Source organism: Gastrolobium bilobum, unplaced genomic scaffold (assembly GCF_033153095.1).
Source record: "Gastrolobium bilobum isolate Gb01-03AN ecotype WA unplaced genomic scaffold, APGP_CSIRO_Gbil_v1 utg82977, whole genome shotgun sequence".
NCBI lineage: Eukaryota > Viridiplantae > Streptophyta > Magnoliopsida > Fabales > Fabaceae > Gastrolobium > Gastrolobium bilobum.
The window spans coordinates 20,370-92,458 of record NW_026897678.1 but is presented as its reverse complement, the minus strand read 5'-3'; the positions used below and the strand labels follow the sequence as shown (position 1 = coordinate 92,458).

At 35.2% G+C, this 72,089-nt stretch overlaps 4 protein-coding genes across 4 annotated transcripts; 1 reads left to right on the top strand and 3 right to left on the bottom strand.

The window, feature by feature from the left end:
* Positions 1 to 12,675: 12,675 nt before the first annotated feature.
* Positions 12,676 to 18,495, top strand: LOC133309276 (la-related protein 1C-like). Its single transcript, XM_061510026.1, has 6 exons — positions 12,676 to 13,449; positions 13,793 to 14,357; positions 14,436 to 14,580; positions 14,841 to 14,931; positions 17,560 to 17,631; positions 17,845 to 18,495. The coding sequence occupies exons 1-6, from the start codon at positions 12,925 to 12,927 to the stop codon at positions 18,067 to 18,069; spliced, it is 1,623 nt and encodes a 540-aa protein (XP_061366010.1). The 5' UTR covers positions 12,676 to 12,924; the 3' UTR covers positions 18,070 to 18,495.
* A 2,361-nt stretch (positions 18,496 to 20,856) lies between these two features.
* On the bottom strand, positions 20,857 to 23,262 carry LOC133309281 (GDSL esterase/lipase At1g23500-like). The gene is made up of 5 exons (XM_061510030.1): positions 23,019 to 23,262; positions 22,668 to 22,798; positions 21,560 to 21,787; positions 21,182 to 21,437; positions 20,857 to 21,074 (listed from the first exon to the last, which is right to left on the bottom strand). Exons 1-5 carry the CDS (start codon positions 23,260 to 23,262, stop codon positions 20,857 to 20,859), a joined length of 1,077 nt encoding a protein of 358 aa, XP_061366014.1.
* A 6,757-nt stretch (positions 23,263 to 30,019) lies between these two features.
* LOC133309280 (GDSL esterase/lipase At5g63170-like) lies at positions 30,020 to 31,992 on the bottom strand. Its single transcript, XM_061510029.1, has 5 exons — positions 31,746 to 31,992; positions 31,398 to 31,531; positions 30,737 to 30,964; positions 30,377 to 30,632; positions 30,020 to 30,273 (listed from the first exon to the last, which is right to left on the bottom strand). Exons 1-5 carry the CDS (start codon positions 31,990 to 31,992, stop codon positions 30,020 to 30,022), a joined length of 1,119 nt encoding a protein of 372 aa, XP_061366013.1.
* A 14,931-nt stretch (positions 31,993 to 46,923) lies between these two features.
* On the bottom strand, positions 46,924 to 50,769 carry LOC133309277 (GDSL esterase/lipase EXL3-like). The gene is made up of 5 exons (XM_061510027.1): positions 50,487 to 50,769; positions 48,723 to 48,853; positions 47,983 to 48,216; positions 47,403 to 47,658; positions 46,924 to 47,128 (listed from the first exon to the last, which is right to left on the bottom strand). The coding sequence occupies exons 1-5, from the start codon at positions 50,767 to 50,769 to the stop codon at positions 46,938 to 46,940; spliced, it is 1,095 nt and encodes a 364-aa protein (XP_061366011.1). The 3' UTR covers positions 46,924 to 46,937.
* Positions 50,770 to 72,089: the final 21,320 nt, after the last annotated feature.

Below are 72,089 nucleotides of genomic sequence, written 5' to 3'. Positions count from 1 at the left end.
ATAACTCAAGCTACACTCAACGAAATTGAATGGTTCCAAAGCCAAAGTTGCTTGGTTTTCTCCCTAGATCACATAAAATAATCCTAGATCACATACAAATGGCCACAAAATTCAAAATATGCTCTAAGCTCTCATGCTCTTCCTAAGGGCCTCTTACCCACCGCTTCAGTGCCACTGCCACTATCTAAAATAAAGTCCATAAAATGGGGTGAGATATACGAATATATCTCAGTAACCCAGAGGTTCTAAAGATTACTCTTCCCAATGGCTCACTCATATGCATATCAATAATATACCACAACATACAAAAAAGGGATAAAACAAGGGCTTTAGTGAAGTAGGGAAGCATAAGGAGTAAAAATACGATGAAGCTGGATGGTCAATGCCAAAGCCATGCAACATCCGGCCTATTGGCCTCAGAATATAGCCTACGGGTTCTCATCCAAGGAAGTGTTCCCAGAACATCAACCAAGGCACCTTCCATCTATATACACCCGAGACTTTCCTAGTGTGCTCCTCAACGGATGACACACCATTACCCCAGGTCAACTGGAACTCCCTCATGGAGACCTATCCAGTGAAAGTCCGTAATGCCCGAAGGCAACAATCTACTGGCCAGAGACACGGTACATCCTATCTACCACTATACATACAATATGCATGATCGTGTTATACTATACTACCAACATACACCTCCAACCACTACCTCCAAGAGGCGTGGTGGAGCACACACGGGGACTAAAACCCAGTACCAAGGGATTACCTGATAAAATCTCCCTCACTTGATAGCTCCAATTTAATACTTCACCGAGCTTGGTACCACAAGAAATGCCTACACATAAGACTTTCCCATTTCAGTTTCAATCAACCAATACATATACATGATTATTAAAGAACTCATGCATATATTCATAACAACTCACCAAAATCCCTTTGGTCAAGAACCAAAGGCAACCAACCAAGCTCAAAGCTCCGAATTTACGTCCGTGGGAGGCAACCTACAATGATCACATAAGGATCATCAATACAAGGTGCAACCAACAAGATTACAAAGCACCAAAATATCCCTCCCCCACAAGTCAAGATTCGGCCATATGGCCTAAATTACCAAACATTTTTTCTTAATTTTATTGCAAGGTTCGATTAACATCCCAAGGTTACCACAACACCCATTCAAGTCCTTAATTCAATTTAATATCAACCTAGCACCATCCTTCCTAAGTTTCCTCAAATGACTGAATACACACACTTACACCATCCAATATTTTTCCTTCCAATTCCACTTCACCACACCAACATACACCTCACTCAAACACCATTCACAACCATACAACCTCAATTATACAATTTTTATATCATCAAACACCACATTCCCTCAATAGGCCGAATTGCTCATGCACACTTACCTATGGGTATTCAATCCAATTTCACACTTTCACACATCATACAATCCTATAATTAACTCATACAATTGCTCCACAACTCAATTACACAATCCTACAACCAAGCCATTTCACAAAGTCATGAACATCATCACCAAATTTTGCCTAAGTTACCAAATAATTTCACAATAATTTTTATGAGTTTAATCACTCTAAAATATAATTCTAAGCCACTTTTATCTAATACACAATTTTAATTTGAGCTCTCTAACTACATCCATCAAGCATGCAAGCTCTAGGGTTCATGAATTTGAATCAATTAATTCAACCAATCAAAAGTGTGGAAACTTACTCACAAGCAAGGCCTAGGGCTCCTCCACAACATACCAAAGCATTGGACGATCAATCAACTCCAAGAACACCAATATACTCACTTTGGCCGCGGATTTGAGGGGGGTTTTCTCCCAAATGAGTGAGTTTCAAGAGAAACCAATGGGTGGGTTGTGTTTGGATGGTGATTTCCTTAAACTTTGGTGACAAACTTTGTTGGATTTGAGTGAGTTTTGGTTGGATGAAAATTTTAAGCAAAGGTTCCCTTCACAACAATGGTGGCTGCGGGTTTGTTTGGGAGGAAGGAGAGAAAAGATGCTGATTTTTGTGTTGTCCAAGGTGGCCTAAGTACACTTAAGTGGGGTGGGTCAACCGCCACCTCACACGTTTCAAACTAATTCGAATCTCCCGCCTATTCCACTAAACGTTCATAATTTCCTAAACTATTTAGAAAATCTAATTTTTAACATTAACCATTGTCCTTGATCAGATAAATCCGGAGTTTTTCGGTCGTTTGGAGAAATCACAATTTTAAGCTGTTATGCGCACCGTGAGCACGCTTCCCCAAACACTCTAATTTCCATCAATTTTCACCAAAAAACATATTTCCTAGTCCTATGTATCATTTATAACTTATATCCAAATCTAGAGTTCAAAATTCATTCAGCACGCTTTACGGTGCAACTCTACCACAGTATTTTTACCCGGTAAAAATACTATTCACCAAATTTTCAGAAACTTGCCTAACCACTCAATTTTTCATTCTGAATCCATTTCCAGGGTTAGTTTTCCCATTTGATACCTCCTACCCAATTTTACTTTCCTAGGGTTACGTGTTTGGAAAATTACCATTTTACCCTTCCTTTGTATTTTGACCCTAATTTCAAGATTTTCACTAATCCTACCCTTTAATCCACATTTAATATATAAATATAGGTTTTAGAAATATGAGGTGTTAGTTTACTGAGATATATATGTATATCTCATCCCGTGTTGTAGGGATCCCCTTTTAGGTACGAATGTTACAGGAGCCTCTGGTGGAAAGGGGTCGTACTTGAGCTAGATGGTCAGATGTTGATCGCCTGTCATTTTGGAGTGCATGTCATTTAGTTTCATCATATGTATATGTAGATTTTGAGGCTGCATGATGTATTTTGGAGGACTTAGTGCATGATCATTGTGGTGGTGAATACCTTGTTGTATATGGCCAATAGCTTTGATCATGTCCCTTTTGTAGCTATGTGCTTTGGCATGTAATTATCTTGAAGAATGTTGTTGTAAATGATTCATTGTAACATTGATGGAATATGAAGCATGTTTTCTCCTTTTGAGTTGAATGATAAGTTGTGAATTGCATGTGCGATGTAGAGCCATATGTGTGTGGCCATGATTGGCTATCCCTTGTCAATTAAGTTCCAAGAAGTTGGAGTAGAGGAAGAAAAATTCCCTCAAGTGAACCACCAAAAACAGGGGAGATCAAGTTTGCCCCAGGTGGAGTGCGCTCAAGCGCTGATAAGAGCGCTCAAGTGCACTAAGTGCGTGAAATAGAGGAAACGCCTCTGCCTTTTGGCGCTCAAGTGTGCTACCCGATTTTAGCACGAACGTAGTTTAGTAAAATTTGGCATAACTCGAGCTACAGAGCTCCAAATTGAGTGAGGTTTGAACCCACTCGAAGCTAACAGAGATATCTATAACATAGTAGGAGATGAGAACCATAAAAGAAGTAAAGAATTCCCAATTTAATAAAAACTGAAGATAGTTTAGTATTGAACTTGAACAAACTAAGAGTATAATGCTAAGCTTAGTTTCATTTATTTTGCAATGTCATACAGTTATGGTTACGCCATTGGTTATTTTGAATTTGGTGTTGTTCAAAAGGAAAATAAGTTAGCTTTTTTTTAAAAAAAAGAAAATTTATCCAGGTATTTAATTGAGCCAATGTGATTATAATTGCGTTTAATATCATAAGTAATGTTAACGCTTCTGGGTGTACAACAGGCCGTTACATATTGCGACGATATTTTTTGTTACGCTTTGTGATTGATTTTGTGACGGTGTATTGTTCTAATTTACGATGGTACTAATTTCCATCACAAAGTTCAAAATATAATTACATACATTTTCTTATACACAAAGTGTCAGTGTCGATCCCTAACATAATGTGATATGCAATTAAAAAAATGGATGAAACGAATTATTAGAGAAGATGACTGATATGCAATTAGCAACGTAAATAGTACTGATCGGTGTAGAATGAAGTAGCAACAAATGAAATTGTCATTTGTAAATAATCTTACATATGTATGCTATAAAGTAGACATATAGACAACTGACAAGATGCTTGGTAATTGTAATAAATGTTTAGGAGCATAGGTCTAGGTCGATTAAAAATTGCAAAAGGCATAGGGAGTTTAGGAAACTGTGCATAAGTAGTAGTACATACTATGACGTAGTCATTAATTTTATTTCAACAAATAACTTGGAAACATCAAGCTTTCAGATATAGAGCTTTAAGCAGATCATATAAGTGATGAATCCATGCAACTTGGTACCTGGATCTCGATAGCAGTCTTCAGCATGTCATCATAATTTTCTTGTGCTAATGGGCGTAAGTTAACCTAACATAATATTGTTAGTGGAACCTCCGAAGTAATCGAACTGAGTATATACTATAGCATCAAGGATCAACAACCACTTTACATGAGGTTGAAGAGTTGGTCCAATATCATTCTGGTTGATACTGTGATGTGGAATTTCCATCTAATGCTCCCAAATAGTCATAGTATAGCAAAGACTAGGCATATGCTTGTAATTGACACAAGGACCATCAAAAGAAATGACATGATTAAATTCGTCCACTTTTAATATACCTTCTTCATATAAGGCATTTCATAAGAACTTCATTATCAACGTCATGATCAATTATCATACTAATTGGGTTATCTATACCTAAAGTCAGACTCTCAGTGAAACTCTTTCAAAGGATTTTATCATAAGACTTTATGTTAATAACATTCTCATAAATTATTGTGTTGATTGGATCCTTTGTACCTTGGGAAACACTTGTAAGAGTGGATTAAGTTTTTTTTTTTTGCGATGGTTACAAAACATCGCCGCTAATTATGATAGAATTTGCGACAGTAAAGAACTTTCGTCATAATTTGATGTTCGTGAGAAAATGTGCACCGACACTTGCGACGGTTTTATCCGTCGCAAAGTTCAAAAAAATAGCTGTTGATTTTTAAAATTCAAAATTCAAAAATAGTGCCAGAAATTTTGACGTTCTCAATATTCGTCGCAAATTGAGATGGATTTTGCGATGTTATATGTGAAGTGAAGTGACGGTTAACGAAATGGTAGGAATCATTTATGACCATTAAAGAGGCGTTTGTGACGGAAAAGTTCGTCGCTGTAAGAACCTGCGCTGGTAAATTATAATTTTAGAAATTAAAAAATAATTAAATAAGGATTATTAAATGAAAGATTTAATTATTTTAATTTATTTAAGTTAAAGCACCTTTTGAGAAAAGGATAAATATTGAGGGTTTCACGGTAAATTGCAGTAGGCAAAATTACCCGACACTTAAAGATAAATAACAATTATTATTTTATTAATTTTACGAAGTTAATGACAACTAAATAATTATGATAATATTAGTAGAAAATATTAATTATTGAAATTTTGTCATTTTCGGTGAAAAATATTGATACTACGGGTATCGCGATCGAAACAGCGAGTATAAAAAAATACCCGGAACTGGAAATAAATTATAGATTTATGTATCATAAATTTTATATGACATTGTGGTCTAAATTTAATAGTGAGTTAAACGAGAGTAGCGCGTGAGTCTATACCAGTTGAGTTAAGTCAGTCTACTCTAAATAACCTAAACCTAGTCACTCACTCTTATTTCTTTTGTTCATCTATATAGACCACCCTCTCCACTTTCCCTCATGGCAAAAAATGTTCTTCTCCTCTAGGGTTTCATCATTTCTTGAGGAAAATAACCAAGACACTTCCTTTATTTACCATTTGATCATCCAAACCTTGTGAACACTTAAGAGCAAGCATTTTAGAGGAGAAAAACACATTCTTGAAGGGTTTAAGATTCTATTTGGTGAGGTTAACATGATGTTTTCTTTTGCTTGGGTTGTTAGAGCCATTCCTACACACTTTGGAGCTTCAAGAAGCCATCTTTATGGAGAAAGGACCCAACTTCTGAGCTTGAATTCGTGCAACCATCTGGGCAGTAGCTTAGAGTTACTTCAAGACCTCAAAAATCACTCATGTCTTCTATTTTGAGCTTTAGGTATGTGTTCCCACCTTTGCTCTTTGAATTTCTTTGAGAAAGATTGAGTTTTGATCATGTAAAAAGAGAAACATTAAGAGATTAAGTGTAAAATTGAAAATCTAAGTGTAAGTAAATTGTTTGGACTTCTGTAAGTGTAAAGATCAAAGTGGAACCTTTGGAAACCATTGGAATGTCAATTATGCAGTAAAAATATAATTTTCTGTATTATGTTTAAGATTTAATCAATTAATCCTGTGGTTTAATAGATTAAATCCCGACTAAATAGTTAATTGATTACAGTAATCGATTACAACAAACTCAGTTCAGTAAAATTAAGATATCTCGAGCTACAGAACTTCAAATTTAGTGTCATTTGGACCTATGTGAAGCTAACATATAGAGCTACGAATTTGTAAAGTTTCGAAGCCATTGGATAATTGGTTTTATGGAAATTTAAGTTTGAAGTCGAGACTTGGTTGTTGGAAGTTCAGTTTGCAACAGTCACCTTGCGGAGAACATAACCGAAGTTATACAACTCTAAATGAGACAAATAATATGTCGTTGGAAAAATTTGGATATCTAGTTTAACATACTAAAATATTAGGATTTTTGGTAAAGATTTGCAATTGCAATTAATGGTAAATACGGTTTTGTGCTTGGGGGCTTTGGAAGAAGCCTACAGTCACAAAAAGAAAAAGAAAATGTAGTCCAAATGTCATGAAATTGTAGAATCTGATTATTAATGGTATGTTTGACATAAAACATGTTTTACTTGTTGGATTGTGTGATTATGGGTGACCCTGTTGATACTGAGTTTGTGTTGGAGGACTATACCGCTACAGGTAAGCTTCTGGTCCTCGGATTGATCTATTGTTTGTTCTACCAAACTCCATAGGAGGTTAGTTTATGTGCATGTTATATTTTTATAAATGATTTTATGCACTATTGTATATTTGAGACATTTGGAAATGATTTGAGGCATAATGTGTTGATATATATGTGGGTGTGTTAGTTACCTACATGTGCAGGCGGCATCCCTGGGTGTAGGGCATAAGGAGACATCTCTTATGTTTTTAGTATGTAGCAGACATGTGTAAATCATACTTGTCTTTGGCCAGTAGATATTGTTATTGTTCACATGCCATGTTATATAAATCCAACATTGTGTATTTTAGTATTCTGTTGAACTTATTATACCTGTAAGTGAGCTTGGGGAGGAAGAGTGCTTGAGGACCCCTTGTCTTACTGAGATTCCTGTTAGAGATCTTACCCCTTCTGGGCATATTTTTCAGGTACTGAGATTGTTAATGTTGATGCATCTGATGGCAAGAGGCCGACATTGAGATTATAGCATGCCATAAGACATGCATTGCTATGATATGTTGTTTATATATTCCTATGAGGCATGATTGCCATTTGACATGTTATGTTATGTTTGTATTTGTGAAGAGCATGGGGGTTGTCTATGCCTTCTTGACCAAACATGTTATTTTAATTAGAGAACATGTATAAGTTATGCTATTGAGTATTTGTAGTTGGTCATATGATGTAATGATATGATTAATCATGTTAGTTATTATTTTGTAAAATGATTTATATGTGAGATAACCTAAGTAACAGATTGCTAGAGGCCAATGATGTAAGTAAGATGATAACTTGAATAACAAGAAATGTATGTTTTGGGTTAGTGATTAAGGTTTAAAAGGATCAATCTCATTAACTAAATATAAAGGAACTTTGTAGAGAAGAGATATATATTAAAAAGAATTGTAATGCCTTAATTTGATGTGTGTAAATGTGAAGAATGTAGTGGGCATAAAGGAGTAATCTTTGGCTAATAGGAGAAATTAAACTTAAGGACGTCTTCTTTTAAGACATATATCATGAAATGTGTAAGTAAGCATATATGTAAATTGTAAGTAAGAAAGTTGAATAAATTAAATATAACATGCAATTAACTTGACATGCAAGTAATGATTACAACTTAAAAAAGAATGGTAAAAAGTTTATTCACGTTTTTACATGAGTTTAGTTAGGGATTAATATGATTAGCTTCCGCATATATTTGTATAATTAGCTGCGCTTAATACCTTTATGATGTTAACAAATCGGGTATACACGGGGTGTTACAGTCGCAATCTGCGATGGTTATTGCCATGATATAATAAAATAGAATGATAGTCAATGAAGTGGTTAGTAGAATTTATGGTTATTAATGACACTTTTGCGACGATGTGTTTAGCTGTCGAAATTTGCGGCGATTAGTGCGACGATATTCAGACTTGGAAATGAAGCGCCAATAAACCCATTTGTGTCCTATTTGGTGACGGAAATTACTATAAGTACCATCGCAATTGTGCGATTTTAATTTTTAAAAAAAGCTAAGTTACTGAGCTTTCACACATCACACTTTGTTTTCACTGTCCCTCACCATCTCCATTCTCACTCCGACCGCCATATCCGGTTCTCATCTTACATCTCAGTGAAGCGAATCTCTCTTTGTATCCCACATCGTCTCTCTTCGAATCCTTCTCCATCTCCCTCACCAAACCCACCAGTGTCTTTCTCTCCGGCCATCATTTTCGGCAAACAAAAACCTCTCTTTCGCTGAAATCATCTTCGAGTTGAAGATCTCGAATTCCATTACTTTCTCAGCGACTATCCACTTGCGGCACTCCCTCTCATACTCCATTTCAGTGACAAGGTAAATCAAGTGCCTTTTTTTGGGTGTTTTCTTATTCTTTTGATTCCAGTGAGACAAATTCTCAATTTCCCCCTCCTTGCATGCAGCTGTGGTCAAGGAAGGAAGAACACACACCCTACTCAATCTCTTCCTCACCTTATGTAACTTCTCTAAGGTCAGTATTGCACTGCTTCACATTCTCTTTTTTTATATCTGGGTATTTAGTGTGAGATTTTTCTGATTGATGTTGATCTGTTGAATGAGGATTTTTTTTGATTTTTTTTACCTAAATTTTCTAACTTGAAATTTATGTGGAATCAAGACATATTACATAACATGTAATTCAGAGATTAAATAGTGGAATCAAAATTACAAGGTAAAAAAGAAGAAATTCAATGTAATTCAATACCATTTTTAAGAAAATACTCAAGAATGAAATCAAACAGAAAACTAATGATTCCAGACGTTAAACAAATTCAATATAATATGTATAATCCAGAAAACAAGTTATAAGCATTGAAATAAAAAAGATAAGGTAATGAAGAATCTTATTGGGATATATCCTGTTTCATTCTCTAACCATTTGATAGCTACATCCAGACTGAAATCGATTATACCACTATCATGAAGCTTCCAATCGATGCTTGAAGAAATCATTTTACAACTGGATTTTTACAAGTCTATGATCACACCTTGATTATACTAAACCTAAGACCCATAGGATCACTCCAATTGTCTCACAAACAATTACAACAACACAAATCATCAAAATAGATGTAGGGCAGCCTCCCCGATAAGCGAATTCTCACTAAGATCAGAAAAAGATTAAAAAACGAGAGAGTTATTGAGCTTTTCCTCAAAGATATGCAAAAGTAGGCCAAATGAGGGTTCAATATGATTTCTATGTGTTCTGGTGTTTTCCTTTTGTAATTCTTATTCAGAAACTCTTAGAATATGCTTATATATGTGCTATATCGAGTTATTAGCCATTTATAGTTATTGTACTTCTAAAAATTCAAATTACTTACGCTTTAAGTCACTTAAGACAAAGAGTAATCGATTTTTTTTTCGTGGAATAATCGATTACTTCTTCAAAGATTTCAGGTAATCAATTACTATTCATCAGGTAATCAATTACTTCTTCAAAGAATCCAGGTAATCGATTACTTCACTTAGGTAATCGATTACTTTATATCAGAAACTTAGTTTTCAGTTGTCTTTTCAATTTTAATGTATCTAAGTGATTTCTAAATGATTCTTAGTAACATCTAGTATAATGACCCTCACTAGTAAGTCTTGAAAGAATATGATGATTATGAAGTTATTTAGCAAGTTTTGAAAGTTCTGAGATAAGTCAATTTTTTATGCAAGTTTTGATGATTTAATTATGTGAATGACATGATAATGAGTATCAAGATACAATTCATGCCAAAAAGTCAATTAATACCTATATGAAATTATTAGAAAAGTTTGTGGTGAAAAATATAAATATGTGACAATCTATGGACTATTTTGTAAATTAGAAAAAATTAGCCTAAACTAGATTTTTATGATGTAATTAAATTCTTGAGTAAATTCTATGAGATATAAGTGATATTAGTTTAAGTTAATTATGAAAAATAAGTCAAAGTTAGTAAAATTCATAGCCAATTAGAATGCTCATAACTAATTATAGTCAAATTAAGTTAGCTTAATACCTAATTCACTTCAACTTGGGCACCAAGTCAATTTTTTTGCTTCTTAAAGACTCATTTTTGCAGCTCTTCTTTCTCCTTTTATTCATGTTGGCCGAACCCATGGTAAGAAGAAAAACAAGAGAGATTCATTATTTTCTAGTTACATTTTGCATTAAACCTATTTCACAAGACATGTAGCATATGATCTTATGGAGGGCTGGGTCTGAAGAGGTTAGAGGTGATGAATGATGCTTTCTTAGCAAAACGTGTGTGGGAGTATCAACAAAATCTAAACTAGCTCTAGGCTCAGGAGTTATAGGCCAAATATGGTTCTGGTAGCAGACATGAAAGTCCTTTCATGGCTAGGAATGACAACTCTTGGTTGTGGAAAAATATGTGTAGACTGGGGGCGTTTGGTACGCGGCATTTGGCCGGATTCCCGGGAAACTGAATTTTTCTAAATTTTAAATTTTCGAATATTATCGTAAACTGAATGTAAAAATCATATTTTTGAAAATTGAGATTCCCGGACAAATAAAAATTTCTCCTGTACCAAACGCCCCCCTAGAAGAAAATGGAGGTTCGTCTAATTTGGGAGCTGGGTGATGGTACTGAGATTAATTTTTGGAAGGACAAGTGGTTAAGTCACCAAGAGCATTGGTTGATGTTGTGGATGTCAGGGATACTAGCATTAATATAATAAATAAATCAGTGGCTAATTGGACAACAAAATATGGTGAATGGAATTATGAAGAACTGCAAAGATGTTGCTTGGGAACGTGATTGATACTTTGTGCAATACTTTAGCCCCGTGTAGCATGGATGGTCCTGATAAAATGGGTTGGGACCTCATGGGTGAAAACATTGTAACAATGATAATTTATATAATTGTATCAATGTTCTTAGAGGTATTGGGGCTCATGAGGCAAAAATATGGAAGAACATCTGGTGTTGGAAGGGTTCACAAAAAATAAAGAACTTCATGTGGAAGGTGGTTCACTGCAGGTTACCTACAATGAGTAATATAACTCATTGGAATGGTGGAGATGAGTCTTGTTCGATTTGTAGATCTAATAAAGAATCATTGTTACACGTTTTAAGGGATTGTCACGAAGCCAAAAACTTGTGGTGTAAGTTATTCCTTGGATAGCAGTGTGATGAATTCTTTAATCTGGATTTGCTTTCGTGGCTTAATAAGTATGTTGGTGTTGGGAGGGAGACTGCATCACAAGGGTTCTGTTTGACAACTTTTTTGTCAAATGTTGGAAGCTTTGGTAGTGGCGTAATGATTTTATTCATGGAGTTTCAATTCCCCCTAATTGCCACGGAGAAGTATTGATTCAAAATTTAGCTCGTGAGGTGGATGAGATGTACTCTTTTGATAATGGTAATTCTTCAATAAAAAGAGTAGTATGGTTTGTAAAGTTGACTACGGACGGTGCTACGAGGGGTAATCCTAGTTCTGCAGCCTGGAGTGGGGTTATTCATGATGCTCATTGAAATTGTTTAAAAAAATTGAACAAAATAGTACAAACAAACATTGTTGTTCATATTTAAGGGGTTAAAAAAATTGAAACTTCATGAAAAGTGACAAGGTTTTGGGGTAACAGGTGAAGAAAAAGCAAAAATCATAAATATTATCTAGTCTTTTCTTTCATTCTCACTTAAATTTCTCGTGAATTCAAAAATTGCAACACCAAAAAATAAAAATAAAAAAATTCAAATGCAAAACAAACTCAGAAACAAAAAAAGGAAAAAGAAAATGAGGTGTTAGGAGGCCATGAAGTTTCAACCAATTTTTCAAGGATAGGATATTGTGACACACAAATAATGTTACGCATAATGTTACGACCACATCTTAACCGTTGATTTTCGTCAATCAACGGTTATCATTTTTCAAATCAAACTCATTAATTAATTATTAATTCGCAATTAATGATAACCGTTGATTGACGGAAATCAACGGTTAAGATGTGGTCGTAACATTATGCGTAATATTATTTGTGTGTCACAGTATTCTATCCCATTTTTCAAATCCAAAAACATTAACGAGAAGATAATAATGCTCGGAAGACTAACATAACTTTGTAAATGTGGAGAAATGCTGCTTAGAGGGCATGGAGTTATATGAGATTACTACAAATCACAATATCTTATTAAATTAAAATTAAAATTACTTCCTTAATTGCATTAAAATCGATAATTCATTTGTTATAAAAAAAAATAAAAAAAAATCGATAATTCATAGGAAGAAAGGAGAAATAGGTAGGTTAATAGGTTGCACAACAGTAACACAAAAGGAGGGAGAGAGATCGCAGTTTTTGTGTAAACAGGATTCTTTCCCGAACTAAGATCCGTTCCATTATTATCAACTTACCCTGTCTCATTCTACCCAGAGAAACCCTAATTCATATTATGGGTTTTCTTTTCGATGTGTTAATTTGCTGATTTGTCTATTTTATTTATTTGTTCATGTTGATGCCTTTGGTTTTACTCTGATCAATCTCTGCACTTTTTTTTTTACTCTGAAAAAAAAAAAAAAATAGAAACCCTAATCATCAATGGTTACCAATACTAAATCTTCATCTAACCATCACTCGCCGACTAGTTCTCCGTTACCGGCGCAGTCCGGTGACAACAACAGCCCTAAGTTCCCGCGAAAAAACTTTCCTTCTCCGTGGGCTCAGGTTGTTCGCGGAGGCGAGCCGGAATCAACGACCACCGGCATTAACCAATCACCGCCGTCGTCTTCATCTTCTTCCTCCTCTTCCCTCACTGCCGGCGCTGCCGACCAAGCGCCGTCGTCTGATTCCTCCCCGAAGGCGGTTCCTGCTTCGCCGCCGCCGGTGGATAATAATTGCAATACGGTTGCTGATCTGGATAGCTCCGATGCTAGTGATGGCAATGCGGGTCGTTCTAAGAAGCCCGCTTGGAACAAACCCTCAAACGGCGTCGTCGTTGAGGCTGGTCCTGTAATGGGTGCTGATTCCTGGCCTGCTTTGTCTGAATCCACAAAAGCATCTGGCAAATTGCCAGCTGAATCGTCCTCCAAGACTGCTGTGGATGGATCACTCTCCACTTCTCAGGTCTGGTTCCAATACATGCCATGATTCTCTGATTAGTTTTAACCACAATGCCCCAATTATTGCTTATTATTATTTATTTTTAATTTCAAATTGTATAAGTGGAAACATAGTATGGAGAATGGATACAGGATATATATGATTAAAATTTTTAAATTTCCAGATATTATAAAATTCAGTCTGTGGATAATTTGGGATGTATTAGGCTCACGGTGGACTCGAGTCTATAATAACAAAACTCTATTTCTGTTTCTGTCCAGCATTATGCTATTATCAAACAGGGTATATCTTGTTAAGGAAGGATTTTATATCTATCTGCTAGCATGACCTCTTTATTATTTTGTAGGGGCCTGTCACATCACATCCCCCTCAGAAACAAGCTACTAGTAATTCAAAACCTAATTCTGCAATGAATTATAATATGCCTAATAGACAAAGATCGATGAAGCGCGTAGGCGGCGGCGGCATTGGGTCTGGTCCTGCGCAGAGCAGCTTCTCCAATCCTCCCCCTCCACCGCCACCGCCACCCTTCCCTGTATATCAGCTCCCTCCAGTTAGCTATGGTAATGTGGTACCTGGGATGCCAGACCCTTCTCCAAGAGATCATTACCGGAATAATAACTGGGATACAAGACCATTAGTTCGGGGTTTCATGCCTACGATGAATGAACATCGAGGCTCCTCTCGCAGGGGTAATTATGGGCCCCATCCACGAGGAGATGGTTCTTATCATAATAATTATAGCAGCAGGCGAGATCACGATCGGGGAAATTATGTGAATTCTAGAGATGCTCATGTACCCCAGCCAAGGATGCCTCCAAGAGGATTACTGAGGCAGCCACCCCCTAGTACTGCTGCATTTGTGGGCCCTCAGCCGGTTGGTCCCTATGCAAATCCCGTTGGTTTTCATGGTGAGTTTATTTCTCCTTTTGACCAATTGTGTTTCTGAAAAATAAAATTTAACTAATGCTCCTTCTTTTTGTTTTTAGAGTTCTATTACTTTCCAACAGTAACATTGGATCCCTTTAGGGGCATGCCGTTCTTCACTCACAGCCCTCCTCCTGCAATGTTCTTACCTGCTGCAGAACCTCCTCTGACCAACTTGATAGTCAACCAAATTGATTATTACTTTAGGTAAATTTATCAGTTTTCTATAGATAGGTTGTAAGAGGACAAGCTTGGAGTTGTGGTAAATCTTCTCCTTTTGTGATTGCAAGGTTATTAATATTTGTTTGAATTCAGGAAACAACCTCTTTTCAAAAAATTGCATACAAGAATTTCCCTTATCTCATCTTTGTCAGGGTTTCACGGGCAGCGGTTTTTTCTATAATTTAGTTTGAAAATAAATTCTTGATAATTGAATTCTCTATTCATTGCTGATTTGTTTTTGACAGTGATGCTAATTTAGTGAGAGATGGGTTTTTAAGGTCCAATATGGATGAACAAGGTTGGGTTCCAATTACTTTGATAGCAAACTTCCCTCGAGTAAGTTAATCGTGCTTGATTAAGCAATACTTCCAGCATCTTTTCTGTAATGCCTTTGAATATGTTATACTACTTGGTTGTATGGTTGAGTAAATTTTTGTCTTGCACTAGTCATTTACTTGCGGTGATTTTCCCTCTCTCTCTCTCTCTCTCTCTTTCCATTGAGGATTTTTTCTTATATAGATGATTCTAAAGCTTATTATGCTGGTGATTGAATTGAATGGGTATTACTTGGTACATATGGTAAAAGATTTTGTTTTTGTAGTAAACTTGTATTGTAATATATTTGGCATTTATGCTTTGATGCCCTTTTATGCCTTAATGACTACTTTGCCTCTATATCTCGCCAATAAAGAAGTTTCTTCCCTTTAAACTTGAATTATTTTTCAATCATGATTCTGTTATCATGAAAATAATGCTGCTACAGATGACCGGCAGAAATGAGCAAACATGGCATTTTTTAAAAGAAATTTAATTTGAACATACTATTATTCTTTTGTACTTTACGATTGATAGTTGTAAATAGCATACTTAAAAGTTTGATATTTGTTTTTTGTACATCATGATATATTGTTGTCCTTTTTTATTGAAATATCCATATTGAATATATGTATTGCTGCTGGTATGGATGGGGGAATCCTAACTTGTTAGGATTAGCTATCTGTTTAAGTGAGCTTTGGATTTGGTGTTTGTTCATACATGAGATCTTTTACCCTCTTCATGCAGTTCAAGTGCATTGGATTTGTGGTAGAGGGATTTATGCTTTTGACTGGCTATTGAACTGCCAACACTACAAGCATAGTCCATTGCAGCTAGTCCTAGTCATGATGGATATAAATAAATAGCAATCAGTATTAGTAACTACCTAAGTATGTATGTATCTACACTCACACGAGCACGCACAACATTAATTTTGCAAGAATTCAGATGCTAGTATATTTTATGTCAAGGAAAACAAATGAAACACATACAGAAATGCATCATTATTTTGGCCTAGTTCAGATGTTAGCTTATTGTGCCTTAAAGAAAAATAAAGGAAACACATACACATACAGATCATTAATTTTGCAAGAGTTCAGCTACTGGTTTAATAGATTTGTCTAGAAAAATTAAGGAAAATTGCTTTTTAGAGTGTGAAAGAGTATAATTAGGAGTCAAATAAGGCAACTGGCTTGTAGGTATCAAAGAATGAAATATTTTCTTATTTATCATCGGTAGACAGCAGTGAGTGGAAGTTAGATGTGATACTCGTGTAGCTTGATCATCCTCTGTATATTGTTCAGCAAGGTCTAGGATTATACTTTAAATTATGGACTCACTACATCGGAGTTGTTAGTTAATGGAAATCAGTGGGTTTTCCTGGTATTGAACTGTCAGTGTTTTTTTAGCTCAAATTATGGTTGAAGTACTTCCTGTGGGGGGATTGCAGAAGGAACAGTTGTTGAGTTATTTGATTGAATGGATAATTCTTTGAGTTGGAGGTGATATTATTTCCTTTGTTAAATGGAACCTTAACATTATAAGGAATTTCTTCATTTAGGCCACTGACTTGTTATTTGTATTTTTCATATGAAAATATTTAAATTTATGATCAGTTGATCAGTTATATGGTTTGCCATCAAGGGTGTGAGTGATGAAATTGGAATTTTTGAGAAGTCACCTGTCTATTGTTATGTTCTACTTCATATGTTGTAACTTTGAATCTGGTGAATAAAACTTTTGATCACTTATGCTCCGATTAATATTGTTCATTATTCTTTTTTCCTGAGCTTGTTTGTATTTGTGCACTCAATATGTTTTATAAGAGATGTAAGAGAGCAAGGATGCAGAACGTCATTACAGAAACATGAAAATTGTCCAGCACTTTCCTTGGGGTATGTTTGGTTGGAGGGGTTTAGAGAAATATGGAATGGAATGTTTATTTTTTATTTTGAGTAATCATTCTCCATATTTGGGAATTTCTTAAAATAAAATGAATAAATTGAGAGATTATCATGTAACATTTTTGCCATCGTTTATTCCTTTTCATAAATCTTTTTGCTCTAGAAATGAAAAATTAAACTTCCTTTTCCTTTTCCTCAAAGCCCTCCATCCAAACATACTCTTAGGTTAGAGCCAAACCTGATTGAATTTATGACAATGGAAGATTGGACACCTGTGCTTCTAATGCATTTTCTTTTCTTGATAGGAACAAAATGTATTAGTTACTATTCTTCTGCATGGAGTGGATGTGAGACAGTTGGAATATAATTTTTTTTTTTTTTAAATTTCTCCCATCCGAAACCTCTTGTTAACCTTACCAATATTCTGTTCCGATTAACAGCAGTGTTTTTTAATAGAGCCTTATTAGTCTATTTGTGTCCTTAAGCAAACCTCACGTATACCACTGCGTGCATGCACTTAAAGAATGTAGTACCCTTGATCAACATCTAATCTACTGCCAATGCTTGTGATGCAAGAGTTTCAAGAGTAAACTATAGGTTGTGAAGTGTTTAGTGACCATTATGTTACTGATTTGTTTTAGTAATTTGTCAGTAGTCAGATTATGATTTTCACGTGGTAGTTAAATTTTGATAATTACTTTGCACCTTAGGTTTGTTTTTCTCTCTATGGAATGTCTTTTTGCAGGTGAAAAGTTTGACAAGCAACATTCAATTGATACTGGATTCGTTGAGAACTTCCACAACATTGGAAGTGCAGGCAAGTTCTCATTTTGTAGTATTTTCCATGTGTCAAACTCTCATTTTGTACTTTGCGCACTTAATGTCACTTCTGTACACTAGCATGTAGTGACGCACCACCATTTGGTAGAGGGACAAATTAAGGATACTTTTTTTTAACTTAATATGCTGAAAGCTAATCTATTTATTATATTATCTAACTGCTTATTTCTCTCCCTCAACTTTGCTGCAGGGTGACAAGTTGAGAAGGCAAAATGACTGGATGAGATGGCTTCCCTCTGCTCAGCTTCGGGCTAAATCCGGTTCAGTATCTCCTGGCGGATCAAGATACAATAACCTGGCAACTGATTTTCAAACAATCACTCTGGAAGAAATGAACAAAGATGAAGGACCAACCGAGTCTTCCAGTCAGTCTCAACTTCCAAATGGCGGTAACGCTGCAGGGAACAGCAATTAAAACTGTACTTACATAATTACCCCGCCCCAAATTTATTATCCTTGTCTAGTGTCCAGTTTTTCTTTTTTCTTCTTTTTATTCTTTTTTTGGAGGTGATGGGAATAGAGGCTGTGTGGAAGTTGATTCTTTCTACAGTCACTGAGCTCGATTTTGATAGTAATTTTCAGTCTTTTAGTGGAAACAAATAAGATTTATTCACATTTGTTACGGTCTAAAGATAAAAAGAGGAATTAATCAGACATGAAAGGAACTTCAGAATTTTGATTGAGGCGGATTTAATGAGGTTATTTGATTTGTATAGCTTATATTTGCTGTGGTTGATTAATTCTTATCTTTTAATGGTTTATGGTGGCATGTGTGGGCAAAGTCTCTTATGAGGTTGAATGAGTTGACTTTGAGCTTATACTAGGCTGCGCTACTGAAGTTTGGCTCTCCAATTGGATGATTTTAACCGTCGTGTTCTGAGTTGTGTGCTCACTAAGGGCCGATGGTTATGATGGATAGTTTTTGCTGTCTGTACTCTTGTCCCTAATTTTCTCATCTTTTCTTAAAGTCTGTTTCTCCGAAAGGACTCCAACAAGTTTTCTTTCCGGATCTCCATGTAGAGAGATTTTTTCTAACCGTAATATTATATTAGATCCGGACTTCAAAGATATTTGTTATTTCACCTTTAATTTAGCTCTCTTTCTGACTCCAGTTCGATGTATTATTTTGCTGTTTAACCATGTAAGGGTTGCTCCGGCCTAATGAGTGATTTAAAAGCTGAATTGCATATTTATCTTATCTCAGTCTACTCCCTTTTTATAATTATATAAAAGAAAGTAACAAAATGCATGAAATGATGGAGGGGGAAACCATAACTTGGCAAAAATATACTGGCTTTTTGACCGTTCCAATGTATTTTTGGAAATATTTCAGCAGTATAGATTTTTGACCAAATGTATTACCAGATTAATGCAGTGGAAGATGCACATAAGGTGGTTATGTGTATAATTGTTCACCTAACACGCATATTAAGTGGTAGACGGATTGTAAGGCGCATCTGATATTGACGTAATCAGGACTAGTGGAATTAGATTGGACGGATTGAAACGCGTACGTGATACTGACATGTCTAGACATGCATCTAGTACTAACGTGTCTAGACGTATATTATGGACATATGTGCGTGAAAGGCATATGTGCGTGAAATCTGTATGTCATGTGCGCGACTAAACATATAATCACTTGATATGCATCTTTGTACATTGCTTCGGTTTTAATCAAAGAACTAAACTGGTGGAATATTTTGAAAAATAGGTCAAAAGGGCTAAATATATTGCTTTATCCCACTTACAAATGAAAGTACCTAGGAGTTAAGTTACCAGCAAGAAAAAGAAAAAATGAAGGTACACATAGTAAAGGGGTTGCAGGTGTAATTGTCAGATAACACTGTATTCAGCATAGTCAAAATTCACCCCAGAACTATCTAAGAGGAGTAAAAAATCGTGCCCGTACTCTTTCCTCAAACTCTCAAAACTATCCAAGGGATAATACATTGAAGAATGTGTAGAAGGATATCCACCTTGCCTCTCTTTCCGAATGCTCCAACAACGATCTTCTTCCAACGCCAGCTTTCCCTTTTGCAACTTAATCTTTACGAGTAGTAGGCCATGTCCCTCATCATAGAATCATCCTGCAATCCCATAGCAGCCTCTACTTTCTTCGGTTCTTTGGAGTAAGCTCAGCAAACTCTCCTGATCTTGAGGTCTGGTTCTGACTTTCAGAAATTGGGTCATGATGCTTTCGAATCTTGTACTGTTGTGCAATATGCCCCTCTATTACCAAGGGAAAGGCTCAGCAAGTAGATATAGGTAACTCCTCTTATTGTTGGGACAAGTAATGATCAATGCTAGAGAGTCTGCTCCGTCCAGAGCCAAAAAAAAAAAAAGAAAAAAAAAAAGGAATCCCACTGTCCCCACACATGCTCTTATCTTAATGCTGATAAAAAACGGGTTTCTTAACTCCTAAAAACAATTTCTCCATGCTTGAGCTTGCACGCCTGAACTAAGAGAATGCTATACTCACAAGACAATAAGATAAGGCTAGCTATTTCTCTATAGTTTATTTATTTATCTATTATTTAAATTTGTCATTGGGGAACGGGTGCAAAGTCATAATGATTAAAATCATTTTTAGTACTTCTAAGCAATATTATTAAATTTGGTTAGGTCATTGCTTGGCCGGGTATTAGGCTAACGGGTCACTGATTTAATCGAGTTTATATAAAATTTTGTTATAAATATAATATAGTTGTTTTTTAACAACAAAGTTCTTCAAGCTGAATGGTAAATGGTAAATCCCAACATGTCATGGGTTCTATCTCATAGAGATTGCAAAATTTATCATCTGGGTTATACCTTCTTCTAGAAGCACGTTTGATTTTGATTTTTCTCATTGGGGTTAGAAGAAGTATTATTTATGATTTTGGTTCAATTTCAACGCGAAACTAAACAAGAATTAGTTAAAGAAGCTCTCCTTAATCAGTATTGAATGAAAAGGGGAGATTTTCAACTGTCTAAATCAATTCCCATTTTATTTTGTTGACGTTTCTTTGGTAGCAGTTGCTGTTCTTTAGTGATTAGCCATCTCGTGCTTAATCTTGATTTGCCACCCATCATATTTATAAATATAACAGTCCAATACATTATGATTATCCAAGGAGGAAAGAGAAGAAAAACATTTATAAAAAAAAGTTATATGATATTAATTATCCATTTAATACAAAAAGCAAACGCTTCATTACTGTTACTCAAACTTCAAAGGAGAAGCAGCAATAGAGTTCGAAACATTGTGTGTTTGTAATATAGAAGCGACAATGAGCTCATATGTTCTCTGAGTTGGATGGCCAGCATCCCAGAAAACATGTGCTGAAGGATTTGGACAAGAGCCAATGAGTACGTTACATGAACTTCCCATTTCAAGTGTCCCAGTCCCACAACACCCGTTCACAGCGCTTATAAACCCTGAAATTATTACAAAGTACACAAATTAACATATAATTCACAGATCATAAAAAATTTCAATGCTAATTTGCACTAATATTTATCAAGGCTTGTATTCAAAAAATAACCTGCTCCTACTGGATTCCGTATGATATTAAGCAGAGGAGTGTAGACATCAACGAACTCAAGGTCATAATTGGAAAGACTGGTTCTAATTGTAGACATCGCTGATGCTAATTTTGCATTGTATATCTGTGCTTGTTGATTCACAATTTCTACACAAAGCCTTAAGGGTCCACCTAATGAATTTCTAGCTCCAGGCAAGCATCCCAATGGCAATGTACTTAAAACCCACACGCGTCGTGCTCCAAGTTGATATAGTTCCTTCACATTAACATTTTGTACCAAAAATAAAAATAAAAATAAGATTTATTATATATGTTTACGGTACTTTCAACTAAAAAAAATGAAATGGTAAAAAGTTAATTCAATTGCAAGTCACGAACCTTGACAAAATTTGAATGCCACGTAACTACAAGATCAGCATATGTAGGGAATAACATCAATCTCCTTGCCGTGGAAGAATAAGCAAAGGCAATGTCATTGTTGCCCGCTGAAATCAGATACAAGCCGTTGGATATGATGGAAGATGCATTTTGATCTCCAACAACTGCTCTCAACTTTTTTATGTAATCTTGGAACAATTGTAGTTGGGCGGACATTGATAAAACTCCCTTATAAACATAACATAACAAATGATAGAGTGGCGTTAATTAAAATATATAAGGGGTTTGATTTTCTCATGTTACACGATAATTTAATTGGAGTTAATTAAAATATATAAGGGGTTTGATTTTCTTTCCTGATGTTAGCAATGTATAGCGGTCAAATATGACTCTTTTCTTCTCGAGACATTTTACTTTTTTTCATCATGTGGGAATTCGAATTAATTTCCATTTATCTACTTTTATTCATGGGGGGAGGGGGGGGGGGAGGAAACGCTTGTATGTTTAATTTAATTCCTATGTTGTGACTTAAATAGTGGTGGACAAAAAAAAAATTGCACGCAAATCGAAGAATTATAACATGAGAATTGACAAATATTGTTTCAATATATAAATATAAGAAAAAAAAAACTTTTACTGTCACTGCAGAAGTGTTTCACTGATAGATTCATCAAATTTTTTCATTTAATTATTTATTTTTAAAAAAATATGGTGAGCCTAAGACAAAATTTTACTGTCGTTACATATATACAAAGCCCAAATATAAACCGGGGTAAATGAATATTTTGAAGGAGACAAAATGTGTCCAACTGTTTACACATAAAACATTGGGACCCACCAACTTAAAAAAAAAATTAAAAAATAAAACCGGCGCAACTTTTAATGTATTTATGGGACGAGATTTTTTTTTTTTTTTTTTTTTTTTTTTTTTTTTAAAAAACATTCATATTTTAACAAATAATTTCGGATTACCAAAAAAAAAAAAAAATACAAATAATTTCGAGCAACGATGTTATTTTAGATGTAGTATACTTTGGAAAGTTTATTTTCCTTTTATATCATGTATTTTACCAAAAGATTTTAGAGGAAAAATTAACTACAATATTACCTGTACGCCAGAAGTTATATTATCATTCCCTGAGCCACCTGAAGCAAAGCCTACCCCAGTTGGGAGGTCTTGACTCTGTAAGTTGGGGTCCAGATAAGCTGGCAACGTTTCTTTGATTCCCAGAGCCGCCGCTAAATATAACATATTCATATACAAATATAACATATTCATATACTATATTCATATTTGAAAATAGTTTTGATTTGAGATAATTTTTAACTATGAGCATGCAAAATGGATGAGGCAGCGCCTACTAATGTAGATGAAAATGCCTTGATTATGAAAAAAGAAACCAAAATGCATTGCATGGATGAGGGAAATGAATATTTATATATTGGTGGTTATAGTTACCTATCAAATCTGAGGGAACTTTTCCATCACTCCATCTTCCTGTAGCTCTTCCTCCAATGAAATCTCTTCCATATGGAGGAAAATTGCACTTACTTAATGATGCAAGGTTGTTGTTATTTCCTGTATCAAGGATTGAGTCTCCAAATGCAAACAATGCCGGAATTGATCCATTAACAGCTCTGGGAACTATGATGGCAGAGGAAACCATAACAATTGTCACTATTCTCTCCCAAAAGTTGTCCATTTTTCTTCCTTATTGATTTTGTAGCAAGGTAGTGATAGTATTTATAGATACTAATTTGGTTATCCAAAAATAAATATTAGTGTATAGTCTATCCTGGAATGTGTGATCCGTTTTCCTTTACTTTTAATTTTCTAGCAACGCTTGTTTAACTTAAATTTGTTCGATTTACTTAAATTTAACTTAAATTCTCCAAATGCAAGTGAATGTCTGATTTTCTAACAATGTTTTAGAAACTGCTTAATAGGAATCTAACTTAAATTTGTTTAGCTTATAACAGACTTTATTATGTAACTCCAATTCTACTAAAAACGTGTGATGTTGGAATATACTTAAATTTGTTTAACTTATGACAGCCTTTATTATGTAACTTCAGTTCTGCTAAAAACATTTGAAGTTGGAATACATACAACTTTTCATTCTTTATTAGGATTTTATTTATCCGTTTTCTTTATTTCATGCAATTAATTTATAATTTGCTTGTTTGACAATATATGTAAAAACAAATATTAGGATAATTAACACTACACTTTTATATAAATATTAATAATATTTTATTTTATTTTGACTAAAAGCTCTTTATTTTAAGGAGATTGTTAATCATTGTACCTTCGGGTAGAGATTAATAATATTTAGATTTTGTTTTAAAACAAAAACTTTATTTCTTCTTTTATAGTTTAATGAAGACTAAATTATATGTTTTACTTGACTTATTTTTTAAAACTCAAAGGTTGGGCCGAGCCTGCTATTAGTCCTATCAAACCTACTATAATTTTAATTGTAATAAATCAAACATAAATTATTTAGTGAATTAGAACACAAAGATAAATAAAAAAATATGAATTAATATTTTCAAAACAGTTCTCTATTACAAGTTAACGAAAGTTAAATCTATATTTAAGTATTCGACATAAATATTATATACCTTTTTAAATTGAAATTTTTTTATATAATACTAAAAGTTCATTAAAATACATGGGAAGGTCATGTGTCCTAGTTGTTAAGTATGCTTTTCCAAATAGACATAATTATGTAAGAATAAAAGTCTTACACTTAATTTTAATTGTTGATTCAGCCTCATACACGCACGCATACACGTGCGTATATAAGTTTAATTTACACTTGTGTAAGAATAAAAAGTCTTACACAATCATTCTTAGACATTGATTCACTTACATATAACAACTCATACACCTAATAAATTTGAGTGTTATAATTACAAGTAGATTCAACCAATATTATTAAATTCGGCCCAATGATTGACTTGTCTGTGGTATTGGGTTACTGGATCATTGGTTCAATCGGTGAGTCATTGGTTGAACCGACTGACTTGAACTAATATATGAAATTTTTTATTTTATACACATAATTCCAAAAATATCAATACCTTAAAACAAATAATCTGCTAAAGGCATCTAACTAGATATTTCATTTCCTATACATGGAACTGTGGTATAATCAAAGCTTTCAAAGCACAAATGAGGGGCACATAGCACAAATGAGGGGCACATATTCAGTTTGTCACAGAACAAATATGTAAACCTTAGCACTCAATATGCCATGCCTCAACCATTCAACCTTAACATCAGCTCAATGACTTCTATATGTTGAGTGCTAGTGCCACCATCAGTTACTCATCATCACCAATTACCATATTCTAAAAGCAAGCCCTTTCATTCACCTGCACTGCCACAACAGCTTCACTGGAACACTGCTTCCTAATAATTATTCAAATTACCATACAAGCATCTAGCCAGCTTGAGATGACAGAAAACAAATGGGAAGAAAATAGATTTTTAAAATATATATAGGGGAGTATGTTGGTTGAGGATAACTTGTGCTTGAGAAAGAAATGGGATTACTCAAAAATCAAACAAAAAGACATTGCAAACTAAAAGAAGCCGTAATTTAAAATTTTTAGTCAAATGCCTAGACCTGTAACCAAAACCAAGCTTGAGTCGTTCTCATGGATAACATATCAAACAGTGAAATGTAAGTAAGACAAAAAATACAAAAAACATGGCCTTTGTCAAAGAAACATAAGTGACACGAACATGAGGCAAAGAGACTGGGTACCTCAATAAAAAACAACGATATCTTCTCAAATGCTTTACAAGCATGAGATCTGTTCATACATTTCACAGTTATTACAACTTAAATACGCTCAATAAACAATTCCTAGCAAGGTTACCTATATAATAAGTACAAAAAACTAATCCCATTTCCAAAGTGCATTTATATATTGCTTTAATCAGATTTCCAGAAAGGCCTTTCGTGTGTGGCATTTCTATTTTAAATGGCATCTTGGACATCTTATAAGACATTTCCTTTCCCAACAATCAAGCACAATATGAAATAAGAAAAGTAATGACATAGTAGAACAGACAATCATTAACTATGGTAGAGCTCTTGGCAATATATTCATGGTCAAATTTTATATGATGAACTAATGTTTCACCTTGCAAAAAAATTAACATAAACTTATGATTACATAACCTTTGGTAACAATACCGAAGAATTGCAGGATGTAAATGTACTGTTCTTGCGACTTCTCTAGCTCAGTATAGCATTACATTATATAATTTATAAATATTTGGATAACATGTACAAAATTAAAGATAATGAAACAATAAACAATATTAAAATTATAAAATATCACAACACCTCAACCAAATAAAAATGCAACAATTTCGTAAATTAAAGTAAAATAGGAGTTAAAAAAAGAGAGAAGAAATGACGATGATTTAAAGCCTTACCAGCAAATGCAAGGAAGATTAGGATGCGAAAAAGATGATGAGACCTTTGCATCCAATTTATGCCTAAAATTTTCCAAGTAAGAGTGTAAGAGTCAAGCTACCCACAATTTAAAAACCAAAAAACACAAAGAGAAGTTTACTAACCTGATCTTCTTGAAGAAGCAAGTGGTGCGACCAGCGACAACACGCAGCAGGACCGGCATCTACATAAAGGGAGCGGCGCGGAGAGATGAGAGTGGGACGATAGAATCAAGGTTCTGCCTTATGTAAGTCGTAAAGACGCTATGGGTGATTTTTTTTTTTCTTCTTTGGACCACGTTCCAAGAATTTTTTTTATTTTTTTTGGTTACAAATAGTTTAAGTGAGCTCAGACAGATGTTTTCCACCATTATACAATGTTCTCGTATCGGACAACAAGATTTGAACCCACGTCCTTACGGAGAATGTGTCAAATCCTTAATCAATTGTTCCCATCTTTGTTGGCTTCAAGAACTTATTTATTAAAAAAATATATATGCATGACCTGGCGGGTTCACTGTGAACCGACAAGGTCACCAATTTTTATTGGTCACTGGGTGAGTCAAACCGGTTCATACCGGAGTTGATACATGATTGATCCAATACCTCATTCCGACCATTATATCGGTTTAACGATTTCCAATTCGACTCGGCCAGTCCGAGAAGATTTTTATTACATTGGATTCAACAATTGAGATATAACCTTCCGGTTCAGAACGATCCATTTACAAATTTTTTTTACAAATTACATTAAGTTTGACCGGTCATACACTCTTGATTAAAGTATGACCGATCAGACATAATATAGTTTGTAAACAATATATATATATATATATATATATATATATATATATATATATATATATATATATGAAAAAATATTTCTCAAGCTGCTTGAGATAAGTTTATCTCCGGCCACCCCAAAACTACGTCGTTTTGATTATTTATTTCCTTATATTTATTGATTTACCTTTGAATGGTTATGATTCCCTTTTTCTCTCTCTTCCTTTATCACCGTTGATCCATCTTTGTACGGTTATGATTTAGTAGCCGGAGATAAAATTATCTCCGACAGCTTGAGAAATGATAAGCCCATGTATATATATATATATATATATATATATATATATATATATATATATATATATATATATATTCTTACACCGGTGTAAGAGTTAGAAGTCTTATATCTAATCTTGACCATTGATTCATTTGTATCCAATGGCTCACATTACTAAAAAATTACAGCCCTTAGATATAAGTGAAATCAACGAACAAGATTAAAAGTGTAAGTTACACTGGTGTAAAATGATACTAACCATATATATATATGATTAAAAAGTCTTATTCTCCATATGAGCCATTGATTTTTGTCTATATAATGGTTGTAATTTTTTTGGAATCAATAATTAATTAATAGATATAACTCAATAAAGTACAATTTTTAGATGAACGAAAATAAATAGGTGAGATAGAAAGTAAGACCTCTTAATCTTACGGTCAAAACATCTTTGCCCACACACACATTAAAAATCCACTAAAAAAATATGAACCATATTTGTTGCTCACATTGAATTCAATTATTATTATTATTATTATTATTTTACTCAACTTAGCCTCATCAAGCTTTGCTTAGATTCATTGGAATATATAGTTGAGTTATGGTGGGTTTTTGAACTCCAAAGAAATGAATTAATCCAAACAAAATGTCTACCACGTGGGAGATTAGGATTTAGTATAGTACCAATCCCACAAGAATCAATAGGGAGCATATTTTTACCTGTCCACCAAACACCATGTGCCCGGTCACATATAAGTAATCACAATCAAACATGAGATCCAAAGTCTAACTCGTTGCTATTATATCTCCTTAGAAGTTGCAAAATGTGCGCTCTTCCCATCATTACCAACCAAAATTGCATCATCTTTTGCTTTGCCTTTAGTGCTAAAAGCAGTGTTCCAAAACCTCATGTTTATTTGTAAAATGATAAGTGAACTAAGTCAAATGTAAACCCAAAACCACACTAAGATAAGATGGCTACTGAAATAGTTGTTGATTCAAAACCAAGAAATTAATTTAATAGGAGAAGTGAGCTAAAGCCGTAACCACTCCTTCTGGCAACACCTATATAGGTATATCCAATTTGAAGCGAGAACATGGGGGCTGAACTGCGGTTACTGGTTGAGTTTAGTGGTGTATTTATGTATTTGGAAAAGCGGAGGAAAACAAAAGGTGATTGTGTAAGGAAATTGGAAAAGGACAAAGCCATGGATAAGGAAATTTGAATAACAATATGCAAAAGAAAATATCTTATCTCGTTCAGCGATGCTATTGCCTTATTTTTTTATCAGAATATATATGACTAGGGTTATATTGACAAATTTTTGTTTTACAAATTTATAAATTATACTATATTTGATTGGTAATACTCTACTCAAGAGTGTATTACAGGTAAGACATAGTGTAGTTTGCAAACAAAAAGTTAGTAAACAAAAAGTTTGTAAATATAACCTTCTCTAATATATATATAGGATACTTTTAACATCAAGGTCGAATTAAAATGTTTAACACCAAATTTTAACCATTAATTTTCGTCAATCTAATAATTATATTTTATTGGGAATCAATAATTAATTTATAAGTGTGACCTAATAAATTATAATAGTTAGATTCATGAAATCAACGATTAAAATTTGGTGTCAAACTTTTTAGTTTAATATCCAAAAATAAGTCTTATATTTTATTGTGTTTTGATTGATTTAATTATAATTATTTATTTATTTTTAAAGTTAATTACTGTTATATTTATTTTAGGAGGTTTTATTATTTTTAGGAATTTTAATTTTTGAATTTTGATCAATTTGTAATTAGTCTATAAAAGGGTGCTTAAGACCCTTATTCTAGGAGTTGAATATTATTATTTTGTTAATTGAAATTGGGAACCGCAGGGTTACTCTTTTGTGAAATTCCAACTTTCTGTTTAGCTACTTTTCTATGTGCTTTCGGCATCACACTTAAGGATTGGTGCAGTCATATAAAAAACTACTTTTATAGTGTGAAGGGTTTAGCGGATGTACAGTGACTGCATCTAAGGATTGATGCAGTCATATAAAAAACTACGTTTATAGTGTGAAAGCATTAAATATAGAGAATTATAACCATATAAATATGTAAATAAATATAAAGTATTAAATATGAAAAATCATAATTATACAAAGGTGAAAATAAATATAATACTTCTATTTTTTACAATTAATTTTGAACACGAACTTCATTTATCCTACCCAAAATGACGTAGTGTTTAGGTGACTGCATCAATATTTATATACAATCACGTTACAAATCATTTTGCCATATATACATTATCGAAGCCACCCCTTGTCTAGTGTCAGATTTCTCTTTTTCCTTTTTTTTTTTTTCTTTCTTGGAGGTGACGGGAGTAGAGGCAGTGTGGAAGTTGAATCTTTCAATAGTAACTGAGCTTCATTTTTTTTTTTTAGTAATTTTGAGTCAATTAGAGAACACAAATAAGAATTATTCACATTTTTCCGGTTAAAAGATAAGAGTAATATTTTTCTCATTTTAGATGAGATAAGGATTAAGATGAGATAAGGATTACTTTTTACGGAAAATAAATGAGGAGAGAGAAAAAAAAATGAAGTGAGAGAAAAATTTTGTAATGAGACCCACATCCGAATGTGTGTGTAGAAATGTTTTGATCTCTTAAGTAAAAGAAGAGACGTTAACCCCAAAAGATAAAAGAGATAAATTAATATGACAAAAGAAACTTCAGATTTTTTATTGAGGCGGATTCAATAAGGTTAGTGGTATGTATAGCTTATATTTGCTGTGGTTGATTAATTCACAGTTTTTCTTTTTTCTTTTGTTGGGTTAGAACATCCGAGGACAAGGACAAAAGAGGAGAAAAACATATAGAAAAAGGAAATTATTAATTATACATTTGATACAAAAAGCAAAGGCTTCATTAATGTGAGCCAAACTTTGAAGGAGTAGTATCAAAAGAGCTTGAAACATTATATCCTGAAACATTGTATCCTGAAACTCTGTGTCTTTTTAGTATAGAAGCCACAATGAGTTGATATGTTCTCTGAGTTGGATGGCCAGCATCCCAGAAAACATATGCTGAAGGAATTGGACAAGAGCCAATGAATATGTTACATAACTCTGCCATTTCAAGTGTCCCAGTTCCACAACACCCGGTCGCAGCGTTTACAAACCCTGAAATTTTTACAAAGAACACAAATTAACATAATTCATGATCATCGAAAGTATCATTGTTTAATTTGCACGAATAATTTAGTAAGTTTGTATTAAAATTAACCTGCTGCTAAAGGATTCCGTATGATATTAAGCAAAGGAGTATAGACATCAACGAATTGAAGGTCAAAATTGGGAACCCTTGTTCTGATGGAAGCCATCGCTGATGCTAACTTTACATTGTATATCTGTGCTTGTCCATTCACAATGTCTACACAAAACTTTAAGGGTCCACCCACTGAATTTCTAGCTCCAGGCAAGCATCCCAATGGCAATGTACTTAGAACCCACACGTGTCGTGCTCCAAGTTGATATAGTTCCTTTACATGGAAATAAATAAATAAGATTTATTACATGTTTACGAGTTACGACATTTCAAACTAAAAAATGAATGGTAAAATTAATTCGATAGCAGCTCCCGAACCTTGACGAAATTTGAATGCCACCCAACTAAAAGATCAGCATATAGATTGAATAACATCAATCTCCTTGGCGACACAGTATAAGTAATAGCAATGTCATTGTTGCCCGCTGAAATCAGGTACAAACCGTTGGATATGATGTACGCTGCTCTCTGATATCCAACAAGTGATCTCAACCTTCTTATGTAATCTTTGAACAATTGCATTTGGGCGGACATTGATAGAACTCCCTGATAAACATAACAATATAAGAAATGATTGAATAGCATTCATTAATATATATATATATATATATATATAGATATGCACAGGAGGAATCTTTTGATTCCGGTGCAAGACTTAAAAATTTTATTCCTCATCTTAAATGTTGATTTTGTCTATCTATCAGTTATAGTTTATTGAATTATATCAATTAATTAATTATTGATAATAAGGGAACAGATCCTTTTTGAAATTTTTTACAAATTACACTATGTTTTTCCGGGAGAAAATGGTGTAACCAGTGTTCTCCCGGGAGAACATATTGTAGTTTGTAAGAGTTTGTAAACAAAAAAATTTGTAAATATAACCTGCCCCTAATAATAAATGACAAAAATTAGATAAACAAAAATCAACGCTAAAATAGGAAGTAAATCGTAGAGTAGAATATATAATATTAACTACAACCTGTAAGGTAGTTGTCATTGTGTCCAACCCTGAGCCACCTGAAGCAAAGCATACCCCAGTGGCAAGTTCTTGACTACTTAGGAACGGGTTCAGATATGCTGGCAACGTTTGTTTGATTCCCAGAGCCTCCGCTACATAAACATATTCAAATGATTTGAGATAAGCTTTAACTATGATCATGTAACGAGAAATGAGAAATATTTTTCCACTACTCTACACCACTACTCTACATTCCCTTACTTTAAAAATGCCTTGATTATTAAAAAGAAAATGAAAATGTCTTACTTTACATATATAGAAAAACATGAGGGAAATTAATGTGTACATAATGATAGTTATATTTACCTATCAAATCTGAGGGAACTCTTCCATTACTCCATCTTCCTGTTGGTCTGGCTCCAAAGAAATCCCTTCCATAAGGAGGAAAATTGCACTTGCTTAACGTTGCAAGGTTGTTGTTATTTCCCGTATCAAGAATTGAGTCTCCAAATGCAAACAACGCTGGAATTGCTCCATCAACGGCCTTGGGAAATCTGGTGGCAAAGAAAACCAATACAACAGTCACTAATCTCTCCCAGCATACATGCTCCATTTTCCTTTAGTGTTGATTTTCTAGCAATGTAATTATAGTATTTATAGATGCTAGCTAATACAGTCATCAAAAATAAATTCCCGTGTAGAGTCTATCCATTCCTTTAAGTAAAGTAGTCTGGTCAATAACAATTATATTATTATTTTATATTAAATAATCAAATAGATTTGTGACACACGTGATAGTTTCTCTATTATTAAACGAGTCTTTTCATTTTATCAAAAACAAAAAAGAGTAAAATTTTTTTATCAAATGATATTAGCTCAATCGACACTAGAGAACTAAGTAAGTGAGAGTGAGAATATGTGTTCAATTCTCCTAAATTCTAATACCATTTTTTAAAGGGAATTAAATTCTTAATTTCGGGATTCAACCCGAATCGACCTAGTCCGGAGACAATGAACAGAGAGTAATATAAAAAAGAAATTGAAAATTGTCAACTCTATAATCAATGCACTTTAAGAATCTGACTTAAATTCAGCACAAAAATATTATATATAATAATCCAACTTAAATTTGTTGAACTTAATTACGAGAGTCTTTATTAGGAAAAAATTTAATATGGTCACCGACTTTGGTGGTCCCTTCCGCAAAAGTATGACACTTGGATTAGATTTTTATTTTTCTCATTTTTCTCTTCTCTCTCCCCAGCTTTTTCTATCTTTTTCTCTCCTCTGTCCTGCCAATTCAAAAGTGTTCCGGGAGCACTAAATTCCTACTCTTTTATTAGGTAATTTTAATTGTTTTAAAAATACTTGATGTTGGAAATTGTTTTATGTACAACACTTGAGATATTATCATGTCTTTATTTGTCTTCCTTCATAATTTGTTTGATTTTGACTTTTGACATAATAAAAAAAAAAAAAATGAAACTAGTTAATTTCACAATTTAACTTTGGGTTTGTTTTTTCTGATGTTACTTTAGATAACTTTATCTAATGTTCATCAAAACGACGTCGTTTTGAGACGAAAATCATTGTATTTTTGTAATTTTAATTTATTTCAGGGTTATAATAGTCTTTATCACTCTAATTTTTTAATTTTTGAACTCCAAAACGACGTCGTTTCGATGAACATTAGATAAAGTTATCTAAAGTAACATCGCGAACTTTTTTCCCTTTAACTTTTGACTAAATGTGTGGATATATATATATATATAGAGGTTTACATTTTTGTAATTGTTGTACGTGCAGCAATCAAATATTGCTATATATATACTTGAAAGCATTAAATGCGGGAAATGATAACCATGGATGAAAGTATTAAATGCAGTACATAAAGTGGTTGTAGAAATAATTTTAATATATATATATATATATATATATATATATATATATATATAGAGATAAGGATAAATAACTCCACACATTGACTTTTAACTAAAGTTGTTGACCTGTTCATGGTTTGAGGTAATTTTTTTTTATAATAATCAAATATTTGTGTACCAAAAAAATTTTAATTTTTTTTTCTTAAAATTTCTTTTAGGAAAGTTGTCGTTGAGTCGGTTATTTTAGATTTAGATTAAGATTCGGTTATTTTTGTTCTTGTCGTTGAGTCGTAATAAAAAACACGTAAATTGTTATATTTCTATAAGTTTTTTGTTCCCATTTATCATTATTTTTTATTTAGATTGCCGAATTTTCTACTAATTGCATGAAAAAAAATTAAATTTCAAACTGGTTTAATATACAATGTTTAATACCTTTTATATATATATATATATATATATATATATATATATATATATATATTTGGTTCCACAGCACAAAATGACAAACAATTTTTTCTCTGTTGCGCTTCTACTCTCATTCCTAGCAAGGTCGTATTTCTCTTTTCTCGTACACTTCTCTCTACTCTCCTCTTTCCTTGCACCTCCATCTCTTCAAAAAATTTCTCCCCCTTCCACCTCCATCTCTTTTCCTATTACTCATTGAGGGACTTCATGACTAGGGGTGAAAGTGGGTTGGGTTAGGCCGAACTTTGCCCCGAAAAGCCCAAGCCTACGTCAAAAAATTTCAATTTGGCTCGGCCCAAGCCTAATATGAGTCTAACTGTTAGCCTGGTTTGGCCCGTTTATGAAAAAAATAAATGGTCTGGCTTGGCCCGTTAGCCTGTTAATTTTTAACTTCTAAACAGAACAATGAATCAACTTTACAAAGTACTCAAATTCTGTTGCTACACCAAAAATCATAATTTCAACGTCCAAACAGAATCATGAATCATAACAAAACTAATACAATATGCATTTAAGTCATTTTCAAAAGCAAAATGCTCAAATTAAATAACATATATTTTATCAGATCCAACAAACAAATCCATACTATGTAAATTAAAATAACAACATGAATTCAACAAACATATCATGATGCTTGTAGTAAGTATAACCTCTGCCAAATTTTTTTTAATATATTCATATACACAATCTAACATGTTGAGATGTTGGTTCCTCCTATATAAGAAATAAAGTAAGATTTCTATTAAAATATAATCGAATATGATTAAGTTATAAATAATTGCAATTGATTAAATTTATATCTTTTTTTTTTCTTCAAGGCATACTTACTCTATTTTATTTTATTTTATTTAAAATAAATAGTACAATATAGGCCGGCCTGTAGGCTTATAGGCTCGGCCTTTTGAAAGTGGACTTACGGCCTTTTTATTAAACAGGCTTTTTTAAGGCCCGAGCCCGGCCTATTATACAAAATATATATTAGGTCAGGTCTAGCCTGATGTAGGCCGAGTTGTAGGCCCCTGTAGGCCGGCCCAGCCCAATTTCACCCCTATTCATGACCTTCTATAGAGGTTATCCTTTTTGTTAATATGCATGTTAGATTTGTTGGGGTGTGTTTCTCCTTTAATGCTTGGTGGCTAGACATTCACTTTTTTTATGGGTGCATGGCTTAATGTCTGCTCAACCACTTCAATAAATGTTGCCGACCTCATTATTGATGAAGACTTGTTGCGACTTCGACAAATATATCGATCGTTTAAAGTAATAAAAGTGTGAGTAGAGTATCGTTCCACGAGGATTAATGCACCAAAGTATTATTCTCACTACTCCCTCTAATTTGGACAGAGCAATTTGATGGAAAGAATAATTGTTTAATTAAAATAAAACAAGAAGTAATTGTAAAAATAATCAAGAACGATTAAAGAATGATTAAAGAATGATTAAGGAATTATAATAAAGAACCGTAGCCAGGTACACTTCACCTTTGGTCCCCCTTATTAATTTAAATTAATTCTTATAATCAATTATTTCAATTGTTCAGACAATTCATCTTCTTTAATTTAATTGGTTAAATTCTAATGTCTTAGTGTATTTAACCTTTTAACCCAATTAGAATTCTAATGTCTTAGTAATCCCTCTTGAATTAAGCATTAAGTTCAACGAATTAAGAAGTCTCCAATTCATACAAGCCTATGTCTAGATCAAGCACAAATTCTTATTTTACTCTAGTCTGAATTAAAACCCAAATATGTTTATTGTGAGCTATAACCCTCAAAACCTATAAGAGTGATCAATTCTAATAAGGATATAGAAATTTCATTCAAAGTAAAATAAAATTAATTGAAATAAAAAAATTATAAAAACAATTCAAATATCAAAAGGGTACACATCAAATCTGTAAGAACCTGCACCGTTAAATTAGTAAGTTAATTAATTAATTATGAGAAATTAGGAAATAATTCCATAATTGAAGAACCGAGACGGTGTGTCTTGGAATGAGGATGGACTTTTGTTGTTCCAGAAGAGGATTGTGGTTCCTCGAGGTCCTTTGACCGAAGAGGTTATGGCAGAGGCCCATAAGGGCCAGTTCACGGTTCACCCTGGTGCTACAAAGATATATCAGGACTTCAAGAGAAATTTCTGGTGGCTGGGCAGGAAGAAGGACATAGCTGTGTATATGTCCAAGTGTTTGATTTGCCAGAAGGTGAAGATAGAACACTAGAAGCCGTCTGGTAAGCTTCAACCTCTAGAGATTCCGGAATGGAATGGGAGAGCATTTCCATGGACTTCGTGGTGGATTTGCCGAAGACTCAGGTTGGCTGCGACTCTATCTGGGTCATTGTGGACAGACTGACGAAGTCTGCACATTTTCTTCCAGTGAAGGTGAGCTTCACTACTGAGCAATTGGTCAGACTGTATGATAGCGAGATTGTGAGGCTTCACGGATGCCCGAGAGTATCATGAGTGATAGGGACCCGAAGTTCACATTTTGGTTCTGGGAGGCGCTGCAGGGAGCTTTTGGTACTCAGTTGAAATTGAGTACAACCTATCACCCTCAGACTGAGCGGACCATCCAGACCTTGGAGGACATGTTGAGGGCTTGCACTTTGGAGCAGGGTTCAGCATGGGATAGGTACCTGCCATTGGTGGAGTTTTCGTACAACAACAGTTTTTATGCTAGCCTGGTCATGGCACCCTACGAGGCGTTGTATGGTAGGAGGTGTCGGATTCCTACCTGCTGGTCTGAGGTTGGAGATAAGGAGTTGTTTGGCTTGGACTTTGTCCAAGATACCACCCAGCAGATCCAGATGATCAGCGAAAAGCTGAAGCAGGCGCAGAATCGCCAAAAGAGTTACTACGATGTAAAGCATCGTCCACTGGAGTTCAGTTAAGGTGAGCACGTGTTTGTGAGACTTTCACCTGTCACCGGTGTTGGTCGGGCACTCGGAGTGAGGAAGCTGAGCCCGAGATTCATTGGGCCATACCAGATCCTTGGTAGAGTAGGACCTGTTGCCTAACGACTTGCCTTGCCTCCGAACTTGGCCAACATCTACGACTTGTTTCACGTGTCTCAGCTTCGGAAGTACATAGCAGATCCTTCGCACGTGGTGCAACCGGATGATTTGAAAGTTCGGGAGAACTTGAAAACTCCCGTCGGACCACTCAAGATTCTCGATCGTGGCGAGAAGAAGCTGAGGAGCAAGATCATTCCGATGATCAAAGTGCAATGGACAGGAAGAACTCCTGAGGAGTGTACTTGGGAACGAGAAGACGAGCTTCTCCGGCAGTACCCCGAGTTTCGAGGTGGCGTGAATGGAAGAACCCGCACCGTTAAATTAGTAAGTTAATTAATTAATTATGAGAAATTAGGAAATAATTCTATAATTGACCCTAATATTTATGAGATGGCTTAAATAATTATGGTAAGTGATTAAGAATGCTGAAAGTCGCTTTTCTGACGAAAAGTGCAGATACCGGTTCTGCTCCTCGATATAAATGCATATCGATGAAGTATGCCGGAAAATTATAATAAGTATGGTAATATTCCTAGAATAATACATAGGAGTAGTAAAACAAGTAAGTTTCAGGTCGAAATAATGAGAACTGGTGCCGGAACTGATATTGGCTATGTAAAAGCGTGTACCAGAAAGGTACTGCGAAAAAGAAAATAAAAATATGACAAATCTTAGAAAAATGAGTAGGGTCAAAATTCTAAGTTTGGAATTAAAATGCTAAGTGTAGCTATTAGCGCTAATACAGTACGATTAAGACTTAAGTGGCCTATTTAAGGCCTTGGCACATGATCCTAGGTTAGAATCCTTGTGCTCTACGTGTTTGTTGCTGAGCCTGACTGCTGCCTCCTCCTCCCTTGGTCACCTTTGCATGAGAAACCCTCCAAGCCACCTCCTTTCTTTGATTTCTTCAGCTCTAATCAAGTAAACACTTGGGTATGAGCATTGGGGAGGGTGAAATGTGTCATCTTCTGAGTTGAGGGTGCTGTGTGTGTGTTGGGATTTCGAGCTTATGATTTTGTTCAATGGGAAACTCGATCGGTTTACAACCTAGAAATCCTAATTTCGAGAGTATGTTAAAAAATACTTTCTCTAGTATAAAAAAATGAGGATCCACGTGAAAACTCAATGCCTAAGAAGTATATCAAAGTTTCCAAATCCCTTACTTGAAAGCAAGAGTTGAGATGGGATTTCACATGATTGCATGTAGCAGATCAACCATTTCCATGTAGCACTATGTCATCTATATATACAAGTATTGTAAGGAAGATGTGACCCTATTGGAAAGTAAACAATATATAGTAAACTTTTGATTGCACATAATTGAATTTTTTAAGAGATAAACTTTGTTTGGCAAACCAGTTGCACAGAGAATGACACAAATTGTAGAAATGTTTCTTTAAGCAGCAAACTTGAGCAGAGGAACTTGTAGAAAATTCATGTGGGTGTAGGGCTATTTGCCTATTTTGCCCTTTTTTCATTTAAAAAGTACCACTTTGCCCCTATCCTAAAACTGTACACCAATTTGCCCATGTTTGACCATTGGCCGACCAATATACTTGAGTATATGACCATATACTCGAGTATATATATCGAGTCTCATGAACATATACTCGAGTATATAACCTAGATACTTGAGTATTTGTTGTTTCTGGGCATGTACTCGAGTATATGTTCAAAAAATTTTCTATAAAACTTTTCTAACGCGTAGCTCTTGAAAAGTTTTGTGGAATAAAAAAGAAGTACCAGATTCAGATACCCGAGCCAAAAGTTATGGCCTTCTGAAGGTTTGTTAAATTTTTGCCAAAATTTTGTAATGTCAATAGGTTTTGTGATACCCTCAAAGCTCCTCCTCAGGTTACCCGAGTCAAGTCCAATATTATGAGTAACCTGAGTAGGAGCTTTGGGAGTATTACAAAACCTATGGCATTATAAAATTTTGAAATTTTTTAAATTAAACTTCGGAAGGTCATAACTTTTGACTTAGGTGTTTGAATCACATGCTTTTTTTTATTTCACATAACTTTTCGAAAGCAACGCGTTGGAAAATTTAAGTAGAATTTTTTTGAACATATACTCAAGTATATGCCCATGAATAGCAGGGTGTACATGACAACCTTCCCGGAATGAGTTTTTGTTTTAATTTCTCTTCCCGGGAACAAAAATGGATGAGAATTGCGTTTGAAAAAATTGGTTTATTTTTTTGTTCCCGGGATGAACCGATCTTTTTTTTATGCTGGGGAACAAAAAAGAGAATCAAAAAATTTCTGCTTTTCTATTTCTGGGCACAAAAAGAGAATCAATTTTCTCTCACACTCTCACAACTTCCTTCCAGCTCACACACCAACACCAAACCGTCACTGGCCTTCAACCACATATCACCGGACCACCACCCCTCCCTTCACCACAGAAGTTCTTGGTCTCCTTTCCTCTCTCTCTCTCTCTATTGCGATCAGAATTTCGTGAAATTTTGGGATTTTTGAAATTGGGGTTAGGGCTCTTCAAAGATTACACATAAATCTCTTAGGTCCGAAGCTTTGAAAAAGATTACGTCTTTTATATAGAGCACCATCATCAACGTTTCTAATCAAGATAATTGAAACAGAACATATATGCTTATATGCTTTTTATGAATCCTACCTCTCAAATGGATCCTACCTTTCAAATGGATTCTACTTTGAAGCAGAAGCTTTGAAAAAGGCAAACAGTTCTTCTCTTGGAGGCAGACCTTCGGTGATTCACAAACTCTTGAATCCATTTATAGAGTTTGAGAATTTTCTCAATGGTAAACAATTCCAAACCTGCAATTTCTTGTAATATAGCAACCCAATACCCAATGAAATTTGCAGCAATATGTACCAATCATATGGTCTCTCCTCCAAAGAAATTATTGTTTTGTAATTCATCTTGCAATATCTTCAAAGCTTCCAAGGCTTCCTCCACAGCTTTCTCACGCCCCTTCTCAGCACACCAACAAGCATTCCATATGATGCTTATTGATGATAAGTTTTCATGTTTTTTGAAGATAATTTTTTTTGGAGGAAGCTCTCGTCAAATAAGAAAGTTTTATTTGGATCTATTTTTTTCTTTAAAATCTTAATCTTTAAAACCTTTGTTGAAAAAAATATTAATTGAGAAGAGGATTGAAAAATAATGGTTAAAACTATATATTAGCATTTGTTGTAAAAAAAAAATTACACAATAAAATGTTTATAATTTTTAGATTTTTTTTAAATATGAAATTTGACCCTTCGGTTAAAATCTGTCATTTGGTATTTTATACAACTGATGAAATCTATAAACAAAAGTAAAGAAATAGATTTGTATTGTGTATCAAACGTAATTCTAATTCTCAGAATGAAAAAAAAAATTGTGTTAACAAACGTAATTCTGATTCTCGAAATAAAAATAAAATATGTTAACAAACATAATTCTAATTCTCAGAACTCTTCCAAGGCACAGAAATAGAAAAGAATCATTTTTTTCAGAAACAGTGCCAGGAATTAGAATGGTTGTCATGCGCAGCCGCAAATACTCGAGTATATGGGTTATATAATCGAGTATATATTTGTGAGATTTGATATACTCGAGTAAATGGTCATATACTCGATTATATTGGTCAAATAGGAATAGATTGGTGTATACTTTTAGGATGGAGGTAAAATAATACTTTTTAAATGAAAAAGGGCACAATAGCCAAATAGCCCTGATAGCTGCTGTAGCAAACAAAAAGCACCTATGATAACTGTTGTAGCAAACAGAAACGAAAGAAGGCAGGAACATATATAAAAATGGCTCTGCAAGCGTAAAAAGAACGATAATCCTCCTTCGAGGGGAGGTACCTCCTTAACCAAATTGGTTACTGAAAACTTCTGATGCCATTCATATGAACAATAAGGGGTTTTATACAACACAAGTGAAAACAGAAATTGAAATAGCTAAACGGTTGAGGCGCACATGCAAGGTTTGCCCCTCACCCTATTGCAACAGAATACTACACCTCTCCTAACAGAACAACATCTATTTCTCACGCCTATTACCCTTTTCTCCTTCTCTGAGTCACATGATAAACTATTTAATTGACCAAATAGTCCCTCATCCATTTGGGCTTGTTCTTGCATCTCTTAAACCATTTAATCCTTGGGCTGTTGTGTTCCATTGCCAAATCTTCCTCTGGTTCCTCATCTGGCTGGGTCTCTTCCTTAGATAGTTGGGCTTGGCTCACTTGTCTCCTATCATCCCCCTTTTCTTCGACAAACACCTTGCCCTCAAGGTGTAATTTGGGATAGTCATGCAGCACACAAGCTAAATCTCCCACGAAGATTCTTCCGGATAGAGACCATCCCATTGTATAAGAGCTTGCACATTGTTGGGATCAACATCATCTTTAATATCTAGCACAACAAGTGGTTGTATGATAGGATGGTGGAGGTGATCGAAGGGTGGTAGTTCCAACGGCTTATCAGTGGAGTCGTGGAAGAAGGGTTTGAGGAGGGAAAAGTGAAAAATTGGGTGAATATGAGACCCTTTGGGTAGGGCCAACTCAAAAGCTACCGCACCAATGCATTTGATTATTGGAAAAGATCCATAGTACCGTTTTGGTAGTTTGTGACAGATGCACATGGCTACTGATTGTTGTCGATGGGGTCTAAGCTTGACCAACACTAAGTCACCCAATTTAAAGGGATGATTCACCCTCTTCTTATCAGCTGATTGCTTCATAGCAGCTTGTGACTTCAACAATTTGTGTTTGATTTTGGTCAGCATAGCATCTCTGTCCACTAATGTGGCATCCACAGCCTGTACATTACTAGTGCCTGCGATATAGGTTGGAATATTGGGAGGCTCACGGCCAAAAACCACTTGAAATGGAGTAAGGCCTGTGGCTGAATGGGTTGAGGTGTTGTAACACCATTCAGCCCAATGTAGATAACGACCCCATAGCTTGGGCTGGTGGTGAACATATGCCCTTAGATACTGTTGTAAAATCCTCTTCATCACCTCGGTTTGTCCATCACTTTGCGGGTGGTATGCTGACGACATTCTGAGTACCACTTAGGCGAAAAAGCTCTTGCCAAAAATGGCTCATGAACACAGGGTCTCGGTCTGAAATGATGCTTTTAGGCATCCCATGCAAACGTGAGATCATGTATGCAAATAAATCCGCCACATTTGCTGCCGTGAAATGAGTCGGGAGCATGCCAAAATGAGCAGCCTTTGAAAATCGATCAACAACAACTAGGATGACAGTGAAGTTTTGGAATGAAGGTAGCCCTGTTATGAAATCTAGGGAGATATCTTCCCAGACTTGTGTAAGGATGTAAATTGGTTGTAATAAGCCCAATGGTTTGGCTGTAGTTGTTTTGATCAGCTGACAAACTGCACAATTTTTCAAAAATTCCATCATGTCCTTTCGTATATCGTCCCAAAAAAAAATCTCATGAAGTCGAGTATAAGACTTGAGTACCCCAAAATGGCCGCCCAGAGGTGTTGCATGAAATTCTTCTAATAATAATTTCTTGAAGGGTAATGTAGAACTCACCACAATTTTGTCATGGTGAAGTAGAAGGCCCTGCTGCAATGAATACCCAGGGTGTGACAGTGGGTCAGTTTCCAACTCCTGGAATATTTTTTGTATCTCCGAATATGTGGCATAGTCGTCTTTGAGCCTAGGGAGGAAGTCGAATTGGGGAACAGTGAGTGTGAGAACTTGAGGAATGGAAGTGTGGACTCTAGACAATGCATCAGCAACTCGGTTGTCACGGCCTGGCTTGTAAACAATGTCATAGTCATAACCCAACAATTGTGAAAGATAGTGCTGCTGATCTGGGGTCTGAATGACCAGGGTCATCAAATCCTTCAAACTCCTCTGATCTGTGTGAATGGTGAATTTACGCCCCAACAGACAGTGTCTCCATTTTTACACTGATTCGATTATGGCGTGAAGTTCACAGACGTAGGTGGAAGATGATACCAATTTAGCACATAATCTTTTGCTAAAATAGCAGATAGGGAGGCCACCTTGCAAGAGAACTGCTCCTAAACCATCACCTGAAACATCCGTGTCCAGAGTGAAAGGGATGTTGAAATTGGGCAGAGCTAGAACTGGGGATTGAGTCATAGCTTCCTTGAGACGATCAAAAGCCAGTTGGGTAGAGGAACTCCAATGAAACGCGTCATTCTTAAGCATGTCTGTCAATGGGGTGGCAATTGAATCATACCCTTGAACAAAACGCCGATAAAAGCCTGTCAATCCCAAAAATCCACGTAGTTGTTTAATAGTAGTAGGAGATGGCCATGCTAGCATCGCCTTTATCTTCTCCGGATCAGGTCCTACCCCTTTGTCTGAGATGATATGGCCCAAGTATTCCAAAGTTGATTGTGCGAATGTGCATTTGAAGCGCTTCAAGAAAAATTGATTAGCCAGTAAGCATTGAAATGTTTCCTCCAAGTGCCTGATATGATCTGTTACAGACTTACTGTAGACCAAGATATCATCAAAAAAACAATAACAAAACGACGCAGGTAAGGTTTGAATAACACATTCATAGTAGATTGAAAGGTGGCAGGGGCGTTACACAAGCCAAAAGGCATGACCAAATATTCAAAAAGGCCTTCGTAAGTGCGAAATGCCATTTTTTGGATATCACTTGGCGTCATACATATCTGATGGTAGCCTGAGCGAAGGTCCAACTTGGAGAAACAACAAGCTCCATGAAGTTCATCTATCAACTCGTCAATGGTCGGGATTGGAAAACGATCTTTCTGAGTTAGAGCGTTGAGAGCCCTATAATCAGTACAGAAACGCCACGATCCATCCTTCTTCTTGACAAGGAGCTCAGGAGAAGAAAATGGACTGGAACTCGGACGGATAATGCCTGCTGCAAGCATCTCAGCAGTTAATTTCTCGATTTCCCTTTTCTGAAAGTAGGGATATCGGTATGGCCTTACATTCACAGGATCGGAACCATGAGGTAGTGATATGTGGTGATCTGTAGGACGTGGTGGTGGGAGACCCGAAGGCATGTCGAATAGGGAATCAAATCTAGCAAGTAGAGTTGTGATTTCATAAGGATATGTGGTGGGTGTAGGAGGAGGGCTAGATGACGCGACGACTTGCAGGTGGTATAACTCAGCAACGACACGTGTTGACAACAATCGCTTCAGTTGTGTGGAATTAAGCTCTTGGGCCTGTGTAGAAGGTACACCATGTACATGGACCAACTTTCCATCTTTAACAAATTTCATGGTCAGGGCTTCATAGTCTGTGAGAACTGGCCCTAACGTTTTGAGCCATTGGACCCCTAATACCAAATCAGCCCCACAAATGGGAAGAAGGTACAAATCAACCAAAAATTGATGCTCTCCAATAAAAATCTGAACCTGCTTACAGATAGAAGAACAATTTAATTCATCCCCATTACCAACTAAAATTTGGAACCCTTGGGCTTGATGCACTTCTAAGCCCAAATATTTAGCAATTCGGCCTTGGATAAAATTGTGGGTACTCCCACTATCAATTAAAAGAGATAACTGGGCTTTGCCCACACGGCCCTGAACCCTAAGAGTTTGAGGGACAGAATGGCCCAATAGGGCGTGAAAACTTATCTGAGCTGCGTCCACCTCGGGCCCACACGATGCATCAGGGTTGGCGTCAGTGTTGGAGAATGAGTTGTCCACCATCAGTTGCTCCAAGTCGTCATCATCAGGAGCTTGTTCTGGCGACGCAATCAACAGTAGAAATTGACGCTTGCATTTGTGATTGGGATGATACTTATCATCGCAGTTGTAGCAGAGGCCTTTGTCTCGTCGAATCTGGAGCTCCTCTGGTGAGAGGCGTTTGATTGATGGCTTGTGAAGGTTTTGGTTGGGGAATTTGTTCCAGCAGTGAGTGTGGAGGTCACAACTGAGGAACGGTTGGTACTGAAGGGTGAGGTTTGTGAGCCGTTGTAGAATTTAGAGCGATGCTGAATGCGATGGTCGTTGAGTTTGTCCTCTTGTAAACGAGCCAGACCAATTGCTTGAGCAAGGGACATGGGTTGGAGGGCTTGCACTTCGCGATGGATCTCAGATTTGAGACCTGAAATAAAGCAACTGAAGAGGTAAGGATGGGGAAGTCCCACACAACGATTGACAAGAACTTCAAATTGGGCCTGGTATTCGCGTACATTTGCCGTTTGTAACAACTTCATCAAGTCACCTTTCGGATCTTCGTACTGTGATGGAGCGAAGCGAAGTTCCAACGATTGGAGCAATTGAGGCCAATTTGTGATTTGACCACTGGCATACATCCATTGATACCAGTTCAATGCCTCGCCCTCCATGTAGAAGGAAGCGATTCGAGGCCGTTGTTCTTCCGGTGTACCGTGAAACTCAAAAAATTGGGTGATCTTAAAGATCCAACCCAGGGCATTGGAGTCGTCGAAGCGAGGAACCTCAAGCTTGAGGGTTGCGGCTTTGATTTCGGCTGGAATCGTGGTTGGTTGTGGTCCCGCAGATGAACTTGCAGTTGCTGTGGTGGTGGCTCGAGTTTCGAGGGATGAGACCTTGTGGACTATGGACTGCATGTCTTGCTGGAGTGTGAGCTGGGATTGTAAGAGTTGGGCTAAAGTGTTTTCAATTGAATCGGGGTTGTGAGTAGGGCTAACCATGGTGATGGTGACTCAATGAAAGCGCCAATGATAGCTACTGTAGCAAACAAAAAGCACCTATGATAACTGCTGTAGCATACAGAAACGAAAGAAGGCAGGAACAGAGATAAAAATGGCTCTGCAAGCGTAAAAAGAACGATAATCCTCCTTCGAGGGGAGGTGCCTCCTTAACCAAATTGGTTACTAAAAACTTCGGATGCCATTCATATGAACAATAAGGGATTTTATACAACACAATTGAAAATAGAAATTGAAATAGCTAAACGGTTGAGGCGCACATGCAAGGTTTTCCCCTCACCCTATTGCAACAGAATACTACACCTCCCCTAACAGAACAACATCTATTTCTCACGCCTATTACCCTTTTCTCCTTCTCTGAGTCACATGGTAAACTATTTAATTGACGAAATAGTCCCTCATCCATTTGGGTTTGGTCTTGCATCTCTTAGACCATTTAATCCTTGAGTGTTGTGTTCCATTGCCAAATCTTCCTCTGGTTCCTCTTCTGGCTGGGTTTCTTCCTTAGATAGTTGGGCTTGGCTCTCTTGTCTCCTATCAAGCCCCCTCATATAGACTTTTTCGTAAGTATCACCATGGAGAAAATCATTTTTCATGGGGACACCATCAATCTCCTAATAGGTGTTGACATATTGATATTAGTAGCTTTAAAGTAAAAAAGAAAAAGAAGAAAAGAACAAAGATTATAACAATTTGAACCCTTTGGTTTTTTTTCTTTTGATTTCTTTTCGAGCTATATTAATTGGACTAAAATTCAAATAGTCTGTTTCTCGTCATCGAGTTAATGTAAAAAACCCACACATGGTTTTGTTTTTTAATATTGTGTTTTGCGTGAAAGAACAAAACACAATAATGCTTAAGCATTAAAATAAATCAGTGCAAGTAAAATAGCTAGTTCATTATATTTTATAGCTTGATCAATGATGAATTAAATGTTTCGCGCGTGTGCGATTGAAATTCTTTAGTACGGACAATCTTGATGATTATCATAGTTTAGTTTTGTAGTGTACCAAAAAATACGTAAAATTCGAAGGCCTGCATATAAAAGTTAAGAAGTTAGGGACTTATTTACAACATTTCATCCCTATATTTTCTTTTTATGGTTTTGTGAAACCATTTGTTACTCGTATTTCAAATGACAATACAATATTATGTTTAAACAAGAAAAAGATAATTCGGAGAATTTTGTGATATTTTTATTCTGTTAATTGATAATATCATTAATTTTATCAAACAAATATTAATTGATGCAAAATGGCACAACGAAACACACTATAAATAGCTCCGTATTATTTTACCAAAAAAAAAAAGAAGCTCCGTATTAAACTAATAATATAGCAGACAGCAAATAAAAATCCAGGAATACTATAAATTATATCAATCAATGAATAGAAATAAAGACTTCCAAGAATCATTTTACAAGTAGTACTTAATGATCACACAAACAACTCGATAAACTCAAAATACTAATGTTATTCAATGATATAAATATAATTAAAATTAACATCCCGTGGACAAACTTAATCTAGCTCAAATCAATCGGCTCAGATACTTTTGTAGGACTTGACTTATGAGCGTTCTGTATACTCCTTCAGTAGGATGATAACTATCCCAAAAGACATATTCTGAAGCATCAGGACAAGTGGTATCCAAAGGGTTGCATAACACTGCGACCTCAATTTTACCTGTGCCACAGCAACCTCTGTCTACAACTTTATAGCCTGCAATTGGAGAAGTAAACACTTGACAGAGAAATTGAAAAGAAAAAAATTGAAGAAATTAAATGAATTCTTATGAATAAATATTAGGAAATATGTTTCTCATATTACGTGAGGCACAATTGTTTTATGCACACAAAAAGTGAATGAAATTGACTTTTTTCATTTTCCTTAATAAATTTCACCCACTTTTTTTGTGTGTTATACGAGATAAAAATATCTCATAAAACATGAGATACATGTTCCTCATAAATGTTTAGGTAAGACTTGGGATTACCATATTTTTGGTAGTTCACAATGATATCGAGAAGAGGATTGTAAACATCAATGTAAACTATCCTGCTATTGGGTGAGTTATGATTAAGGGAATCCATTTCCTTTGACAGTTTGGAGTTGAACAACTTTGCTGCATCATTGTACTTTTCCGCACACTCTCTTATTATCCCTCCAGCTAGAGTTCTCTGTGATGGCACGCATCCAATCGGTGGTGCACTGAGTACTGCAATTCTTCGTGCTCCAAGTTTATATAGTTCCTTCCAATTTATTGACAAGGAAAAGAAAAAACTCATATGGTGAGGCATAGTTGACTTTATAGGCTCAAAAAATTGATATTATATACTATAATGGTTGTTTATTTAGTCCCTTTTTTTTTTTGGTACAACTATTTTGTTCCCTTGAGCTAACTACCTGGTTGACAAAAACCTTAAAATCGATGCACTTTTAATTGATCCACTGCATGACCCAATCAATTAACATATTGATTGAAAAAATTTGGAGTCAAATAAAATTACAACCCATTAAATATAACTCCTATGTTCAAGAAACAACCATTTAAAATCTAAGAGATTAGTACCTACCTTTATGAAATTAGAGGCAGAGTTCAACATAAGGTCAGTGTAAGCAGGCACGTCATACTGTAGTTGTCTCCCACGAGCAACAAAATAGGTGTTAGCAATATCATCACTGCCTGCCACCACAACATAAAGACTTTTGGCTAGGATGAAGTTTGTTCTGTCCTCTCCAACATTGCTTTTCAGCTTTCCTATGTATTCTTTGAACATGTCTAGTTGAGCAGATATTGGTATAACTGACTGGTTACAGTGTCCAAAATGTTAGAAAATAATGGTGAATAGGAATTATATATACATAGGGGTGAACTAATTTGCATCCACACTCGGGTGTGAATTTATACTATCATCAAAGACTAGTGTCTAAGAATAAGGAAAATGATCCGTTTACAATTTTTTTTTTACAAATTACACTAAGTATGACCGGTCATACACTCTTGATTGAAGTATGACCGGTGATACTTAGTGTAATTTGTAAGAGTTTGATAACAAAAAGTTTATGAATATAATATTCTCCTAAGAATAAAATTTTTTATTCCTCATCTGAATAGTTGTTCTCCATATATCTAATTATTATAATTTTGTCAAATGCATGAAAATCAATTGCTGAAACGGAGAATAAAACTTCTTATTTTTACCCTACATACAAAAGATCTCTTCCCTTGAAAAACAATTGTTGAAGTTTGGAGTTTGGATTGTTCTTCCAATCAATATTATAGGAATTAAAAATGAAGCTCAAATATACTTACCGCTATTTGGGGCGTCAAAGGATCATATCCTGAAGCACCGGAGGCAAAGCAGACACCGGTAACAAGATCACTGGATTTGAGATTTGGATCCAAATATGCTGGCAAATACTCCTTAATACCCAATTCTTCAACTGAAATTCATAGTAGTAATTACTAACAATAAGAAATAGAACTGTTTTACATAGTAGCGAAGGCTGATAATAGTTCTAAATGCATTCAGAATATCTCATAGTATAGGAGAAGAATACTTTGACCCTGTATTTGGAATCTTTAAATCAATATTTGTTTTTATTTATAATAAGTTTTTATATAACTTTGTTCATAATGATATTAGTATAAGAATCCAATCCATTTAAAAATCGTTTTACGAGTAATATTTCATAATTTGTAGATTATGTTGCTTTTAATAATTTTTGTAACTAGTACTCCATTTTAAATGAATTCTTTTATATTATAAGGTAAAGTGGAAAAATATAGAGAATGGCTGCTAATTATGTTATTTAGGATATTACTTTCATCAATTAAGGCACAAATTTTAACGATATATTAGATAAGAAAATCGTATTTTCATTTTGATTACCTATAATAAAATAAAAATTGAACAACAATTGATTGTCTGAACGAAAATAATATGAAGCACGGACTCTTTGGAGAAAAGTTATATCCGTGTAAATACCCGTGTTATATATGATGCAACACTTTAAGATACTTTAATTTTTAAATTGATCTATGACCGACACTTTTTTGTATTTTTTATAAAGGAAAAAAGTTTGTGATGTTACTTTAGATAACTTTATCTAATGTTCATCGAAACGACGTCGTTTTGGGATTGAAAAATTAAAAAATTAGAGTGATAAAGACTATTATAACCCTGAAATAAATTAAAATTACAAAAATACCATAATTTCTGTCCCAAAACGATGTCGTTTTGATGAACATTAGATAAAGTTATCTAAAGTAACATCAGAAAAAACAAACTCTTTTTATAATTATTGCTCCAATAGTTTTATTTTACTTTTCTTTTTATACGATATTGCTGTTTGATTCTATCTAATTTTTAATATGAATCACCTAATCCGAAGTTCAATATCTAACAAATCTCAACTTTTTACTAAATTCGGGATTTAGAACTTATATTGGAAAAAAAATGATTAACTCGACTTATCAAAATTGAGTTAAAAAATATGCTTCTATAATTGGTCCAGTGACGAGAGATTTTGATAGTTTGCATGAAATTCGTAGGTTTAAATTTCCGCGCTATCATTGTGTAAAAAAAAAAAAAAAATTGAGGTAAGAAATGGACGGTTCTTGCATCTACGGATGTTTAAAGGCTAATTAAATTTATGTGCTAAATATAGCTGTGGCCTCTCATGAACACTAACGTTTTCTCCCAGTAAAACCGTGTCCCCAATCTAAAATTCTTCAACTGTCTCTTTATACCCAATATATCATAGGGAGAAAAGAAGACCTTGTAATGAGACAAAAAAGAAGTTTCCAAAAACTTGATTAAATTTATAGCTGAACGGATATGTGCTTTGAACTTTAGGATGATATAAAAGAAGAAGAAAAGTGAAAAGGAATAAATAAAATGGTATGCGACTATATATGAGTTTTCTTGTTGACAGTCAGAGAAAGAGTGAGTATTTTAAGTAAGTGAGTTTTCTGGTAAACACAAATTCTTTTCTCAATTGAGATTTTGTTTTACCTCAAACTAAGAAAACCTCTAAGAAAAGGCAAGACACAACTGAATAAAGAAGAGAGTACCTAGTAGGTCTGATGGAATTTTTCCATTGCAAAATCGACCCGTTGGGATCCCTCCCTCGAAATCTTTTCCATAAGGAAGGAAGTTGCATTTGACCAATGTTTTTATGTTGTTGTTGTTGCCTGAGTCCACTATCGAATCTCCAAATGCTATCACTGCTGGAAATGAAGCATTTGGAGGAAGCTTCACCACAGCCTTCGTTCGGTAGCATAAAAAAGCAAACAGTACTATGAAACGGAGTATCAATGTACTTGGAGAACAAGGGAGCTGCATCAACATTGCCATAGCAAGGTAACTTTAAGAAACAGCTGCTGAAAGATACAGAAATAAGATAAAACATGTCTAAGCAAGGTGTGTGTATATATATGAAAAAATTCAACTACCAAATTTTAAAGTATAACTTACCATAAGATTTAAATTAGGATGTAAATATGAAAGTGTGGCATCGAATTGTATCACATAATTGTGAAATTATATATTGAAATGTTACATAAAATTTTTTATAATTAATTTCTTATTTTCTTATATTTAATGATTTATTTTCTTAATTTAGATTCTGATTAATATAAGTAAGAATTAGTGTTTTTTTTAAGGGAAAAATGTGTATCATTTTAAGTGAGAGAAAGAGATAAATAAAGGAGGAGAGAAAGTGAACAAAAAAATATAAAAGTGTGGATCTCACCTCTATGTGAGAGTGAAATGACATAACTTGTGTCATTTAAAAGTAAAAACATAAAAGTGTGGATCTCACTTCTATGTGAGAGTGAAATGACATAACTTGTGTCGTTTAAAAGTAAAAATATATTTTCCTTTTTTTAATATCCCATCCTATAACATTATAATTTTTATTTATTTTTTTACCAAAATACATATATTTTGAATAAGAAATTAGTAGCATCATGTTAGGTGGCGCACTATGTATGGTTATGAATATTATCAGTACGGTTTTCCTCACACCTGCCCTTACTCGTCACACAATTAACCTGAACCTTTAAATATCTTCCTTTCTTTGGCAAAAGATCAAGAGTTTGGTTTTCACTTTTCAACAGCTGGGTCAATTACTAGATGACTTCTGTGAGTGTATAAATGTTAATTACGCGCCGTATGTAAAGAAAACTGACATACAGAACTTCAGAGATCTCCTCGATTACTTTACAGTTAAATCCAGCACAATTTTTCAAAAAATAATTGGGTATAAATTATAATTCGCATTTAGATGACTACTCTTATTAGTAAGATATAAGGAAAGTTCGTTAGCAGTCTTGTATTTTTATTGGCTTAAGTTTATTTTATTTTATTTTACTCTTTAGTAATTTGGATTTGAATATATGACTAATTATTGTTTAAAGTTTTTAAATTTATTTATACGGAAATAGTTATATTTATAAATTTTTTATTTACAGACTATATTATGTATTTTCAGAAATACACTATATACTTCCGTGAATACATAGTATAATTTGTAAAAATTTATAAATAATTCCTTCCGCTATTTATATCTCTTTTATAAACAGAGTACTTAAAAATTGCGGACAAGAAAATATAGTGAAACGTAGCTGTACTTAACCAGTTAACCCAGTGTCTTTATTATTTCTTCCCTTCTCTTTATTATTTTATAACTCGATGTATAATTGTTCACTCCCCACAAAAATAAGAAATGAAAAATAAAAGATGTTGAAAACTGCATTTTCTGTTTTCAGTTTGTCTGTGTCTGAAGTCTGAACCATATGCATAATCAAATTTACCTAAGCTAGCTACTTCATGCAAGAGCAGGCCAAGCCTATAAAAGCAAACAGACAAAGATAAGAGAAGGGAAGACACTGACAAATGGAGTCAAATGTAGTAATTTTAAGGAAATCAATACAAAGTTAAATATTTAGTTATTTTGTAACGGATTCGCTTCAACCATTATATGACGAGCGCATTTTGAGTATCATCGATTCGTCGAAGCACAAAGTAGTAGATATTATTTTCATTCGAAATGAGACACATATATTTAATAAGAAAATCGCTTTGCACTGACATGTTGTCGTATCAGCTTTGTATTTGACTTTTATTAAAGGGATAGATATAAAATTGGGTTTGAGGGGAGTATTTTAGATATTTTTCTATATGACATGGAGTTGCTAATTGGCTATCCTATCTTGGTGGATTAACCTATTAAAAATGAGTAGGTATATATTTTTAAATTTTATATTTAAAAATTCGAGTATATATTCTGAAGAATACACACTTCAATGTTTGTATTCTTTGAAATACATAATTAAGTTTGTAAATATAAAATTTATAAATATAACATTTTTCTTTAAAAATTTATTGAAAGTTTTTACCATTAACGTTAAACAGTCAGCTAAATACAGCTAATAAGACTTTAAAAAAATGGACCAAAACAATGCCTTTTTTTTTTATAAACATGAGTTGCTATTTAAGTGGTGATATCTATTGCGTAGTCATTAAAAGAAAAAGTTCTTATATATATATATATATATATATATATATATATATATAATATGAGAATACTACATTCAATTTAATAAAATCATAACATATGGATTGCATAATTATACATACAATTGTATTAAATTTAAAATATATTTTAATAAATCTTACTTCATATTCCAGCTGTTGAATGCATTACCATGTACTAAGAATTTCTCCACTAAAAGTACATTTTTTATTATAAAATTAAAATAAAGTAAGATTGGGTGTTAAACAATATTGAGAGTAGTACTCTGAACTATCTAGCACCGATACTGACACGGGACACGAGATACGATATGATAAGACATTTCGACACGTTAATTCTTAAAAATGTTAGATTTCGACACGTTACGACACGTTTTGATATTAAATAATATTTTTAATTTATATAGTCTATATTGTATTTAATATTTAATAATTTAACAAAAAAATGAAGCTAAATTTATAATACCCATCAATTTTGCAAAGAAACATAAAATATTCCATATATTTATATTAAACTCAATAAAATGATAATCGTAATCTAACGAATCTAATAGTTGAAACTAAAAACACAATGCAACGCAACTTTTAAACCTTTTTTGAGTCTCTACAACATGCGTTGGAGAGTCGGGCAGTGTCGGAGAATGTCGAGAAGTGTCGGACACAACACGTCAGTGTTTTTGAAGTGTCGGTGCTTCATAGCTGCTGAATTCCGCTTGTTACTAAGCAAACTGGTATGCAGCTAATTCTGTGAAAAAGTTAATGAAAGAATCGTGAATTGCCCAATCACTCTCCAGAGAAGTTTTCAATGACACCAAGTCCAGCAAAGAAAACAATTTAATGACAGATTGAATATCCATATCTTATGAGTAATATATAGTTAAAATAGCGGTTGGAGATAAGCTTATCTCAAGTAGTGTTGAGATATATAGTCCCACATTGGTTGTATGAGCAACTAATGTGAGGTTTATAAGGACTTGGGCACTCCCACTCTTTGAGCTAGCTTTTGGAGTGATGTATCCCAAGGTTCTTTACATGGTATCAGAGCTTGAGTGACTATAAGGTCACAAGTTCGATCCTCACCGCCTCCCACTTTAAAGTGGAATTAAATAAAACACACAAAAGGTAAACCAAAAATTGAGCCTGTGTAATTTCCACGCTTATAGCCTAAAGGGCTCTTGCGTGAGGGGGCATGTTGAGATATATAGTCCCACATTGGTTGTATGAGCAACTAATGTGGAATTTATAAGGACTTGGGCACTCCCACCCTTTGAGCTAGCTTTTGGGGTGATGTATCCCAAAGTTTTTTACATGTTGAGATATATAGTCTCACATTAGTTGTATTAGCAACTAATGTGGAGTTTATAAGGACTTGGACACTCCCACCCTTTGCGCTAGCTTTTGGGGTGGTGTATCCCAATGTTCTTTACATGGTATCATAGCTTGAGTGACTACAAGGTCACAAGTTCGATCCTCACTGCCCCCCCACTTTAAAGTGGAATCCAAAAATTGGGTCTGTGCAATATCCACGCTTCAAGCCCAAAGAGCTCTCGTGTGAGGCATGTAAAGAACCTTGGGATACACCACCCCAAAAGCTAGCTCAAAGGGTGGGAGTGCCCAAGTCCTTATAAACTCCACATTAGTTGCACATACAACCAATATGGGACTATGTGCCCGTTTGGATGGACTTTTGTTCCTAAAAAAGTTAATTTTTTTAAAAATAAAAGTCCTTTTAAGAATTTTTAGATGTTTGGATAAAACTTTTTAAAAAAGCAAAATTTAGAATAAAAGTTAAAATGCTGCTTTTTTTTATAGCCAGTAGTTGGTTGCTTTTGAAAAAAGCAAAAATTAAAAGATAATATAACTTTTTTTTTTAGAAAAAAGATAATATAAATTTTTAAAATACAATGTTAACCTTATCCTATCATACCTATTTTATCTCTCCTTATCTCATGATCATGCTATTTTATCTCTCCTTTATTGTAATTTTATATATAAAAGTGCTTTTTTTTTATTTTAACATCCAAACAACTTTTTTTATGTAAAAGTGATTTTCAGATCATATATCCAAACGTAAAATAACTTTACCTTTTAAAAAAAGTAATGCATAAAAAGTCATTTTTTTAAAAGCTCATCCAAACGGGCCCTATGTATCTCAACAAGTAGTTGAAGAAATATTAAATATATATATATACATATACGCGAGTTTTGTTTTTCTACTGCTGCTGCAAGGAAAACATTTTGCAGCAATTTATACTATGTATTGTCTGTAATACATAGTTAAAAAAGGTGGTTGGAGATAAGCTTATCTCAAGTGGCTGGAGAGATTTTAACTCTAATGTTGTTGCAAGAAAAAAAATTTGCAGCAGTTTATACTATGTAATGTCTGTAATACATAGTTAAAAAAGGTGATTGGAGATAAGCTTATCTCAAGTGACAGGAGAAATTTTAACCCCATATATATATATATATATATATATATATATATATATAGTAAAGAATTTCTCCGATCAAAGGAAATAAGTTATCTCCGGTGAGCCCAAAACGATGTTGTTTTGGGACAGAAATCAAAGTGTTTTTGTAATTTTAATATGGAAAAAATGTTTATCCTTTTAATGGTGTGCATATGACAACCTTCCCGGAATCAATTTTTTTTTTTAAAATTTATATTCCCGGGAACAAAAAAGAATAGAAAACTTGTTTTGTAAAATCGGTTTATTTTTTTGTTCCCGGGATGAACCAGATTAATTTTTGTGCTGGGGAACAAATAAAAGAATAAAAAAATTTCTGTTTTTTTGTCCCGGGCACAAACTGAGAAACACTTATTTCTTTCAATCACTCTCAACCACTATCATCATTATCATCACCATCATCATCCCGATACGACCACCGCCACCATCGTCGTCGCCATCAATATAAAATCAATGTCGTCTTCACCACCACCACCACCACGACGATGTCACCATCACCATCACCACCACACCCACGACGATGCCACTACAATCACCGTCACCACCACTGTAAGGACCCTCACCGTTAATTTAGGAAATTAATTAAATAAATATGAGAATTAGGAAATAATTCAATAATTGACCCTAATAATTATGAGAAGGCTTAAATAATTATAGTGAGGGAATAAGAATGTTGAAAAGTATGTATATGTCACTAGAAACATATATAGGACTGACATAACAAGTTTCAAGTCAAAATAATGAGAACTGGTGCCAGAACTGATACTGGCTATGTAAAAGCGCGTACCAGAATGGTGCTGCGAAAAATAAAATAAAAATATGATAAATCTTAAAAAAATGAGTAGGTTCAGAATCCTAAGTTTGAGATTATAATGTTAAGTGTAGCTATTAGAGCTAATACAATGTGTTTAAAATTAAATGAGCTATAAATGCTCCTTTTGCACAAAATCCTAGGACATATTGGCTTCCTACGTGAGTTGCTCAGCTGCTGAGTGCCTCTCCATTGTTGTTCCCTTCTTCCTCTTCACCTTGTGAGCCAAGAGGTCACCTTTCCTCTTGGTTTCTTCATCAAATCTTCTAGTGTGGGTGTGCATTAGACTTGTGAGGGTGAGATGTAGCCATTTGCTGAGTGCTCAGCCTCTGTTTGTTGGAGTGTGTGGGCTGACTTCATGGTGGGAGTTGAGGGGACCATTGTGGTAGCATTTTGAGCTTCAAGAAGCTACCTTTGGTGAGAAAGAACCTTGCTTGAGTGTCATTTTCGTGCACCCTTGAAGTCAGGACCGTGGAGCTGACTCGTGAGCTCCAAGAGCATCCCTTTTTGCTGTGTAGAGCCTTGGGTGAGTTGTGTAACGCCCGACCACTTGCAAGTGTCAACGACTATCCCCACACACTAACACGAGACTTTTCAGCGTGCTTTGTCCTCACTCGCACACTTCCCGGAAAAACTTTCCAAGAGATCACCCATCCCTGAATTGCTCCAAGTCAAGCACGCTTAACTGTGGAGTTCTTCCGATCCGGGCTACCGAAAAGTAGATGCATCTTGTTAGTATAGGTAGTACCAATTAATTCTTATAAGCTATCCTCAGTTGTGCTGTCCTATACCAGCACAATCTCTGGAATCCTTCTCTTTCCGGTGTTATTCGATTCATTCATGTACCCCTCCCACTGATAGTAAGCTAGCTCTTCCACTAACCATACATTCAATTGTACATTAGCTCTTCCACTAACCATACAATTGTCAACACTCGAGATGTTACAAGTTGTTCAACCTTTGATCATGAGTTTTATGGTTAAAAATAAAGCCTTGATGCATGTTAATATAAAGTTGATAACTTAGGGTTGGGTAAGGTTACACACATCTAGAAATGCATGTTTAAGCTTCTGGAACCGTGAAAAGAACCACCTTTGGGAAGGATATCTCGCGAAATGCAGAACTGCATTCTGTCGCGAAATATCCGGATATTGGTATCCGGATATAGGGTCATGAGATATCCGGATATGGATATCCGGATATGGCCCTAAAATATATCCGGATATCCTGGGTTTTCGTGAACAGTAACGGTACTGTTCGTACAGAATGTTATTTTTGGGTTTGTGGACCCATGATTAGTTGATGTGGACTTCTGTATTAATTAATCTAAGTCAGGACCTAAGTGGTTAAGGGCTTATGGCTTTCTAAGAAGCCTAAAGACATGAAACGTAAAAGAGAACCATTGTCTTTTGTTATATGCTTATGAGCTATGGTTGTTGATATGATTGCTTGTCCAAAACAGATTGTGATTCTGCTGTGTTTGGGCTTTGTGCTTGGTTGGACTCTTGGCTTGGATAGTTAGCTTGCAAGGTAAGCTTTCGTGTCCTCGGTTTAGCCATTGTTGGTTCCACCATATCCCATGAGGGGATGGTTTATATGCATGATGTGTTTTCATGTACTGTTTTATTGAAATGCTATTGAGTTATTAAGTGCAAATGCCTATGATATGTATGTGGTGTTCGCCTAGACGGGATTAAGTTCCTGTGGGCAGGTACGACATGGGCGCATACTGTGTGGGTAATAGACGTATTCCTGCACCTCTCTGGCTAGTAGATTAGTTATAACACACATGACATGATTATCTGCTGCATTGCACTGGTTTTGGAACTTATATTGAATTACTGCTTTTAGAACTTATATTGCACATGTAAGTGAGCTTGGGGTCGAAGATCCTTGAGGACCCCTTGTCTTACTAAGATTTATGTTTAGAGATCTCACCCCACGTTTGGGGCACATATTTTAGGTTCAGGTAATGCGGGGATTGAGACCTCTAGCGGTAGGAGGCCGGAGCTTAGCTGATATTTCTGCTTTTATGATGATATGCTTGGATGCTGATCTGTCTTGCATTTATTATCTTGTTTTTTTGGATTTGAGACTGCTGTTGGGCTTTGTTGCCTTATTTGGTGAGCATGGGGGTTGTCCATGCCACATTGATTTCTGTTATGTTTGAGTTATCTGAGTTGAATAATGTATCAGGATATTGTCTGGATTACGTGTTGTAGATCCGTGACTTAGATACTCATACTCATCTATCTATTGAGGCATTTCAGTTAGCTGTCTTTTGCAATTTACATACAGGCGATGTTTTTATGAAAATGATTAAGTAATCAACTTGACTAAGTATAATGACGTCATAATTGAAAAGAAAAAGATATTCTGCATTTTTAATTAAGCGTAGCTTAATACGATGACATGTTAACAAACCAGGTATACACGGGGTGTTATAACAACCACCGTCACCAACCACCACCTCCATCATCGCAGCCACTGCTGTCACTACCACCACCACCACCATCGTCACACCACGCCATCGCCACCATCACGACGCCACCATTTCCACCACTGTCACCAACCACCACTACCATCATCGCAGCCACTGTCACCACCACCACCACCACCATGCCATTACAACGTCACTAACCACCACCATCATCATCGCCGTAGCCACTGTCGTCACCACCACCACCATGCCATCACCATCACCATCACCATTACCACCACCTCCATCGCCACTACTACCACCGCCACTATACCACCACCATTGCTACCATTACCACCACCACTATGCCGCCACCATTACCACAACTATCGCCACAGTTACTGTCGTCACTACCACCACCACTATCACCATTCCCACCACCATTACCGCCACCACCACACCATATGGAAATGAAAGTGATGCTCTGAACAAAAATTATGCTTATAGAAATTATTTTTTATTATATTATTTGTTGTGTTATCAAACGCAATTCTCATTCTCAGAATAAAAATAGAACATGTTATCAAACACATTTTTTTCTCAGAAACTGTTCCAAGACACAGAAATATAAAAGAGTTTTTTTTTTCAAAAGCAGTGCAAGGAGACAGAATGGTTGTCATGCACACCCTAAATCACACAAGTTGTGTCATTTCACTCTCACAAAGAGGTGGGACCCACACTTTTATTTTTTTTGTCCTCTCTCTCTTCCATCATTTATCTCTTTCTCTCACTTAAAATGACACAACTTTACATCTTTTAATATGACACACACTTTTCCCTTTTAATATATTGTAGGTTATATTAATCTTTATCATTATAATTCTTTAATCTTATAACCACAAAACGACGTCGTTTTGAGTTCATTGGAGATAATTTTATCTCCGATGACCGGAGAAATACTTCTCTCATATATATAGATATGGAAAATATGTTTCTTATGTGTCATGAAACGAAATTGTAAACAAAAAATTAGTAAGACTTATATTTTTTTCTCTCTTCTTCTTAGTAGGTCTCATCCTCTTTTTTGTATATTACATAAGATAATTTATCTCACGCAACATAAGAAATATATGCTCCTATATGTTTCTCATGCATACCTAAATTATTTGGTAACAATTATTATTATTAACATTTTAAGATAAAATAATGCAATGTTTTTTCTTTCAAGAAACGTTACTTAATCTTCCACAATTTGAAAACACGTTACTTAATCTTCCACAACCAAGAAAGTATATATATATATATATATATATATATATATATATATATATATCAACTGTAATTGCTGCTGTGTGAGCTGTCTCATAGAACCCACTGTACAGAAGTATATATATATATATATATATATATATATATATATATATATATATATATATCAACTGTAATTGCTGCTGTGTGAGCTGTCTCATAGAACCCACTGTACAGAAGGTAATTGCGATGATAATATAATGGCTGTCACCAGTGTATATAGTCATCCAATTTATTGAATAACTAAAAACAGGTGTAATGAACGACACATGCATGCCTAAATTGTTTGCTAACAATTATTATCATTAATATTTTAAGATAACATGATACAATGTTTTTCTTTCAAGAAACGTTACTTAATCATCCACAAACAAGAAAGTCTAAAGATATCGAAGAAAAAAAAAATCTTTCCACTCAATCATTGATCTCCAAAGACAAAAAAATAAATAAATAAAGGAGAACAAAGTAAGGTTGTGACTCGTGAAGAAAATTATAGAAGAGGGAAGTGGGTGGGCTACCTCGTTGATACGCCATTCAAGGAAAGTGCTTCTTATACATTATTTCATCCTTTGTTTAGATGGCAAAAGTAGCAATATAAATATATAGAAAATAATATTAAAATAATTATAGTTAAATAAAATTAGCTGTAAATAATAAAAGTATACAAATTTAAAATAATATAAGTTGAAAAATAGGAAAAATATTTTTTGATATTAAAAAAAATTATCTTAAACAATCTCAAAATAATATCATTTTATGGTTTCAAGAAATAATTTTACGTCTAACACATTTTTTCTTGTTTTTATATGAAATTTCTTATAAATATATTAAGATTTAAGAAATAAAGTTATTTTTTGTGACTTCAAAATAATATCATTTTCGAGTTTTAATAAAATAAATTTACTGGACGTTTTGAGATATCCATGATGCAAGAGAACTAAAATTTTCAAAATGTCTTGTATTTTTATTTTAATCCAAAAGTAACATTGTTTTGAAATTTAGGAGATAATTATATTTCCATTTGACATGGATATTTTTTTCTATTTTTATATTTTAAATAAGACTTTAATGTTTCTACTGTGAAAGTAGATAAGTTATCTACATTCTCTTAAAATTAAAAAATTATAATGAGAAAGACTATTATAATTCTGAAATAAAATATAATTATAAAAATACATTGATTTTAGTCTCAAAACAAAATCATTTTGAGCTCAATGTAAATAAGTTATCTACATTGATTGTAGAAAAAATGAACCATTTAAATAAATGTAGATTTTAATATTTCTTTTTTCAATGGAGATAAAGTAATTAGGGAAAAATACAGAATATTTTAAAAAAATTCATACTACAAGAGATAAATAAAAAAATTTAATTTTTTTTTTCAGTTGTTTTAGATTTTTTTTTATATTAATTAGTGCCTTAATTCTTAATCAACCTATCTAATTCCCATTCGGATTTGAGTGTTTTCAACCTATCTTCCCATACCAACAAATCTAAGATATGTGTTTTGGTTCTAGAAAAACAACTTTATCTAAATGTTTTTCGAATATATTGAAGTACTATTATTTCGATTGAATGATTTGAAACTTAATAATTGGTAATTCAAATCGAACTGCAAATAGTGCAGAACAGGTCGCCACTGTGGCGTTTTCGGGGAGTTAGTTCGGCCAACTACCACATCTACAGACTACAAATATGCAGAAAAATATCACAGAGCGTATATTAATTAGATCATAAATGCTAAAACAAGAAACGTAACTGACTGATTGATTTTTTTCGTAGAGTACACTTTTTCGTCTAACATCCTTCTGTCTTGAAAGTCCAATGTCATTATTAAATTTGAAGTTTTTTTTATTTTAAATATTTTTCTCCCCAATTGAAACTATTATTTTTTTTACAAACAATATTTTGTCTCAATACAATTTTTTTATATAATTACATTTCAGCTAGATTATAAGATTTGACCTCTCAAAAAAAGATAAAGAGATTCAAATCCAAAATTATACTAATGATCCATTAAGTTTCTAACACCAGTTAATACTTATAAAAGAAAATCTTTTGTCTCAATTAATTTGTTAATTTTAAAGAAAACATTATTTAATTTTTATAAAATTTATTCTTTTATTTTTTGTACTCTACCAGCATTCGAACAAGGACCATTATGGTGTTGTCCTCCAACAAGCAACAAGTACCATATTGACCACCAATGCTAGTTTTATAAAATTTATTCTTTTTTTTTTTGGAAATATATAAAATTTATTCTTATATCTTAGTATCTCTACTCAATAAAATGAAAAATATATATAAATGAAGTGATTATATTTTAACTATTTTAATAAAAGATAATTTAATTAAAGTTACGCATATTTTTTTTTTTAAAAAAATTGTTAGTTACTAATTTATCAATTATTATAATTAATTTATATGAAAAATATTTGAAACTGTCACTTTTACAAATATATTTTGAAAAATATGTTATATCATTGCGCGAATTAACAGATTTTAATTTTAATTTATTTATTTATTCACAAATTGGGTATATTCTACCATTTAATTTGTTGTTGCTAATTTAAAAAGTTAACTCAATAATTGCTTCCTAGAAAAAGTTAACGTAATAAAATTACCAAGTAAGAAACTTTACATGTAGAAATGGATGCTTTAGCTTACATGATAAATTTGCTAAAAAATCTCACACTATATGTTTCATAATACTCCATAATACCGAGTTACATTATCAATTTTCAAACAGCAACTAACAACTGCTGCAATAAGGAGAACAACTATGTTAGTTTCATAATACTCCACGGTGGCTGAAAAAAATGTAGGAACCCCAAAGCTTTGTGGAAGCAGCTTCCATACATTTATTTATCGATTCGGTTTCAAATGAATATCGAGCATTCTGTAACTGGGAAGCTTATAATATTCAATTAAGTATGTTGTGGGTTACAAATGCAAATGAACAGATATCCATCTGCTATGGTATAGTCATCTTGTCAGCAGTTAACGTAGTAAATGCAGCCCAGCTGTGAGAGTCTACCAAGTCGTATAATAATGAGTTCGTCCGTATTTGTCTGTGAATGATAATAACAACACAGCTCAAATTTTGATTAAATAAGCAACGAGTATAGTTAAGTCGACAACACAATCAGGATAGAATTTGTAATCGATTTTTATTAAATTTATCTTCGAGGAAGGATAGAGAACTTTAAAATCTGACTAAACTCCACTTCGAGATTAGTTTAATACTCAATTCAAAGAGTTGGAACTTGTAGGAATACAGGATTGACTTGGTTCAAAGAAGTAATTATGATTGGTATAAAAAAAAATTATTAAATAAAAATATATATTTGGAAAAGGTATTCAACAGAAAAAATATTTACAAATTATAAGAAATATATAAAATTAATTTAAATAGAATAAAAACTCAATGAAAATGACGAAAGTCCAAAAAATACTAGGACTGATGACAATGTGATGAGTCTTCCACACAAGTCCGATTCTAAAAAGATGAGTCTTCCACACAAGTCCGATTCTAAAAACCTATCAAATTTGGGATCATTCTGACTTCGTCACCTTATGTTACAGACCTGGTCACCATCCAAAAAATTAGTTCAAAGGGTGAGAGTACCTAAGGTCTTATAAATTTCACACTAGTTATATAAGCAATCAATGTGGGACTCGTAACATTGTCATCCCGTCGACGGTAGCCCTTTCCCCCCTTTGGAGCGGCTACACTCACCTAATCCAGACTATAGATAGCCTTTTCCGTGGGCTCAACACTCAACAAAAGCACCAATTGTTACGAACCTTAAGATCACTACCCAAAAAATTAGCTCAAAGAGTGAGAGTGTCTAAAGTCTTATAAACTCCACACTAGTTGTATAGGCAACCAATGCGGAACTCGTAACATTGTCATCCCGTCAACGGTAGCCCTTTCCCCCCCTTTGGGGCGGCTTCACTCACCTAATCCAGCCTATAGGTAGCCTTTTCTGTGGGCTCAACTCTCAACAAAAGCACCAATTGTTACGAACCTTAAGATCATCACCCCAAAAACTAGCTTAAAGAGTGAGAGTGCCCAAGACCTTATAAACTCCACATTAGTCGTATAGGCAACCAATGTGGAACTTGTAACACCTTATGTGTATCAAATTCTTTTTACCTCATGAGCAAGAAGATGTAATATTTTAATCAATTGCAAATCCCATGACAACACAACTGCAAACTCAAACGCATATTGTTGAATGGTGTCTAATTCATTGATCTGTATAATACCTTCCCACATTAGACAATTAGAAAGTGGTTAGGGAAATCCAATACTCTTTTAAGTCAAGGAAAATTGTTGAACCCATAATTCCATGTTTGTCACTAAAGCTTGATACATTTGTTGGAAGAATGCCTTCAAATCCCATTGATGGAATCAATGGCCTCCAAAAACAAGAGGGTTGTAAAAGGATAGTTGTTTGGCTATGCCACTTATTCTAGTCCATATGGTGGGTATTTTCCATACATGACAATCATGAATACTATGTTAAGCGAAATCTTAGAGCATAGATCCAAGTCAAAATGTTTGATATTGATATCCTTGTGTTAGGTCCTAGAAGACCGTATTGCTATACCGAATAGTATGCGCTCAGAGATACCTTATAGTAAGTTACCGTAATTGGCTTATAGCCAGTATCCCAATCACTGCGCACAAGCAATAGGCTTATAGCTAAGACGTGGGTGTGTGCACAGTGTTGGCAGCAATAATAAATAGGTCAAAAAGTGTGTATCTGGGGTCTTTGGCCTCTTATTTATAAGGGTTACCACTAGGGTTTGTGTAGATCTCCCAGTTGCAGTAGGATTCGACTTCCTTGCTGTTGAGATAAGGATTCTATCCTAAGTATCTTATTGTATAATATTGTTAGGATAATTGAGTATTTATCCCTTAGTGGATTCTTAGGTAGGTAGTTAGGTTATGAGATACATATCAATAACAGTTTCCCCCCAGCTCGGTATTCTGGAACTCGGAATGCCGGGGTGATGAAATATTATCTTCTAGCTCGGAATGCCGGGATGCTGAAATGTTATCTCGGACTCTACTTGGCCGAGCTCTTTTGTTTGGAAATTTGCTCTTCCATGGTTTCTTTGATTAGGACGTGAGTCTGACATGGAAAGTTTTTCCTTTCTCCGTTTCTATCGAGGTTTAGGTTGGTCATATTTGACCACAGTGGTAATCTGTCATAACACCATAGGTAGGATCAAATCAGATTTCAGTCATGTCAATGTGACCTTCTGTATTTTGCCTGCAGTGACGGTTATGATGTTCCACGTGTCCTATTCTCGTTTGAGGTTTGTGCATCGTGGGTCGTGTGTAGTTATTAGCCTTCGTAGGTCATGATTATCGTGGGTGGTGTTTTTACTTCTTTGTCTTTGGATACTCAAACGTTTGAGACCTTTTATATTTGCGCCCAAGGCTGAAATTGCCTCTTGTTTTCCTTCTCGCATCTGTCCACAACTTTTTATTTTCGTTTTTTGCTTCTTCAGCATTTTTTCTTTGCTTTTTCATTTCTGGGTTTTTCTTTCAAGTGCACTTTGCATTTCCTTCGGAATCATTTTTCGCGAAGGCCCTCCAAGGGTTGAGTCTAGCTTTCCTCATCCTTTTTCTCACTATTCAGGTACTTTCTAACCCCTTCATTTCTTTTCACAATTTGATTTTGTCATCGTTCATATTTCTTTCTCACTAAGGTAAGGGAATAACTCGTACTTCTTCTGGGTTTTTAGTTGACCACTTCGAGAGAGGGTTTTTCTCTTCTGTAATCTTGGGTTTAGTTATGAACATTCCTGGTTCGCCTTCGGGCTCGGCCTATGTTCGAGGTGATGAGCATGGCATTACTGAGGAGGAGGTGAAACAGTTGCCTCGGTCCGTCCAATATTGGTTTTACAGTAGAGAATATACTGAGAAAGAGAAACTCCAACAAATTCTTCGAGGTCATCGAGGAGGTCGTCGGAGCACCCAAGGTGGACGCGGCAGGAGGGGGCAAGGTAGGAGAGGGAGAGGGGAGCATAAGCCCTAGCTTAATTTTGGTAAAGCCGCTGGTAGGGGTGGACCTACTTTGGTCTCAAACCCCGTTGCTCCTCTTGAGCCGAGTCCCTCTGATAACCCAGTTCCTTTAGTTTATATTTTGCCCTCTTCTCAAGTTCCTTCTGGTTCGAGATCCATTTTAAATCGGATCCCTCCCCTCGGTCTTAGCGACAACACTTCTAGCTCTTTTTCTTCTGAGTCGGGTTTTCCAAGGTCCCAGGTCCCTTTTACCTCATTTAATGATTCGACTTCATGTCAAACAGCCTTTATCGACCTTGACAACAGTTTTGATAGTTCCATCCCTTTTTCTTGGAGTTCAAATTCGTCGTTATCTGACCTTGATGGTCCGAGGTTAGAGTTAACTGATATTAATACTGACCTTCATCATTCGTGTTCCAGGTATGTGGTCATGGAAGAATCCGACATCCAAAACTGGGTTCTTCTTGAAATTCTTAATATATGGTCCGCTATGTCTCCAGCCGAAGTAACCCAACTTCCTATTGGAGATCATTCAGGGGTTGATATTCTTCCTGCCGGTGATAGCCCGGTGTGTACGGGCCCTAATGTTGACGAGCTTCATTACTTCTTTTTCTACTGAGATTTAATCACCAAAATCGGACTTCAATTTCCTCTTTCCGATTTTCAGATTTTTGTTCTTCGTAGGCTCTGAGTTGTACCAACACAACTTCATCCCAACTCTTGGGCCTTTATCTGAGGTTTTGAACAAGTGTGTGCATATCTCTACCTTCCATGTACAGTTGATTTGTTCTTCTATTTGTTCACGGTATATACAGCTCGGTCAAGGGCCGATGCTAAGGAGCGGAAAGGCTGGGTTACCCTTCGAGGCGCTCCTAATCAGGGTATTTTTATTCCCTATTCCCAATCTTTCAAAGGCTTTAAGGAAGGCTATTTCAAAGTGGCAGCTCGTTCTGATTCCCTCCCCTGGTTTGCCTCATCATGGTTAGACGGAGGGGATTTGGCGTGTCGGTTCGAGCTTTATTGGACGCAGATTCACTACCAAAGGCATCCTAGGGATTACACTGCCCCATGAGTAGCTCTTTCCGATTCGGAGAGATTGACGGCTTCCATCCTGGTTCCCTATGCCGACGAATTCAACATTATCGACTTAAGTCGAATTGTAAATAAGTTTGGAGAGGATCTCCTTGAAGAGCTTGGTATGTGATTCCCCTTATAAGGTTCACTCAAGCCTCCCTTGTATTCATTTACTAACTTGTGTTTTGATTTTTGACTGTTTTGCAGTTAGCATGACGAGCTCTGCATATAAGAAGTTTTTGCCCAAACCTAAGAAGTCTTCTTCGAAGGGAAATGTCGTGGATGATGCAGTCGCCGAGGTCGAGGTGACTAAGAAAAGGCGGCTTGACATTGTGTCCGGAGGAAGCTCCTCCGTCATGGGCGATACTACACCTGCCTCTGAGGTCTTTGCTTCTCAGCCCACCCCTCCTGCATCACCACCCCCTCAACCTGCTCCTTGAGGGGATGTCGTTATTTTAGAGCCAGGTGAGTTATGGAGAGTCGGGGTTTCGGATCGATTTAGAGCTGCTTTGAGGCCCCCTGAACAACTTGTGGGTAGTTCACCGCTGACTCCCGACCTGAGGTCGATGTTAACTCGGCTGGAGCAAGATGCTTTGAAAACGACTTCCCTGATCCAGTCCTTTCAAGATCTCCATCAATAGCTCGACGTGTCTACTGCCTCCAATTCCTCTGCTATAAATAAAGTGGAGGAACTTTTAGGGAGGTGTGAAAAGCTCCATAAATTGAATTCCGAACTGGAGACGAAGGTTCGAGATCTGACCTCCGAGCTGGAGGAAATGAAGAAATCTTTGGAGTTTGCCAATGCTAAGGTGGATGACTTAAATGTTGAAAAAGAGGCCTGCTCAAAGTCCCTGGCTGATAAGAATGCTCAATTCCAAAAACTACAAGCCGACTATGAGGAAGCTCGAACCATCATCATAACTGTCGCGGTCGAGTCCTTTGAGAATGCCATTGCTCAGGCTCAAGTTCTAAACCCCGGCCTCATCACGAAAGGGATGGATGTTTCGTATGCCGTGAAGGATGGTTTCATCGTTCCTGGCACTCTGGGTTCCAAATCTCCTGAGGAAGAGGAAGCCGAGGCCAAGGTTAATGGAGCTGTTCCTCCTCATGATACAGAATGAATGGGTCGGTATGCCGACTTTTATGATGTACCTGTTATTTTGGGGACTTTGATCCCCTTTTTAAATTTGTATGAACATCTTTGCCGCTATACGTCGGCTTTTTGACTTGTAATTTAATTTTGTCATTTATATTTCTGAGACCGTTGCATTGATTCACTTCTCGTTTTAATCGTATCGTGAAGTTCAATTCCGATCTCGCACGTCGGTTTATAATTACCGAGGTATAAGATCATTTTGATGAGTTTAGAATAATTTTTGTTCGTCAACAAAAATATATTCCTTTTTGAATCATTAAGCTCGATGGCTTTTATTATTTGAATAGAAATCGATATGCATCAAGATTGAGGTCAAAGCTCATATTATTTGCATTTAACTGAAATCTATTTACATGACTGAGCTTAGAAACTCGTCTTATTTGCTTAGAAATAAATCTACCTACTGATTGAGCTTAGGAGCTCGTCTTATTTGCATAGAATTAAAATCTATTCACAGTTTATTGGAAGTCCGATTTCGGGACTAGCTGTAGTAAGCCTTGAGCTTGTCTGTGTTCCAAGTTCTTTTAACCGGCTTCTTAGAAATAGTTTCCAATGTATAGGCTCCTCTTCCCAGGTTTTCCTTAACTCTGTAGGGGCCTTCCCAATTTGCGGCGAGCTTCCCGTCTTTGGCATTTTTGTTGCCGATGTCCGCTCTCCTTAACACCAGATCGTCGTTCTGGAACGACCGAGGTCTGACCTTCTTATTGAACCTGGTCATCACCAGGAGTTTTTCCATCATATTTCTATATCTGGCATTCTCCCTACTTTCATCCAGTAGGTCGAGCTCTACAGCCAATTCCTCGTTGTTCTGTTCTTCAGTTCCTTGCAATCTTTGCACCCTTTTCCAAGACGGCTATCCGATCTCTATTGGGATGATAGCCTCACATCCATATGTCAGCTTAAAGGGAGTTTCCTCTGTGGCGGATTGGGCACTCGTTCTGTATCCCCATAGGATGAGATGTAACTGCTGTACCCAATTCCCTTTAGCATCAAATAGCCTTTTCTTGAGGCCATTGATGATCACCTTATTGGCTGACTCAGCTTTTCCGTTTGTCTGAGGGTGCTTCACTGATGTGAACTTATGTTTGATTTTGAAGTCAGCCATTAACTCTTGGAACTTCTTATCAGCGAACTATGTTTCTTTGTCAGTGATGATCTCGGCTGGAATTCCAAATCGGCTTATCAGGTTTCTTTCGAAGAATCTCTGAATCCTGGCAGAGGTTATGATGGTGAGTGGTTCAGCCTCAATCCATTTGGTGAAGTAATCTACTGCTATTATCAACCATTTGAGCTGTCCTTCAGCAGCCGTAAAGGGCCCTAACAAGTTCATCCCCCACTTATAGAATGGCCAATGTGTCATGATGGTTTGCAGCTCTTCAGGAGGTGTATTTTGAAATTGTTCGCATCTTTTGACATGCTCCTTCGTATCCGCTTCCATAGTAGGCCAGTAATATCCTGCTCTGAGTGCCTTCCTGGCTAGAGCTTTTCCTCCCGTGTGATGCTCATTAATACCTTCATGGATCTCAGTCAAGGCGTATTCAGCCTCATTTTTATTTAGGCATTTAAGCATAGGTGTATAAAAACCCTTTTTGTAGAGCTACCCTTCTACTATGGTGTAACAAGCCGAGTTCCTTACGAATTTTCTGGCTTCTTGGACCTCGTCAGGAAGAATTCCTTTCTCGAGGTAGGCTACTATTGGCCTTCTCCAGTCCTCATTCTCAGTTATGACCATCACGCATGTCGGCTTTGGGATACTCTACTGTATCACCGTTCGATGATTTCCCGCTCCCTTCGAGCTGGCGAGCTTTGACAGGATATCCGCCCTACTATTCTCATTTCGGGGTATGTACTGGATCACTGCCTCTTCAAATTCGGCCAACAGTTCCTTAACTTGTTGGAGGTATTTCATCATGAGAGGCCCCTTGGCTTGATATCTCCCTTCGACTTGTGAGGTTACTAGCTGCGAGTCACTGAGGATTTTTATCCTTCTTGCTCCGTGCTCCTTTGCTTGTACAATTCCTGCGATGAAAGCCTCATATTCGGCTGGTTATTTGAATTCGAAAATGCAAGGTGGAGTGAGTGTTCAATAGACGCTCCATGTAAGAACTCGCACCGTTAATTAAGGTATTTAATTAATTAATTATGTGAAAATAAGAAATGATTCCATAATTGACCCTAATAATTATTAAGAGGCTTTAATAATTATGGTTAGTGATTAAGAATGCTGAAAGTCGCTTTTCGGAAGAAAAGTGCAGATACCGGTTCGGCTAGTATGTATAAATGCGTACCGAAAAAGTATTTCGGAAAATTAAAGTAAGTGCATGATAATTCTAGAATAATATGTAGGACTTGTAAAACGAGTTTCAAGTCCAAATAATGAGAACTGGTGCTAGAAACCGGTACTGGCTTTGAAAAGCGCGTACCGGAAAGGTGCTCAGAAAAATATAAGAAAAATATGATAATTCTTAGAAGATTATATAGTTTCATAATCCAAAGTTTGGGATTAAAATGCTAAGCGTAGCAATTAAAGTTAATACTGTGTGTTTAAGTGTGAGTTGGCTATTTATACTCATTTAAGGGCTCACAACCCTAGATAACAGAAAACCAGCGTGAGTTCTCCTTGGTGGCTGACCTCCTATACTGTTCCATTGCCTTCTTCACCATTTCTTGAGCAAGCATCCACCTTTGGTGCTTGTTCTTTCATCTTAACACTTGGGCTTGGTGTGAGTGATCCTTGTAAGTGAGAAAGAGACTTCATTTCTGAGTTTGAGGGGCTGTGTGGGGAAGTTTTGGTTCTGACTTGGTGGTTTGGGGTTGGGAAAAGCTTGGTTTTGGTTTTTGGAGGTCCAAGTGGTGACCTTTTGTGTTAAAGAACCAACCTTTGTGAAGTCATTTTCGTGCATCTTCCTTGAGTCAGACTTGAGGGGCTATGTTGAGCTCCAAGAGCATCTCCATTCTGAGTTTTGAGCCTTGGTATGTTGTACCAGCCTTTAACTTGAGTTTTAAGGCTTAAAAATGATACCTTGATGCATCTAATGACTAAAAGATGATAACTTGTTGTTGGGTAATGTTGAACACGCCTAGAAATGCATGATTAAGTGTTTAAAATCGGTAAAAAGGGAACCTTTAAGGGATATCTTCACGAAAATGCAGAAACTGCATTCTGTCGTGAAATATCTGGATATCTGCCCGTGGAATATCCGGATATGTGATATCCGGATATAGGGTTTTGGGATATCTGGATATTGGATATCCGGATATGTGAATCTGTATATCCGGATATCGCATATCCGGATATGGACAGTGAGATATCCGGATATTGCATATTCGGATATGGTCCCGAGGAATATCCGGATATTCTGGGATTTCGCAGAACAGTAGCTGTGTTGTGTGTACATTAGGCTATTGGGGGGTTTTTGGACCCTAGATTGATGAAGTTGAACTTCTGTAATTAATGGACTAAGTCAGAGTCATGTGATTAAGGGCTTGTGGCTTTGTTAGAAGCTTTAAGACATAAAACGTAATGAGAATGCGTTGTCTTTAATTTGTATGCATGTGGTACATGTTTATTGATTTATATTTGGTCCATATCAGATTGTGATCTGCTGTGATTGGACTTTGAGCTTGTGGCATTAGATAGCTAGCTTAGAGGTAAGCTTTTGTGTCCTCGGTTTAGCCATGTTGTGGTTCCACCATGTCCCATGGGGTTATGGTATATGCATGCTGTGTTACATGCTTTTGATGTTTTGGAAATGCTGTTGAGCTATTGTATGTTAGTGCCTTGTTGATATGCATGGAGGTGTTCCACCTATACGGTAAGCCTGAGTATGTAGAACATACAAGAGGGTGAGACTGTGGGT

Bases quoted from the DNA above. Each gene is read 5' to 3' on its own strand.
- LOC133309280 (XM_061510029.1), bottom strand. From the start codon at position 31,992: ATGGAGCATGTATGCTGGGAGAGATTAGTGACTGTTGTATTGGTTTTC. The intron at 31,532-31,745 runs GTAAATATAACT...ATGTTTATGTAG, and splicing joins AGTTCCCTCAGATTTGATAG to CGGAGGCTCTGGGAATCAAA. The intron at 30,274-30,376 runs GTTAATTTTAAT...TAAAAATTTCAG, and splicing joins ACGGAATCCTTTAGCAGCAG to GGTTTGTAAACGCTGCGACC.
- LOC133309277 (XM_061510027.1), bottom strand. From the start codon at position 50,769: ATGGCAATGTTGATGCAGCTCCCTTGTTCTCCAAGTACATTGATACTC. The intron at 48,217-48,722 runs GTAAGTATATTT...CACTGTAACCAG, and splicing joins CTTTGACGCCCCAAATAGCG to TCAGTTATACCAATATCTGC. The intron at 47,659-47,982 runs GTAGGTACTAAT...ATAAATTGGAAG, and splicing joins CTGCCTCTAATTTCATAAAG to GAACTATATAAACTTGGAGC.
- LOC133309276 (XM_061510026.1), top strand. From the start codon at position 12,925: ATGGTTACCAATACTAAATCTTCATCTAACCATCACTCGCCGACTAGT. The intron at 13,450-13,792 runs GTCTGGTTCCAA...ATTATTTTGTAG, and splicing joins GATCACTCTCCACTTCTCAG to GGGCCTGTCACATCACATCC. The intron at 14,358-14,435 runs GTGAGTTTATTT...TTTTGTTTTTAG, and splicing joins AAATCCCGTTGGTTTTCATG to AGTTCTATTACTTTCCAACA.
- LOC133309281 (XM_061510030.1), bottom strand. From the start codon at position 23,262: ATGGACAACTTTTGGGAGAGAATAGTGACAATTGTTATGGTTTCCTCT. The intron at 22,799-23,018 runs GTAACTATAACC...TGTTATATTTAG, and splicing joins AGTTCCCTCAGATTTGATAG to CGGCGGCTCTGGGAATCAAA. The intron at 21,438-21,559 runs GTTCGTGACTTG...GTTAATGTGAAG, and splicing joins GGCATTCAAATTTTGTCAAG to GAACTATATCAACTTGGAGC.